Raw genomic sequence first — 72089 nt, 5'->3', positions numbered from 1 at the left:
ACCTTTCAACAGACATAACTATTCAAATAGTTGCAACCTTTTAACAGGCATAACTTTTGATTAAGTCATAACTCTATGAAGAGATGTAACTCTTCAGAATAGCTTTTTACATATTTTGAAAATATATCTCACAACATGTAATTTATTTAATGATTAGTATACAATACAATACAATAGAATCTAACTCTAAATATTTTATCAAATATTTACAGAGTATAAAATCTCAAAGGGTAATGCTAGGGAGCTAATGGTCTAATCATACAATGTGTACAATGGGCTAAATCTTTGGTCTAAGAATAAAATAAACATTACCTATACTATCCAGAATAACCATCCGAATACCAGGGATAATAAACATCTCATGTCATAAAACCACTCATCTCAAAAGCTTAAGCTGATCTTGGGGTTCACCAAGGATCGAACTCTTGACCTTTCAGATCTAGAACTCTAATACCATGTCATAAAACCACTCATCCCAAAAGCATAACCTGATAGGACAATGTAACACTAATGATCATATCTCTAATACTTCCTAAACCTCCATTGTACACATTGTATGCTTAGGCCATTGGCTCCCTATACTTTCTCAATCTCAAACTATAGTATCCAACATTTATAGACTAATATAATACTTGCCTTGACTGAATTGGCAACAAAAATAAAAAACATGGTGAAAGATGGACTTATAGCCCCTGTATCTGTAGTTCTAAACCAAAAATCAACACAAACTAATTCATCCAAATGAAAAATACTCAAAAGAACATTCAAGAACAAAAATCTATTCTATTATATAAAAGTCAGATTATTGCACTTAATGATAAAACTGTCGTGGCATGCTTCGGAGAGTGTTTCCTGATTTATTTCTTTTAATCATTAAATACAATTCATTACAATAGATTAATTATATCAACTAATTGATTTGATTAGATATTTAAGTATCACACAATTTAGTATTATGTATATTAATTAATTGAATATAATTATCATAGTATAATTATGATCAATTAGATCAATTAGTATTATTCAGCATATCTGAATATTTATTATAGGATATTACGTCTTTATTATTTCGATTCTCTTATCACTTCTAAATACCCTTCTATATTGTATCATTTTACACAACTTGAATACTCACAAATCTTTTTCCTATTGTTCCCTCTCTCCTTTCTAACATGGCATCAGAGCCATGGTATCCTTCTTGAGTAGGATAAGTTGATTTTCTTCTAGTGAAATCACCGTAATTTTTATACTTTTCTTCTGTGCCATTTTTTTTCTTTCTCTTTTCTCAATGCTTTGATGCTTTTCTTACCTTACCGATTAGCTCATCTACTACTTACTTATTCTCATGGAGAAACTATAAGTTTTTCGTCACCTTCCGATAGTTTGTCATCTCTTCGCACTTTGTCGCTTTTCAGAAGTTTTTTGGCAGTTCGCCATCTTTTCAGCAGTTGGCCACTCTTACGGCAGTTTCGTCTGCATTCTTTTCCGACAGTTCTGTCTGCGTTCCCTTCCAACAGTTTCGTCTGTACTTCCTTCCGGTAGTTTTGCCTACGTTTCCTTGTGGCAGTTCCATCTGCGTTTTCCTATGGCAGTTCTGTCTACACTTCCTTTCGACAGTTTCGTCTGCGTTTCATTCTAACAATTCTGTCTGCGCTTTCTTCAAGCAGTTTCGTCTGCACACGTTCTATCAGTTTATGCATTCGTTTTTATTTAGTTGTTTCAAATAAGTTTCAAACTCAAGTGACGGAGGATGTTAGATTATAATTAAGATCAATTAGATCCATTAGAATTATTTAACATATCTAAATATTTATTATAGGATATTACGTCTTTATTATTTCGATTCTCTTAGCACCTATAAATACCCTTCTATATTGTATCATTCTACACAACTTGAAAACACACAAACCTTTTCTCTACTACTCTCTCTTACCCTTTCTAATAATAATAAATACAATTTGATTTAGTTAAAAGTTCATTGCTTTATAGTCTTCTATATATATATATATATATATATATATATATATATATATATATATATATTACCACATTGAATATTTTATTTTTTTTTCTCTTTACGTGTATTTTGTTTTGCATTAACTTTGTTTATTTAATGATAAAATATACTCATGTTAATTCTATCATATAATAATTTTATTTTTCGCTTATGTTGATACGTGGTCAAGAGGGCATTTTCGTCATCTTAGAGTTAAGGGACAAAATGGTAATCTCGTCACATTCAAAGATCTGAATACTAGAAGAATCATACCATGCCGGTCTTGGAGATCTAGAAGACCGAGAGTTCGTCTCAAAAATAGTGGTGCTGAAAGGGCGACAACTCATAAGGCCCAATAGGCTAAGTCAGGACAGCAAGAAGCCCAATAATGCTTTTCAAATTCAGTGGGAGGCATAATTTATTATTTATTTTGAATTTATTAAGCTTTTATTTTAATTTATTTTTCTGTTAGAGTTTGTTAGAAGATTTGATTTAGTTATAATTTGCTTAGTAGTATTTTTAGGATTTTAAAATTTAAATCAAATCTGATTTAATCCAATAACATCAAATCTGATTTAAATTAGTTATCATATCTTTAGGATTTTAAAATATAAATCAAATCTGATCTAATCCAATAAGATCAAATCTGATTTAAATTAAGTTATCTTATCTTATCTTTTAGTTAGTTTGTTAGGTGCCTATTTAAACACCTTCTGGTGAGACAATTTACATAACTTTGATGAATAAATTTTCAGTTGCTTTTAAGTACGTTTATTATGTGAGAAGTAAGGTGAGTGATTTGCTTCACTTGTTGCATGAGGAAGATTGAAGGATCCAACACTAAAGTGATCTGTGTGGTGGTTTCTTTCAGTTTTCGTCCCTCTGATCTAGGTTGTCAAGGACAGGTTCTTTGAAGGTCTAGTAGGGAATCCTTTCCGGTGACCTAGGTTGCTAAGAACAGGTTTCTTAGAGGTCTAGTAGGAAAAACCACCTTTATCTATCTTTTATATTTCCGCTGTGTCTCTTTATGCTAATAAATTCCTCTTTTAATCCCATCCTTTTCTGGTCCCCCATCCATTAGGATTTTACTACTTTGAATGTATTAAACCCTTAATGCCCAACATAAATCTTTATCATCTGGTATCAGTTACAGGTCGTAGGTAAATTCTTATTTATCTACACGTTCCATGGGTCTTGTTTAGTCTCTTTTTTTTTCTCTTTAATTTCTGTAAATTCACGTTAGAGTCAAACAAAAAAAATGAAAAAAAACAAAAAAAAATTTCTTTTTTAATTTTGTTTTTGCAATTATTCCATCTTTAAGTCAATGTCTGAAAAAAAAATAATAAAAAAATGATTGAGTATTACGATAGTGATGATGAAGGAATCTCATATGCGAAAAAGAGTTCTCAGTTTCAAATCCCTGCATTCAAAGGGAGGGATGATCCTGAAGCGTATTTCAAATGGGAAAGGAAGGTAGAATCGATTTTTGCAAATTGCATCCTTTCGGAAGAAAAGAAGGTTCAACTGGTACAAGCCAATTTTTCCAATGCTGCCCGTATATGGTGGACGGAATTAGGAAGATCTAGAAGACGGTATGAAAAGCGCCCAATTAGCAGCTGGGAGAAGATGAAGAAAATCATGAGGAGACAGTTTGTGCCAATCATCATACCACATGAGGAATCGAGTTGTACCATCATCTTACCACAATGAATTTTTTGGAAGATTTTGTAAGTTGCAACAAGGTTCACAATCAATAATGGAGTACCACAAGGAGTTTTTATATTTGATGGACAAGGCTAATATCAAAAGGAGTCCTGAGGTTCTTATGGACCGATTTTTGTTTCGATTACGCGAAGAACTTGCAGATACAGTCCAACGTTACCGTTACATGACCATGGACGATTTGGTCAAATTGGCCATTAACTGGGAGCAAGTGCAACAAATGATAGATCGCCATAACAAGAGGAATTCTTCTACGCCTATCTTTCATTCTTCTTCAAAGCCAGAGATGGAAGAATTTGTTGAGTATGCTGTAGAGGGTGATGTGTCCTTGGAAGATTCAACAATGCAGAATTTCTCAACTGGGTCCTTGGGATGTGAGCAATTTGAAAAATATGAGAGAAAAGAAATTGAGAAAGAGATTGAATGTTTGAGTGAAAAGAATCCATGTTTGATTGAAAGCGAGAGTTTTGAGAGAAAAGATGCGAATAGTGAGCGAGAGGAGTCAATGAGCGAAAAAGAAACTGAGTTCAATAAACACACTTGTGAGAGAGATCTAGAAAGTTCTAGCTTAGACAAGAGTGCATTAGTCTCATTGAAATCCACAGAGTCCTTAGTTTCTCATACAACTAACTATGAAATTCCTGGTGTTTTTATATCAAGTTTTCCAGGCTTTGTAGATTCGCTGGTCAATTATGGAGGCATTAATAGGGATGAAAAGGAAGGAAGACAAATTACACACTTTGGACAAGATGGTGAACGTATGGTTGGAAAAATTGAACTGGAACACATGAAGGACATAGCCACAATTCAATGGGTAGAGAAGAGTCATCAAACTATGGTATATAAACTCGGAGATTGGGTTTGGATTCCTTGGAGGGACGAAGAGCATCTCATGCAAGATTCGAGGACGAATCTTTTTGAAGAGGGAGAGAATGATACGTGGTCAAGAGGGCATTTTTGTCATCTTAGAGTTAAGGGACAGAATGGTAATCTCGTCACATTCAAAGATCTGAATACTAGAAGAATCATACCATGCTGGTCTTGGAGATCTAGAAGACCGAGAGTTCGTCTCAAAAACAGTGGTGCTGAAAGGGCGACAACTCATAAGGCCCAATAGGCTAAGTTAGGACAGCAAGAAGCCCAATAATGCTTTTCAAATTCAGTGGGAGGCATAATTTATTATTTATTTTGAATTTATTAGGCTTTTATTTTAATTTATTTTTCTGTTAGAGTTTGTTAGAAGATTTGATTTAGTTATAATTTGCTTAGTAGTATTTTTAGAATTTTAAAATTTAAATCAAATCTGATCTAATCCAATAAGATCAAATCTGATTTAAATTAGTTATCATATCTTTAGGATTTTAAAATATAAATCAAATCTGATCTAATCCAATAAGATCAAATCTGATTTAAATTAAGTTATCTTATCTTATCTTTTAGTTAGTTTGTTAGGTGCCTATTTAAACACCTTCTGGTGAGACAATTTACATAACTTTGATGAATAAATTTTTAGTTGCTTTTAAGCACGTGTATTATGTGAGAAATGAGGTGAGTGATTTGCTTCGCTTGTTGCATGAGGAAGATTGAAGGATCCAACACTAAAGTGATCTGCGTGGTGGTTTCTTTCAATTTTTGTCCCTCTTATCTAGGTTCTCAAGGACAGGTTCTTTGAAGGTCTAGTAGGGAATCCTTTCCGGTGACCTAGGTTGCTAAGAACAGGTTTCTTAGAGGTCTAGTAGGAAAAACCACCTTTATCTATCTTTTATATTTCCGCTGTGTCTCTTTATGCTAATAAATTCCTCTTTTAATCCCATCATTTTCTGGTCCTCCTTCCATTAGGATTTTACTACTTTAAATGTATTAAACCCTTAATGCCCAACATAAATCTTTATCATCTGGTATCAGTTACAGGTCGTAGGTAAATTCTTATTTATCTACACGTTCCATGGGTCTTGTTTAGTCTCTTTTTTTTCTCTTTAATTTCTGTAAATTCACGTTAGAGTCAAACAAAAAAATGAAAAAAAAAATTTCTTTTTTAATTTTGTTTTTGCAATTATTCCATCTTTAAGTCAATGTCTGAAAAAAAATAATAAAAAAAGGATTGAGTATTACGATAGTGATGATGATGGAAGCTCATATGCGAAAAAGAGTTCTCAGTTTCAAATCCCTGCATTCAAAAGGAGGGATGATCCTGAAGCATATTTCAAATGGGAAAGGAAGGTAGAATCGATTTTTGCAAATTGCATCCTTTCGGAAGAAAAGAAGGTTCAACTAGTACAAGCCAATTTTTCCAATGATGCCCGTATATGGTAGACTGAATTAGGAAGATCTAGAAGACGGTACGAAAAGCGCCCAATTAGTAGCTGGGAGAAGATGAAGAAAATCATGAGGAGACAGTTTGTGCCATCATCATACCACATGAGGAATCGAGTTGTACCATCATCTTACCACAATGAATTTTTTGGAAGATTTTGTAAGTTGCAACAAGGTTCACAATCAATGATGGAGTACCACAAGGAATTTTTATATTTGATGGACAAGGCTAATATCAAAAGGAGTCCTGAGGTTCTTATGGACCGATTTTTGTTTGGATTACGCGAAGAACTTGCAGATACAGTCCAACGTTACCGTTACACGACCATGGACGATTTGGTCAAATTGGCCATTAACCGGGAGCAAGTGCAACAAATGATAGATCGCCATAACAAGAAGAATTCTTCTACGCCTATCTTTCATTCTTCTTCAAAGCCAGAGTTGGAAGAATTTGTTGAGTATGCTATAGAGGGTGATGTGTCCTTGGAAGATTCAACAGTGCAAAATTTCTCAACTGGGTCCTTGGGATGTGAGCAATTTAAAAAATATGAGAGAAAAGAAATTGAGAAAGAGATTGAATGTTTGAGTGAAAAGAATCCATGTTTGATTGAAAGCGAGAGTTTTGAGAGAAAAGATGCGAATAGTGAGCGAGAGGAGTCAATGAGCGAAAAAGAAACTGAGTTCAATAAACACACTTGTGAGAGAGATCTAGAAAGTTCTAGCTTAGACAAGAGTGCATTAGTCTCATTGAAATCCACAGAGTCCTTAGTTTCTCATACAACTAACTATGAAGTTCCTGGTGTTTTTATATCAAGTTTTCCAGGCTTTGTAGATTCGCTGGTCAATTATGGAGGCATTAATAGGGATGAAAAGGAAGGAAGATAAATTACACACTTTGGACAAGATGGTGAACGTATGGTTGGAAAAATTAAACTGGAACACATGAAGGACATAGCCACAATTCAATGGGTAGAGAAGAGTCATCAAACTATGGTATATAAACTCGGAGATTGGGTTTGGATTCCTTGGAGGGACGAAGAGCATCTCATGCAAGATTCGAGGACGAATCTTTTTGAAGAGGGAGAGAATGATACGTGGTCAAGAGGGCATTTTTGTCATCTTAGAGTTAAGGGACAGAATGGTAATCTCATCACATTCAAAGATCTGAATACTAGAAGAATCATACCATGCTGGTCTTGGAGATCTAGAAGACCGAGAGTTCGTCTCAAAAACAGTGGTGCTGAAAGGGCGACAACTCATAAGGCCCAATAGGCTAAGTTAGGACAGCAAGAAGCCCAATAATGCTTTTCAAATTCAATGGGAGGCATAATTTATTATTTATTTTGAATTTATTAGGCTTTTATTTTAATTTATTTTTCTGTTAGAGTTTGTTAGAAGATTTGATTTAGTTATAATTTGCTTAGTAGTATTTTTAGGATTTTAAAATTTAAATCAAATCTGATCTAATCCAATAAGATCAAATCTGATTTAAATTAGTTATTATATCTTTAGGATTTTAAAATATAAATCAAATCTGATCTAATCCAATAAGATCAAATCTGATTTAAATTAAGTTATCTTATCTTATCTTTTAGTTAGTTTGTTAGGTGCCTATTTAAACACCTTCTGGTGAGACAATTTACATAACTTTGATGAATAAATTTTCAGTTGCTTTTAAGCACGTTTATTATGTGAGAAGTGAGGTGAGTGATTTGCTTCGCTTGTTGCATAAGGAAGATTGAAGGATCCAACACTAAAGTGATTTGCGTGGTGGTTTCTTTCATTTTTCGTCCCTCTGATCTAGGTTGTTAAGGACAGGTTCTTTGAAGGTCTAGTAGGGAATCCTTTCCGGTGACCTAGGTTGCTAAGAACAGGTTTCTTAGAGGTCTAGTAGGAAAAACCACCTTTATCTATCTTTTATATTTCCGCTGTGTCTCTTTATGCTAATAAATTCTTCTTTTAATCCCATCCTTTTCTGGTCCCCCTTCCATTAGGATTTTACTACTTTGAATATATTAAACCCTTAATGCCCAACATAAATCTTTATCATATGTATTTTAATTTGTATAGTTACTATTGATCTTGCTGTTTTCATTTTCTTGAATTATTCTTTATTTTTTTATGACTTGATAATTTAAATAAAAAATAAAGAAAAGAAAAAACGATGGGCAAAGGCGGAGGTTAGAAGGCTAAAGCAGTAATATTATTACTCAGCATTATTATTATTAATATGAACTTTATTATTTCTTTTCTAACATTCTTTAATATGAGCTTCATTTCTTTTTATTTATTATTATTAATGCTTTTATTATTTTTTTCTAATTATAAATTTTATTATAATAATTCTTTGATAGAATATTTTTTTGGTCTAATTGATTTTTTTTCCTATTTTTTGTCAAAAATAATTTATATTAGGAGAAAAAAAGATGCAAATTAAATTTTAAAATTCAAATTTAAATAAGATGTGTAAAGGGTAACTATTGAATTGAGATCTGGAATAAAATTAGTAGATTTAAACTCTTTGTATTATTGTCATTGAAAATTTTAAATACTATTATAAAATTCTAGATTTTTTTTATCTTATTATTCTTAAATTATACATTATACCGTATATTTAAAGAATTTCATCTTTTTTGAAATAAGTGTGACATTATATACTTTTTTGGATACAAATAGATAATGAAGTTGAAGTGAGTAACAAAATTAATTATATAATAAGATACAAATTTTTTGAATTTCTAGCACAATTGACAAATTTTTAGTTTCAAAATAAATTTTTACTCTATTTTTTATTGTTTATTTGATATTTTTTATAATTTTTCTTGATTTTCTTAATTAATTATGATTGTAATAATTCATCACAAATTTGTGTTTTATAGAGAAAATTTATCAATCATAAAATAAAGAAGACTTAACTAAAAAAATTTTAAAAATGTTGATTAATCACAAAATAAAAAATTATGAATTGTGCTTTAATTATGTTGTAAAATATAAATTGGGGCTATTTAAAATTAGTTTTTTACCATTAATGTTAACTTAAATTATAATAAGATAAAAAATAAAAATTGTATATAATAATTTAATCTAATTATTTATACTACCAAAATTATTTTTTATTATATTCTATTTATTTTTATTCATTAGTGATATTTGATTGTCTATTTTAAATAAAAATTTGAATTGATTGAATTGATTTTTTTAATTAGTAATATAACTATTGTGACATTTGCTTTGCTCAGTAATATTTTTTAGTTTATTTATTTTGATTAATCATCTCTTTTTTATTTTATACTAATTTAACTAATTAAAGTTAATAAATTTTAGTTATTTTAATTCTTTCAAATTTTTATTCTAATAATGTATTTTAATTAATGCATTAATATAATTTTAATATTTATATGTTATTAATAATAATAATCTCATTTTAAAGTGGCGTTTTAAAGTAATTATTTTCAATTTATTTGATTATTTAATTAGAATTAATTATATTAAAAGATTAGATTAAAATTATGGTAGATTAATTATATTATTATTAATTAATTATATTAAAATATTAAGATTATGAAAGATTATCCTTATTTTATTGCTTTTTATTTTTTATATTAATTCAGATATTTAGTTTTTTTATTATTATTTTTATTTTCTTTTTCTATGTGTTTATTTTCATAAATTTTGCTAAATTACACAAAGTATGGTATGTTTTATTTTTATTCCTCTTTTATATACACATAAAATTTATTAATTATTTCTCTTTCGTCTAACAATTTTTTTTCTTCTATTTATATTTCTTTCTTTTAATATTTTATTAGTTTTTATTTTTCTAAATTTTATTTTAATTTGTGTATTTATTCTTATTATACCTAACATTTTTTATTTATGTGTAATATACATTCTTATATATGTTATAGAAATATGATTTGATTTCATTAACTTGCCAATTTTTTTTGAAAAATCGAAAGCTAAAGTACAAAAATATATTTATAGATATTTTACTTTTTGAACTAAAAATATAATTTTTTTTGTTATATTTGTTGAAATCCTAAGTTAAATATGAATATTGATTTTTGAAATAGAATAAATATATTTTAAATTTTTTGCATTTAAAAAATAATATTCTATCAATGTTAGAATTATTTAGATGGATAAGTAATAGTGGATAATTATTTAGGATGGATAGAACTAAGTACACATTTCAATTGAAAATAAAAATTTAAAAATATTATATTCAATTCTCCATAGTTAACCTCTAATTAAACCATTATATGTTTAGAAGATTTTTAAAGAATTGAAATAATTTTAGGTATATAATTTTTTGCAAACATTTAATTAATTTAAGATATTTATTGCGGTTGATTAAAAAAGTAAATTGACATGACAATTTAATATTTTTATACTCTTAAAATATTATTTATTTATTTTTCTAGCATTCTTTATCATCCGGTGATCATATTAATATAATTTAATTCAATAAAATTATTTATCATCACTTGATTAAAGAAAAATTCTATTTTATTAGAAAATTTTAGAATTACTCAACCTCAAGATCATCCATGTTAAATCATTAAGAAATATAACTGAGAGCGTGGAAGCGTTCCTTCATTCGAGAGCATGATTGAGATCAAAGAGCTTGGCTCTTGTAGTTCTTTGATCTTCGTCAATCAAAACCTTCTGTATCCTTGATAGGGCTAAATCACAACTTTACTGTGGGAAAAGAGCTACGGAAGCAAGTTTGATGTGTCGGAGACTAAAATCCTGAAGTCATTTGAATAGTATCTATGGTTTTAATCTCATTTATCCAAATCAAAAGTAATAATGACTTATTTAATTCAACATTTATGACAATAAATGATATCACTGTTATATAAGTCATTTAATGTGAAATTACTTAATTTGCGATTATAAATATATGTATTGCCCATAAATATATTAAGAAATAATAATTTCCTAACAATCTTTCACTTGAGTTACACATATATATTTTCTGAGATAATCACATCTTATAAATTTTATGCGTACGTCTGAATGTTATTTCCCTTATTACTTTAATAATCTGGTCTGTCTCATATATTAGTTATGAAATTACCACAACTTTTATCACATTAGTGTCAAAAAGAAATCACAATGATCGCCATATTAAAATACTCAACCACATAGATCAAATTTGGATGAGAAATTCAGAAATTACATGCAAAAATGATCTCATGCATGCCTATTTCTAACTGCTCCAACTTGAATAAAAAATTTATTTTATTCAGTAACAGACTCAGATGAAACTGCAACGGCAACGCCCGTGCTCATAGCGACAATGACTAAGTGATGAGTCTGTGGAAGAAGAAGAGAAGAACTTAACATATGAGAGAGAGAGAGAGAGAGAGAGAGAGAGAGAGAGAGAGAGAGAGAGAGAGAGAGAGAGAGAGAGAGAAATGTAGCGATGGTAATGGGATAAGCAAGAATGGCGACATGAGCTGTGAAGGAAGATGGGAGCTGTGAAAGGGTAGGCGGCGATGGGCTCAGCAACAACGATGACGGGAGCTATAAGATTTTTTGTGAAGAAGCCGAGAAGAAGAAGACTCTGGGTGAGAATGACTGGGTTTCTCTTGTATGGCTATAGAGTATGGACTGAAGCTGTGAATCACTGAATCTATGATGTGAGGCAAATCTTAATTCCTAAAAAGTGTTTATATGTATATATTCGGAGCGGGTACATACTAAACCCAACCCTGTCATGAGCAAAATCTGCCCCGACTCGGGTCAAGTTATTACCCTTCCCAACCAGGTATGGACGGGTCGGGTACCCACATATTCGGGTACTCCTACCAAGTCTAACACTCTTACTAGGGGTGGCAAGTGGGGAAGCTTGCCTTGCCCCGCCCCGCCAGAAGCCCGTCCCGCCCCGCCTAGTGAGGTGGTCCTAAAATTCTACTCCACCCCGCCTAACTGCGGGCTGGCGGGCTAAGCCTGCCAAAGCTCCTCTTTTTTTTTTTACTATTAACTTCTAAATAGTATATATAATTTCACAACCATATTAATAAATTTATAATTTCTAATGGCATTAAAAATTATATTTTTTATATTCACAAACATTAAAGTCTTTGTAATTATAAATATCTAATAAATATAATTATAAACCAAGTTTTCATCCAAAATATAAGTATAAATATTCTCTCCAAAGCAAAATAAACATAATCTAAAACATAATTATAAATATTGTCTCCAAAGTAACATAAACATAATTTAAAACACTCAATTTTTATTTTCATACTCTTCTAAGTTAGGTTCGGGGAAGTTAGGTTTTGGCCAAACAATTGCGAAAATACCCCCTCATTAAAAAAAACCTTAGCCCGGTGGAGAATCCCGCCCCGCCCTGCCAAAGCCCGCGGTTTAAGCGTTGCGGGTTAGGTAGGCTTTTGCTATTTGGCGGTCCCGATTTTTTAGCCCGACCCACTTTTTTTGGCGGGTTACGCGGGCTGGCCCAGCGGGTTTAGGCCCGTTTGCCACCCCTAACTCTTACCACATAATGATGCTCTATTTATTAAGGGTTTACTGTTAGCCAATGAATTGCTACAGATACAAAGCGAGATTCTAACTCCTAATAGTTGTTTAAGCAAACGAGTAAGATGATTACTCAACAAACTCAAATTAATTAAGACAAATACTAATTATTTTTAATATTTTAATATTAAAAATTCTAAAAATTTAATTTTAATTATAACTTTGTAAAATATTTATAATAATAATTATAATATATATTTTATTTAATTTTTAATAAAAAATTTTATATAATTTTATGTATTATTCGTATACACTAGTTACTGAATAAAAAAAAAGGTACGACATCACATTACAAAATAAAATCCATGCCGCAATACACAAGATTAAAAAACTAAAAATAAAATAAAAAAACAAAACAAAACACAATACAGACGGTTTCCATATGCGGCAACCTTGCATATAAATGCATCTTTATTAAAAGAGGCCGGTTATACATACAAGTCTTTTTAGCTTACAAGTTTTATAAGTTAGCACAAGCCCAACAAAACACACGCATTACACTCCTACATTCAAGAGTAAATAAACGCACGTTATTCAACCACTTCCTGTTTCCAAAGCGCGCTACTCACCATACATTATGAACGACTCTTCTTCTTCTTCCTCCATGAAAACGAGTTTTTTGTCAAATTTGAAGATAATGGAACTTCAGAAATACACTCAAACCATTACAGAAATACATCCAAACGATTATAGAAATACATCCAAAGAATTACAAAACTACACCCAAAGGATTTATAGAAATACACCCAAAGGATTACAAAACTACACCCAAAGGATTTAAGAAATACACCCAAAAATCGTTGAAGTACACCTTATGCATAATTCAGAACTCTTTCTCTTTCTCCTCCTCATCTGCTGCTTTTTCTTTTTCAAAAACGATTTCAGAGCTTGATGTCAAAAAACAATAGAAATCGAGAATAACGAAGAAAGAAAACAGAGAGAAAAGCACGTAAATGAAAAAGGAGAAAGAAAAGGCAAAAAACGAAAGAAAGGAAGAAGAAGAAGAGGAAGGGAAAGAAGAACGTGCAGCAAGAAGAAGAAGAAGGTGCAGTGAAAATGTGCAGTAACGGTTCGAAGCGCGTTAATATAAATAATTTGTAAAGACTTGTATAAAAAAACGCTTGTATGTGGAGAATTATTCTTATTAAAAACATGAAATTTCTGGTTTACCAACTAAACGAGATCCACGCCTAGTTCATGTAGGCCTCAATTCCAATCATATCAAGCTGCATTGAAACATAGTTCTCTACTTCTCAGTGCCATCAATCAGAACAGAACTATTCCTAATTTTATTAGAACTGAACTTCACTGGTATATTGCCACCATAATAAGGCAACAGTGCCTCCAATTGCAGCACCAATCTTGACCTTGCTTTCATTGTTTGTCTCTTCGATGGTTTATTTTCACACATAGCACAAAATTTAGTTGCGATAATAATAATAATAATAATAATAATAATAATAATAATAATAATAATAATAATAATAAATTCATAGGAGAAATTATGCCATGTAGTATATTTGCGGTAATATTATCTTGATCCCTTCTGAATACACATATTATGAAAAAATTTTATAAGTAGCACAATCTTATGAAAAATTAGTTTGATACATATAAGTATTTGATGTGCATATGGTATATGCATGTAAAAGTACATTTGAAGTATTTGTGTAGCATAGATATTAAAGTGCTATGTGGTGCCCTGTCAATAATCATATTTGTGTTTAACCCATAAACAAAACAGTTTAAAAGTTGAACTGAATAGTAAGGGTATGAGATACCTAACACCGAAGCAGGAACTCTGACATATAGATCGTGTTCTGCATCAGCTAGGTGAACCCTCAAGTCATTAAGATCACCAAACCACATAGCACAACCACCCCCCGATCCCCTGGTGTCTGAGTTTGAATAAGCTAGCCATACAAGAACAGTTTCTGAAGCATTTCTCTCTGCACTCAACAAGATTCATATAATCAACAGTTTCAGCATCTAAGGACTTAATATAATCAACTGTATCAGCAGAGTAAGGTTGGCGCGCTTGGGGCCAGTATAGCCAATCAAATGTGCAATCTTCAAACTGCATATAGAACAAATAAAACAGGTAAGCCCTGATATTCAACTAAGGTTAATAAGAATCATATAAATTTCAACAGGCTAATACTTTTTTCTACCAATGCAACACCCAATTTCAAGCCTGCATAGATAACACATTTATCCACATTCACCAATTTTACATATACTAATCAGATATGCGGACAAAAGATATCAATGCACAGAAAGTGAAATTGCTTACTTTTTCTGGTAGACAGTAGCCGTGATCAATAGGAATGAGAGAAATGTGGCCACCTGCCTCCTTCTTGAAAAAAATGTTCCCCGCATGCCTATTTTCATTGGCCACTCTCAGAAACAAAAATATGAAATTAAAAACTGCATAATACAAATAATTTGAAAAGAGCACCAAAAGCGAAGAACAACGAAGATAGTATAAAATAAAAAATTATATACTTGTCAGCTTCACCAGAGGATTTGGACAACGAGCAACAGCAGATCTGAACGGCGATGCAACGATCTGCAACAAAGCTAATAATTTGAAATTAAAACACATAATAGACAAAAAGATAGAGAAATAGATAAGCAACAGCAAATTAGAGAGGCTTAATTAATATCCTAATAGATAAAACTAAATCAAAATCAAAATAGTGAAAAATTCTCTTAAATTATAGTGAGAAATCAAAATTAGAGATACGAAGATGAAGTACCTTGACTGAAGGAGAAAATCTACTTAACCGGAAGACTGCTGTTGTTACCGGAGAAGAAGTTACCACAGGAGGCGGCGTTGAGAAAAGAACTACGCGATGCGAGCAACGGCAGATCTGGACAGGGATGCGACGATCTGCGACAATGGATGAATGAGCACAAGAAGAACGCGGCGAAGGGGTAGACGATGATGAAGACTCGAGGAGGCAAGATGGCACTGACGAGAATGGCGCCGACAAGAAAGGTGCTGATCAGGACTTGCCGGAGAGTGAGGGAGGCAGTGAGAGGGACATTGTGTGAGGAGAGAGCTCATTGTAAATTAGGGTTCAAAAATTACGTTTTCTTTTAATTTATTTTGAAATTTAATTTGTTTAATATATTGATTAGTAAAAAAATAATAGTGACTGATTTAGCAACCAATTAATTTATAACAAATTTTTTAGTGGTCGTAAATTCAGTCGCTAAAAATTACAATAGCATTCGATTTAACGACCAATTGCTCTAACTCCATGATTTTATAGTTGGTCGCTAAAATCGGTTGCTATATTATCCCTTAGCAACCGATTTAGCGATCGCTACATTAGCGACCAACTGTTTCTTCAGCCTATTTTTCTATCGGTTGCTAATTCAGTCACTAAATTATAAAATAGCAACCAATTTAGCGACCAACTAATTTAAAATCTGCATTTTAAAGTTGGTCACTAAATCAGTTGCTATTTTAACACTTAGCAACTGATTTTGCGACCAACTTCTTAGCAACCGATTTAGCGACCAACAATTATTAAGCTTGTTTTTATATTGGTCACAAAATCGGTTGCTAAATTAAAAATAGCGACCGATTTAGTAAACAACGGACTCCAAAAGCCTTTTTTTGTTTTGATTGCTAATTCGGTCACTAAATTTAAAAATAGCGACTAATTTTAGCGACCAAGAGTGGGTAGTCACTAAATCACTCGCTAATTGAAATTTAGCGACCGATTTAGCAACCAACTTTTTCTTTTCCTAAAAAATTTTGATTGGTCGCAAAATCGGTCGCTAATAGCGACCGATTTTGTTGGTTACTAAAATCCGTCGCTATTCTGAAACTTTCTTGTAGTGCTCGTTCGACACATGTGTCTTCTATGTCCAATCGTGTGCTTTAATAAAAAACAAAAAAATTCTTCTTCAAACACGGTTGAATACACTTAAATATCATCATATGTCTGCGTGTCTAATTTGATTCTAAACATGTATTCTCGAAATAAAGTTAGAAATAGTATATATTATTAATTATTAATTAAAACAAAAAATATTTTAAATACTTTATATAATAAAAAATACTAAATTAATTAAAAAAATTATTTATATTTTAATATCACTAAAATACTAAATATTATTATAATTTGTCTAAAAATATTTTATATATATCTTGTATCTCCATGTCTTATAAAAATTTTAAAATAGTGTGTCTGCATTCCTGTATTATATCGTATTTCATGTCTGTATTAATATCCGTACATCATAGTTAATATGTAATTCTTCTTAAGATACTAGAATTTGTTAATCCCAATTGCTATTTGGGGAGAAATGCACCAATACAAACTAAGAATTTTGCAATTCATAAAAAGCATATAAAATCAGATACACGTACCTTATCAATTGAGGGTGAGGTAGCAAGGGAAAGGAGGAAGAGAAAACCAATAACAATGAACATGCCTGCAATCCTGAGAAACAACGATAACACTATTTGTATGAGATTAGAAATTGAATTTTGGAAAAAGAACAAGTTGAATGAAAAAATCTTGAAAAAAAGGAGGTAAACTACCAAATTCATTGATACAAGATGAAATATAATTTAGCAGTAAATCATGCATTTGACCCAATTTGATGGAGAGCGTTCGATTTTGCCGTAATGAATATTGCGTCTGTGCCAATTAAGAGAGCTCAGATTAATTTATTATCATGGAAAAATGAGTCCATGGCAAACTTCTAAGTAATTTGGTCACAGAGATAAAGTTGTTGCAATTCATTGCTATAGTAAGGAATTTTCGCCACTGATTTGAAGTTAAATTTGCTAGGTAACTAATAGGGGATTTAGGCAACTCCTACCAATTCTTATTGAACTGGACCTAAAGTCCACTAAAACAAAAAAAAAATTTACTCCGTTTATACTCTTATTAACCCTAGTTTAAAAAAAAAAAAACATGCAGCCGCTTCACTCTCCTACTCTACAGACCGTCATCTGTGCCGTTATCCTCCATCAAAGACCACATTTGTGCCGCCGTCGCCTCCTCCAATGCTGCTGTGAACGAGCCCATCACGCCGTGTTGCTTTTGCTGCGAGGATGCCGTCCACCACAGTTGAGAAGTCACGCCAAGTCGTACGCTTCTTCTGCCGCGCTGCACAGCCTTCCATTCCGTCGCCACTGCGTCGTTGCGCCATGTTGTCTGCCTCTTCCATCATGTCGCGCCGCAACCGGCTTGACGCCGTGTCTCTTCCTCCTCCTCCATCGTGTCTTGCCTCCTCCTCTCCTCTTCCATCACGCCATCAAGTCACGTCCCATCCTCCAAAGGTTTGTGGATGTTGTTTCTTCAATTTGCTGGATGTTCCTTTTATTCGAGATTGGATATTTCTTTTATTTGAGATTGGATGTTTCTTGTGTCCTTGCACCAGCGACGTGAATGGTGTTCTGCACGATGAGACGGTGGTCTATGCGATGAGAATGGTGGCGCACTGCTTGATGGACCACACGTGCAACTCGCTCAAGAAATCTGGCGAGAACGATGGTGCACCACGGAGGCAGCGATGCAGTTGTTTATGCAGCGGGAACAATGGCGCACTGTAGTAGCAGCGAAGCGGTGGTCTACACGAGAGAGAAGATTGACGCTATGAAAAAAAAATTGACGTCAATGTGTTTAGGGAGTGGTTAATTTACTAAATCTTTATTATTTAAAAGGTGATTGCTACGGTACGATGATAAATTCATACGTATCGATACGTTTAAAATATGGACAAATAACAATAAGACTTGTGGAATTTATTTTCCACGTCAGCATTTAATTTTTTCCTTTTTAAATATATAGTATATCACAACTTTTACTAAAATACCATTTTAATTAAATAAAAATAAAAAACATTTATTTATTTAATTTTATAAAAAGATTTAAACATCTTTTCTTTATTTGATTAGACAAAAATACCCTTTTAAATTAATCAAATTTTAGAATTCAATTAATTCTAATTTTATAGTTTCAAATAATTGAAACAACAAAACAAAAACATATTAAAAAAACAAAAAATCAAAATTGTTCTTCATCTGTGTTAAACATATTAAAAAAATAAAAAACTAAAATTGTTCTTCGTCTGAATTCAAAAACCCTCTCGTTCACCACATCCTATGAGGGTAAGGAACCACCACATCCTTCACCAGAGAACCCTGATCCCCTGTCAACCTCCCAAACCCAACCACAAGAAGCACACTATTCTTCACCTTATCCACACATGCAACAGCGACTTGGGGTCCGCCGCCGTGAACACGTGGTCCCTCCCTCCACTCCTCTGCCAGTACTTCTGCCCCTCCAGCCACTCCACCAGCGCTTCCTGCGTCTCCTTGTCACTGTAAGCCGCCTCCGACCCATCGCCTTGTTGGCTCGTCGACACCAACTGGCTCAGCGACGAGAAGAACGGCACGTAGAACAGCTCCGCTTCTTCCGGGTCCATCACCTGGGTCACCAGTGACCCTATCCGATCTGACTCTGGACGGTTCATGTCCAGGAACAGAAACCACTCTCCCATGTGCTGGTGTCCCGGGTAGCTCAGTGAGGTTAGATTCTCTGGCGTGCCGCCGCCTTCGGAGGCGGATCGGGTAGCGATGACACCGTAGGTGAACCGAATGGGAAGGTCATACATGTAGACCTTAATGGCGGACGAGGAATCTGCAGTGGCTATGGCGGCGGTGTCGGAGCAGGGTTGACTGGCGGAGGCAAAATTTACCGATTCAGATTCTGGTATGGTGGTGTGGCGGTTCGGGAAGGTGTTGAAGAGTGCGCAAGTGACGAAGATTACGAAGAAGATTTTGCGTTTGGGAATAAAGGAGGGATGTTTAAGTCTTTTTATAAAATTAAATAAATATTTTTTTTATTTTTATTTAATTAAAAGGGTATTTTAGTAAAAATGGTGACATACTATATATTTAAAAAAGAAAAAATTAAATGCTGATGTGAAAAATAAATTCCACATGTCTTATTGTTATTTGTCTATATTTAAACGTATCGGTACGTATGAATTTATCATCGTACCGTAGCAAACACCTATTTAAAAATGTAATTAATATCATAATCAGATTCTGATTTTAAAAAATAATATAAAATTAATTAATATAAAATAGAATTGTTTAAAATTGACTAGTTTTGGAGTTGGTTTTTTAGTTTTTTTTTTTTTGAAATTGTGAAAAATTTTCCGTGGCTGACTTCTGTTTTTTTTATAATGTTATTTTTTTATTATAATTTAATCATGCACTCCAAAAGATTTTAATTTTTCGTTTGTTTGGCTATAATAAATATTATCTTATTTTCTTTTAATAAATCTCTTTTACAAGTATATATTTTTAATTTCATTTTACTTGAACTTTATCATAGATTTATGATTTAATATTAGCTCATTATCGTAATATTTTTATTCGGGCAAATCACAATAATAAGCCAAGGGGAGTAAAATTTTACAGGAATCAACCAAAACGAAAACTGCGAACTCCATTTCTACATAATTCGAACCAGCTAAGTTCAAATTATACACAAACACACGCACATACTAATTCGAATCAGCTGGGTTCGAATTATACACAAACACACGCACACCAGCTGGGTTCGAATTATAGATAAACACACGTACACACTAATTCGAACACGCTAGGTTCGAATTACACACAGTAATTCATGGTATAATTCGAATTATGCTGTTAAAAATTAATAATTTATTAAAAAAAATTTATTAAAAAATTTATTAAAAAAATTAATAATTTAAAAATTAAAAAATATATATTTAATTTCATACGTTAAAAAAAAGCTAGCAAAATATTTAATTACGAGACTTCTTTAAAATATTAATGAGCTATCAATTCGAATTTCATACAATATTTTTCTGTCCATTTTTAATAGCTCATGAATATTTTTTAATAAATTTTTTTAATAAATTTATTTAAATTATACTACAAAAAATATTTTATCCTATGCAAAATAATTTAAAAAAAAAAGGCTTAAAAAATATTAGGAGTACTATAAAAATTTGTAATGTTCTAATAACTTAGGTAAATACATGCATGTACTCAAATTTTAAATAAAATACTCTACATAGTCAATAATAATTTAGAAATGAAAGAAAATATTTTATTTCATACAAAATAATTAAAAAATATATTTTATTCTATACAAAATAATTTTAAAAAATGGCTTAAAAGATGTTATGAGTACTATAAAAGTTTGTAATATTATAGTGATTTAGGTAAATACATAATAAAAATATTTTTTCTTTGATTTCTAAATTATTAGTGACTATATAGAGTATTTCTTTAATGTCCTAAGTCATTAGGACATTACAAATTTTTATAGTACTTCTAACATCTTTTAAGCTATTTTTTAAATTATTTTGCATAGAATAAAATATTTTTTTTGTGGTATAATTTAAATAAATTTATTAAAAAATATTCATAAACTATCAAGAATGGGTAGAAGAGTATTGTATAGAATTCGAATTGCTCACCATATAATTTGAATCAGAGTGATTCGAACTTCTCCATACGTAATTCGAATCATGTAATATCTCATCAAATAATTTAAATAATTTTATTAAAAAATTATCATGAATATTTTTTAATAAATTTATTTAAATTATACCATAAAAAAATATTTTATTCTATGCAAAATAATTTAAAAAAATGCTTAAAAGATGTTAGGAGTATTATAAAAATTTGTAATATCCTAATGACTTATGACATTAAAGAAATACTCTACATAGTCAATAATAATTTAGAAATTAAAGAAAAAATATTTTTATCATGTATTTACCTAAATCACTAGAATATTACAAATTTTTATAGTACTCCTAATATTTTTTAAGCCATTTTTTAAATTATTTTGCATAGGATAAAATATTTTTTGTAGTATAATTTAAATAAATTTATTAAAAAAATTCATGAGCTATTAAAAATGGACAGAAAAGTATTGTATGAAATTCGAATTGATAGCTCATTAATATTTTAAAGAAGTCTCGTAATTAAATATTTTGTTAGTTTTTTTTTAACGTATGAAATAAAATATATATTTTTTTAATAAATTTTTTTTAATAAATTATTAATTTTTTAACAGCATAATTCAAATTATACCATAAATTACTGTGTGTAATTCGAATCTAGCTGGTTCGAATTAGTGTGTGCGTGTGTTTATGTATAATTCGAACTTAGCTGGTTCGAATTATATAGAAATAAAGTTCGATTTTAGCCGATTCAAACTATATATAAATGTGTATTGGTTGATTTATAAAACAATTTTTGTTTTGGCTAATTCCTGTAAAATTTTGCTTCCCTGACTTATTATTGTGATATGCCATTTTTATTCTTCTTCATCATCTATGCATACATAGCACAACATAGATCCTTATAATAGTATTTACATAAATAAAAAAGGATTTATTAATTGGATAATGAAGACAAACTTATGGTTGCCACATCTTCTTGAAGGAGATTAAATACAAAACGCAATCCACATAAATTTAGCAATATCTGAAGTCGTCAGATATTTTTCCTTTTATATACAGAGAGAGAATATATTTATTTATTAGAAATCCTATATGGACAAAAAAAAAAGACAAAAAAAATTAGGCATCCTATATCCCTAATTTAATATTGTTTGTATTTTTATTATTTTTTAATATTTTAATTTTTAAAGTATTTTTGACATGACAATAATTAATCTATAATGAATTTAAAGATTATTTATCAATTTTTGTTGACTAATTAATAATTACATGAACAAAACGAAATTTAAATTTTTGACATTTATTTTAATAAACGAGTGAATTAAGTATTCAATTAACCTAAGTTAATTTTTATATTATTATTATTATTATTATTATTATTATTATTATTATTATTATTTATAAAAATTTCAAATTGGATAAAAATAAATGTTAAAAACTTTCACGCGAAACTTGCGTGTTTATATGGCAATATTCTCAAATTATTGGTGGTGCCTAACTCCATCCATAACCATAAATAGGGGTACAAGTAGCTAGCGAGTAGCCACTTCTCAAACTTGCATTGAGTCTTGAGTGTTTCGTGACTTGCAACAGCAACAATGGCAGACGAGGTTGTTCTGTTGGATACATGGGCCAGCATGTTTGGTATGAGGGTTAGACTTGCTTTGGCTGAAAAGGGTGTCAATTATGACTATAAGGAACAAGATATCGAAAACAAGAGCCCTTTGCTTCTTCAGATGAACCCAATTCACAAGAAGATCCCAGTTCTGATCCACAATGGTAGAATAATTTGTGAATCTGCAATTATAGTGCAGTACATTGATGAGGTTTGGAATGACAAATCTCCTTTCATGCCTTCTGATCCTTATGAGAGAGCTGAAGCTAGATTCTGGGTTGATTTCATTGACAAAAAGGTACCTCCTTTATTCTTAGTATTTCTTACAATCCTGTTATATTCTTCTCCTCTCTTTAATTTTGGTGGGTATAATGAATGATTTGAAGGTCTATGATTTTATCTCTCTTGTATAATTTTATCTTGTTCATACCAACGACAAATTGGTGTATTAATGGTGCAGGACTATAGTTATATAAAGAGAACGTCTAGAGGCCAGTATTTTTATTAAAATTTGGTCTACACTTAATCATAAAATAAATGAGTAATCTCACACCATTGACCAGCGACAAACCCTTAAATGGAGTTCGGTATCGCGATAAATTAGTCTTTAACCTGCCGGATTGGGGAATACCATAGAAAACCAAAAAATATTGATGATAACTAATTGATAACTAGACATCACAAATTCTGCTGTCCCTATAACTCCTCTTTAATTTGTTCATTAATTAAATGACGTACAGCGTGTTAGTTCCTAATCAATCTGTGTACTAAAATGTCATAAATACACTTTTTCGCATCAAATATTTAATATGTGACGTTCCACATACCACGTATCCGTCGTTCTCTTATCGAAACGTAGTAGGACTCCATGATTTTGTCTTTGTGGTATCGATTTCGTGGAACCCTCTATGTTGAAGCTAAGCCATATTATTTTGGAATTTTGTGGTAATTAATCTTTCTACCCTTTTACCTGTCATTATCATTTAATTTTTATGGTAAATTCTTGGATGAGTCTTTTTATCTAAGAATGCATATTGGTCCAAAAAAAGACTTAAAAATTATATAGATAAAATAGAAAGAAGGAAATATATAATTTATTCAATATCAATGTTGATTATATTGCAGACATATGTAACATGGAGGAAAATGTGGCTTTCCGAAGGAGAAGAGCATGAGGCAAGCAAGAAAGAGTTGATTTCTATTTTCAAGCAACTTGAAGATGTATTGGGAGACAAAACATTTTATGGAGGTGACACATTTGGGTTTCTTGACATTGCTCTAATCACATTTTCTCGTTGGTTTTATACCTACGAGACTTATGGAAACTTTAAAATGGAAGTAGAGTGCCCCAAACTAATGGCATGGGTCAAAAGGTGCTTTCAGAGAGAGACTGTGTCCAAGACACTCCCTGATGACAAGAAGGTCTATGATTACGTGTTTGCTTGGGAGAAAAGACTTAAAAATAATAAATAAATTAATTTTCCTCAACATATGTATTTTCAAGTTAAATGTTATCCTTTGTGTAATTTGTTTTATGGTATTATGCTGTGTTGTGTTTATTAGGAATGATCTTGTGTTGTGTTTGGTAGGTTTTGGGGATATGGTAATTCGTGGCTTTGATAGACACTCTGGTGTGTCAAATATTTGAAGCTGAGGAGGGTTGAATAATTTTATGTCTGTCTAAATTGTGCAATTATGATCAATAAAAAAGCTTGTGTTATATTTGGCTTATAAATGTTTCGTTACCATAGTTTTTCTGTCAAGAGTACCAAAATCTGCTTAAAAGATAATTAAAAAAGAATTGTATATTTAAAATCTGCTTTTAATGTAACTTTTTAATTTAAGATGTATAAAATGGTGAAACTTTAGAATTTAAAATATATTTATAACCTTTTAAAAAAATTTCTTGAAAAGTTTTTATTGTACAACAAGACTTTTAATTTTCTTAACCAATATAATAATCTGGAAGGCATTCAAATTTTTCTGGTCGGTGGGAAAAAATATTAAGAACACTACAAGAATATGGCCGATTAGCTACCACAATAAGAGTCGTAAAATCATCGCTAATCTGACGCAAAATATAATTTGTGACGGATTAGTTACCGCCTAGCAACTAATGCTTTCCTCGCTAATTACAAGTCGCAGATCAGTGAGGCAAACACAATAGTCGCTAATTCATCGGAAAAATTTTTAGTTACCAATAGATAGTCGCAAATCCATCACTAAAGTTAAAGCTAATTCCATAGAAGAAATAGACTAAACGGTAGTCGCTAATTAGCGACAAAATCTACTGCAGCAGTGTCATCGCTAAATACAAGCTAACTTAGTAGACGAAATAGAATGCTTAGTTGACGCTGATTAGCGAGGAATTTTTCCGAACCTAACTCGTCGCAAGTTGTCCGCTAATATGATCGCAAATCTGTCACATTTTGTAAATCTATAGCTAATCTTTGAAAATCCTTAATCAAATTTGTAGGAATGTTGTCGCTAAACCAAAGCTATTCGAAATGAGAAAGTAGAGTTATGAAATAGTCGCTAATTTGCTAGGAAATAATATGTAGTCAATTAGTTGCAATACTATCGCAAAATATCATCGCAAATTCCTTTTAAACTAGTAACAAATCTATAGGTATCTCACAAATATTTCAGTCACAATAGAGTCTTTAATTTGTCACCATCATCAACAGCGAGTATGTCGCTAATTTTTTTAGAATATCAGTTAAGATTCCAATTTTATCGCTATACTAACATAAACATCATATTATTTTTTTATTTTAGTGATTGAACTAAGATTATAATGCATACAAATAAAATTAGTTCATCAAAATTATACATGTCTAAAAAAAATCAAACCCAACATATTTATTAAAATAAAAGTCTAATGTAACATCTCCAACATAGGCACTTCACAAATAAAATACCAAAACAAGCTAAATCTAACAATATCAGTAACTATAAAAATCAATCCAAGTAATTATTTATCAACTAAGTAAACTACCAATAAAAATAAGCTAACTTCTATAAAACCTGAAAATGCATCAAATTGCCCAATCAATTATCTATCAAATAAATAAACTACCTAAATAAGCTAAGCCTAAATTAACATAAGCCACCTAATCAATATTATTGCCAGCAAAATCTCTCTAATGGTCCTTCTTCTTGGGGGAATCCTGAAATCTTAGAAAGGAGAGATAGTAAATTACTTTGTATAGCTTCATTTACAACACTAGGCAACACTGCATTTATAGCATTAGGTAATGCTTCTTTAATAGCTTCAGTGATGTCCACTTGTGAAACTAGTTTGACTGTAGAAACACCTGTATCTTCTGGTAATGGCACATTTCTATAATCATGAATACCAATATCTAGACTGCGGCCTAACCCACGAACTTGTCCTTTCTTATTGGTTCCTGCAACTTCTGTCCACACGTCAGAATCAACTTCAGGTTGATCCAATAAATCTTCTCTATATTTTTGTGATATTGCCTCTCCATATAAGTCCTACAACAGAAAAATAAAGACATATTATTAAGAAAACTGAAAATAAATTATACTACAAAATTAAAGACACTTACAATAATTTTCTTGGATACTTCAGAAACATATTCTCCACTTTTTTTCTTATTAACATCATCATATACTTCAAGGAAAGATACACGATGCTTCAACTTAGCTTCCTGTAACAACATTTATTAGAATATAGTATCATAAATCATTTGAGATAGGCAATATTTTTTTTATACCTTTCTTCTCTTGTGTTCGCCAAATCTGATAGACCCTGCAGTGTGTAGTTTATGAGCAGGCATAGCAACCCTATTTTTTTGATCAGCCACAGACTTATTTTTCCACTTTGAATCTAACTAGTGATCAACTAAGCCATTCCAAATATCAACTTTCATTGCTTTAGGTCCATGACCCTTAATGTCAGCAATACTAGTTGAGTTTGCCTTCTTAAAAGCTCTTTCCCTTGCTCTTTTCAAAATATTAGGATAGCGGTCAAGCATTGTCCTATTCCAAACAATTCTTGCTATAGCCTTATCATAATTTGATGCAAATTCATGTTTTTCCTAAATTTAAGCATTCGAAAGACTTAGTAACTACTCAATCCAATTATATATTAAAATCGCATTGAAGCAACATCATAATCACTTACCAGGAAACCTTTACACAACTCGCCCTTCATGTTTGGACAATAATCCTGCCATCTTGGTGCTGGAGAAGGCATCCTACTTAGCAAATCTTTCGTAACGTCACGAATTACCATATGATCTGTAAATCTCTTCCTACTTTAAAAAATACAGGATTATCAAAAATAGTTTAACACACAACAACATAGATCATCAAAGCAACAACAAATTCTAGGCTTAGCTATACTACTCACAACTTTAAAATAATTCATGAAAATAACATAGATCATAAGAATGTAAAGCTCCCAAGAGTACATCAACTAAATTAAGAAAAAATAACCGCATCAATTAAATTAAGAATATATTAGAAAAAAAACAAGTAATAATCAGACCAAATATTTAGTTTACTCACGAAGCATGTATTAACGGCTGGTCACATACCATTTTCATGGAGTTGCTGTTATCCGTATTTATGTTTGCTGTTTTGACAAATTTCAGATGAAAGGAATGCAAAAAATATGCACATATTTATATTTATTTTTCTTAATTGAGCAGAAGTGATAATACTGGATCAGAAGATATAAAAGAAAAGAGATGATTTATTTATTTGAAACTATTTACTGATCATATAGTGATTTAAAATAGCCATATGTTTTGTATTTTAGTGAAATGCATTCCCTGTGTCGCAAACTTAATCTTAGATTAATATCAATGTTTTGCAAAGAAGAAGAATATCCACATATTTATATTTATTTTTCTGTTTATTTTATAAAGATAAATATAATAAATTAATAAACATTATAATATAAATGACACATATATAAGACTCTAACAGCAAACATACTTTTATGATAATTTGTGATTGCATGAAAAAAACAAGTAGGTACAAATTGGGTCAATTTTAATAAATCTAGCAATAAACTAATAAATTAAAGATACTGCACCTAATGATACCCTTCTTTTTCATTTTAAGTAGAAAGTATGCTGCTATAGAAAGGTCAAATTAATAGTATAACTACTTACGGTTTATCGCCTTTCTCTACAGCTATTAACAGCTTTCTGTTACTCCTAGTTTCAGTATGCACACTTGATTGTCCAACATTAGGTAGCTCATTATCTTCTGCGTCTAAAGCAGATGTGTCAGACAAATTCACACCTACAATGAACAAGAGAATTTTCAATTAGATGTGTAGTTATTTGTGAATATGTAAATATTTAGCAGCCGAAGTAAATCATACCATCTAATTGTGGTGACGATTGTGACAAAACTTGTGGGGATGGTTGTGATGTTGATCCCACATTCAAATGTGAAAGATGAAATTCATCATTATTATCACTCTGTTGACCTAAACAAAAAAAACACAAAAAAAAAAAGATATGATAAAACCACTTCCTTGCCTAGGATTAATTAAATCACAATAAAGACATGCAGCTCAAACCTATAGTACAACTACATACCTAACATGCGTATCGGTGGTTGAGAAGAATCAATGTCAGCAGTTTGCTCACCTAAACTCAATAAGATAAGACTACATCATATTTCCTAAATCAAGAGTTGTTAACGGTAAAATAAATTCAACGGCGAATGTATACTTGGACTACGTAAGGAAAGCCGAAATTGATCCAGACGAGTGTTTCGTATTATTCGTCTACCTCTACCTTTTGGTGTCATAATTATCTGTCAAATAAGAAATAAATTAAAAAGAAAGTGTTATTAAAATATTTAAAATACAACCAATTAAAATATTTAGAAGCGATAGTTACCAATAAAAGAGAATATTAAAACATTATTCAACAGTTTAGATCACAAAATTTGAATTAGCATATTCCAGTAAAATTAATTTAAAAGATATTCAGTACAAGATAATGACAAGATTGCACCGAGAAAAGGATTTACCGTAAACAGCTAATCTATAATGATATTACCACTAATTAAAAGAAGAAATAGTCATTAAATTTATTCCATTAACATGATATAGCACTGCAAACAGCTAGTTCAAGGAGCAAAAAAAAAAATAAAATAAAATAAAGCACTCAATATGAATATAGGAAGAGTAGTGGGTTTTCACGTGGTGCATCCATTTATCTTAGATTAACAAGGTACATTTGATTGTTTTCACGTGGTGCATCCATTTATCTTAGATTAACAAGGTACATTTGATTATTAGAACCTAAAATATGTCTATGCAATAGTGTATAATGTAGTTATTAATAACCGGCATAATTAAGATTTGAATATACAGTGAACTTAATTGATATGTAAAGTATTAAAATATAAAGAATTACTGTTATTCTTTTTTGCCTACCCCAAACTGTGTTAAGACTTTCTCTTATCCAAGTATCATAATGTTATTAGAGAGTTCATTATTCTATTTTAAAATATGAATGCAGGCATCATCAAACATGGTAGATGGCAAGCTCAGATTGAAAGAATTGCAGGCAACAAAGATCTCTATCTAGGAACTTTTAGTAAGTGAATCTAGGCATCTAGCTATTCTATTTCACTTCTATTTTCTATTCTCTGTGGTAATTCAGTAGCACATGCCAACCAAAATTTTTAATTATGGGCAAAGAAACCTCCAAGTAATTACTAAAACAAGAAAAAGAACCATGATTACTAATTTTTGGTGCCTCACTTTCAATTGCGTTGAATTAAATAAAACACCTCCTAAAATGTCATGACTCATTAGGTACACGTACATATAGAATCAATGAAAGCAATAATCGATAGATACATTAAAATTGGATGAACCTATAATAAACTGTGTAAAAAAAGTTATTACCAAAATAACAGCGCAAAAATAAAATAATATCTTTATTTATTTTATTTAATCAAAAGAGCATTTTACTATGGAAAATAACCGTATCTTTTAAGGGTTTGAGAAAAAATAATTTGGGTTTGGGAAGAGATGATTTTAAAGGTTTAAAAACATTTTTCAATCTCAAGATGCATGGTTTCCATGAACAATAAAATTCACAACAGCAGCAGAATATATATATGTAAAACCATATGCATTAATACTTTACATATACCTTATTGCAAAAGAAAAAAAAAGAAAGAAAGAAAAAAGAGAAATATATATATATATATATATATATATATATATACTAAATAGAAGAAGAAAGAAGAAAAAAAAAAGAAAAAAAAAGAGAAGCAATAAAAAAGGGGACAAAATGCCCCTAAGTGAAGCTCAATAATAATCAATGCATATGTGTTGTGATAAAACGAAAGAATGCATGAGTATGTGAAAGAGTGAAGAATGAGTAGTTAGGCTTGTCTTAGGTTTTTATAGGTTGTTGCATAGGCTAGGTGGGAAGCTTATGTTAATCAAAGATTCAAATTTCGAGCTCACTTATCCATATACAACCTTACCTTGACCCTAGCCCCATTACAACCTAAGAAAAGAACTCATGATATGTGTATGCATGCATTGAATAAGTTTCGATTGTTAGATGAAAAACAAATTTTAGAAATCATGATTAGAGGAGAATTGAGTGAATCAACCCTAAACACTTGAGCGACTAGAGTGCAAACACTTACAGTGAGGGTTTGATGCTCAATTCCTTGTTCCCGGCTGGTGCACGAAATTGTGATCTCAGGCAACGGTGCCAAAAACTCTGTACGCACGTCTTAATAAATCGTTTTTCATTCACAACTTCGATATAACTAGCCAGCAAGTGCACTGGGTCGTCCAAGTAATAAACTTTACGTGAGTAAGGGTCGATCCCACGGAGATTGTCGGCTTGAAGCAAGCTATGGTTACCTTGTAAATCTCAGTCAGACGGATAATAATTGATTATGGAGTTTTCGAAATTTAATAATAAATAGACAGAAAATAAAGATAGAAATACTTATGTATATCACTGGTGAGAATTTCAGATAAGCGTATAGAGATGCTTTCGTTCCTCTGAATCTCTGCTTTCCTGCTGTCTTCATCCAATCAGTCTTACTCCTTTCTATGGCAAGCTTTATGTAGGGCATCACCGTTGTCAATGGCTACATCCCATCCTCTTTGTGAAAAAGGTCCAAATGCTCTGTCATGGCACAGCTAATCATCTGTCGGTTCTCGATCATACTGGAATAGGATCCATTGATCCTTTTGCGTCTGTCACTACGCCCAGCACTCGCGAGTTTTAAGCTCGTCACAGCCATCCCTTCCCAAATCCTACTTGGAATACCACAGACAAGGTTTAGACTTTTCGGATCTCAAGAATGGCCATCCATGGGTTCTAACTTATACCACGAAGACACTAATAACTCGGACTCGGTCCCCTGTATTAGATATCCAAGAGATATCCATTCAATCTAAGGTAGAACGGAAGTGGTTGTCAGGCACGCGTTCGTGGGGGAATGATGATGATTGTCACGTTCATTACATTCATGTTGAAGTGCGAATGAATATCTTAGAAGCGGAATAAATTGAGTTGAATAGAAAAACAGTAGTACTTTGCATTAATCTTTGAGGAACAGCAGAGCTCCACACCTTGATCTATGGAGTGTAGAAACTCTACCGTTGAAAATACATAAGTGAAAGGTCCAGGCATGGCCGAGAGGCCATCCCCCTAAACGTGATCAATAGTCTCCTAAGATGAACAATAGATTAAAACTGAGAACAAAGATGTCTAATACAATAGTAAAAAGTCCTATTTATACTAAACTAGTTACTAGGGTTTACAGAAGTAAGTAATTGATGCATAAATCCACTTCCGGGGCCCACTTGGTGTGTGCTTGGGCTGAGCTTAAATGTTACACGTGCAGAGGCTCTTTCTGGAGTTGAACGCCAGGTTGTAACGTATTTCTGGTGTTCAACTCTGGTTTGTGACGTGTTTTTGGCGTTTAACTCCAGACAGCAGCGTAGAACTGGTGTTCAACGCCCTTTTACGTCATCTAAACGCGACCAAAGTATGGAGTATTATATTTTGCTGGAAAGCCCTGAATTTCTACTTTCCAACGCAATTGGAAGCGCGCCATTTTGAGTTCTGTAGCTCCAGAAAATCCACTTTGAGTGCAGGGAGGTCAGAATCCAACAGCATCAGCAGTCCTTCTTCAACCTCTGAATCTGATTTTTGCTCAAGTCCCTCAATTTCAGCCAGAAAATACCTGAAATCACAGAAAAACACACAAACTCATAGTAAAGTCCAGAAATGTGAATTTAACATAAAAACTAATGAAAACATCCCTAAAAGTAACTAGATCCTACTAAAAACATACTAAAAACAATGCCAAAAAGCGTATAAATTATCCGCTCATCACAACACCAAACTTAAATTGTTGCTTGTCCCCAAGCAACTAAAAATCAAATAGGATAAAAAGAAGAGAATATACTATAAATTCTAAACTATCAATGAAACATAGCTCCAATCAGATGAGCGGGACTTGTAGCTTTTTGCCTCTTGAATAGTTTTGGCATCTCACTTTATCCATTGAGGTACAGAATGATTGGCATCTATAGGAACTCAGAGTTCAGATAGTGTTATTGATTCTCCTAGTTCAGTATGTTGATTTTTGAACACAGCTACTTTATGAGTCTTGGCCGTGGCCCTAAGCACTTTGTTTTCCAGTATTACCACCGGATACATAAATGCCACAGACACATAACTGGGTGAACTTTTTCAGATTGTGACTCAGCTTTGCTAAAGTCTCCAATTAGAGGTGTCCAGGGTTCTTAAGCACACTCTTCTTTTGCTTTGGACCTTGACTTTAACCGCTCAGTCTCAAGTTTTTACTTGACACCTTCACGCCACAAGCACATGGTTAGGGACAGCTTGATTTAGCCGCTTAGGCCAGGATTTTTTTCCTTTAGGCCCTCCTATCCACTGATGCTCAAAGCCTTGGGATCCTTTTTATTTACCCTTGCCTTTTGGTTTTAAGGGCTATTGGCTTTTTGCTCTTGCCTTTTGGTTTTAAGAGCTTTTGGCTTTTTCTGCTTGCTTTTTCTCTTTTTTTTTTTTCTATATTTTTTTTTCGCCATTTTTTTTTCTGCAAGCTTTGTTCTTTGCTGCTTTTTCTTGCTTCAAGAATCATTTTTATGATTTTTCAGATTATCAAATAACATGTCTCCTTATCATCATTCTTTCAAGAGCCAACATATTTAACATTCTAAAACACCAACTTCAAAAGACATATGCACTGTTCAAGCATATATTCCGAAAACAAAAAGTATTGTCACCACATCAATATGATTAAACTAAGTTCAAGGATAAATTCGAAACTCATGTACTTCTTGTTCTTTTGAATTAAAACATTTTTTCATTTAAGAGAGGTGATGGATTCATAGGACATTCATAACTTTAAGACATAGTTACTAAATACTAATGATCATGTAATAAGACACAAACATGGATGAGCACTTAACATAAAGAAAACGAAAAACAGAGAATTTAAGAACAAGGAATGAATCCACCTTAGTGATGGTGGCATTTCCTTCTTGAGGAACCAATGATGTCCTTGAGCTCTTCTATGTCTCTTCCTTGTCTTTGTTGCTCCTCCCTCATTGCTTTTTGATCTTCTCTAATTTCATGAAGGATGATGGAGTGCTCTTGATGTTCCACCCTTAATTGTCCCATGTTGGAACTTAATTCTCCTAGAGAGGTGTTGATTTGCTCCCAATAGTTTTGTGGAGGAAAATGCATTTGAGGCATCTCCGGGATTTCTTGATGATGAGCTTCTTCATGTGCCTGTTGAGATCCATGAATGTGCTCTCTTGTTTGCTCCATCCTTTTCTTAGTGATGGGTTTGTGAGATGAATCTTTCCATCTCCCATGGCTCAGAGGTGGAAGCAATTGTTTTCCCTTTCCTCTTTCTTGAGGTTTCTCTGGCCTTAGGTGCCATTAATGGTTATGGAAAAACAAAAAAGCTATGCTTTTATCACACCAAACTTAGAATGTTGCTCGTCCTCGAGCAAAAGAAGAAAGAATAGAAGAAGAAGAAGAAGAAGAAGAAGATATGGAGGAGATGGAGGGATGTGTGTATTCGGCCATATGGGTGGGAGTTGGGTAGGGAGGAGATGTTGAATTTTGAAGGTAGGTGGAGTTTATGATGTAGGTTTATGGGGAAGAGTGGATGTTGGGAAGAGAGGATGAACATTGAGAAGAGGGAAGAGAATGAGTGGTGGTAGTGGGGATCCTGTGGGATCCACAGATCCTGAGATGATCCTGTGAGGTTCACAGATCTTGAGGTGTCAAGGATTTACATCCCTGCACCAATTAGGCATGTAAAATGCCTTTGCATGCAATTCTGGCGTTTAAACGCCGGATTGATGCTTGTTCTGGGCGTTCAGCGCCAGCTCTTCTTCACTGTGCATTTCTGGCGTCTGAACGCCAGGATGCTCCAGAAACATGCTCTGTTCTGGCATTGAACGCTAGACAGATGCTCCTTACTGGCGTTTAAACGCCAGTGAGATCCTCCTCCAGGGTGTGATTTTTCTTCTGCTGTTTTTGATTCTGTTTTCAATTTTTTGATTTATTTTGTGACTCCACATGATCATGAACCTATAAAGACATATAACTAATAAAAATATAATTAAATAAAAATTGGGTTGCCTCCCAACAAGCGCTTCTTTAATGTCCATAGCTTGACAGTGGGCTCTCATGGAGCCTTACAGATGTTCAAAGCATTGTTGAGACTCCCCAACACCAAACTTAGAGTTTGGATATGGGAGTTCAACACCAAACTTAGAATTTGGTTGTGGCCTCCCAACACCAAACTTAGAGTTTGACTGTGGGGGCTTTGGTTGACTCTGTTTTGAGAGAAGCTTACTGTGCCTCTTTTCCATGTTTACAGAAGGATGTCCTTGAGTTTTAAACTCAAGGGAGTCCTCATTCAATTGAAGAACTAGTTCACCTCTGTTAACATCAATCACAGCTCTTGCTGTGGCTAGGAAGGGTCTTCCAAGGATGATGGATTCATCCTCATCCTTCCCAGTATCTAGGATTATGAAATCAGCAGGGATGTAAAGGCCTTCAACCTTTACTAACACGTCCTCTACTTGTCCATAAGCCTGTTTTCTTGAGTTGTCTGCCATCTCTAATGAGATTTTAGCAGCTTGCACCCCAAAGATTCCCAGTTTCTCTATTACAGAGAGGGGCATGAGGTTTATCCCTGAACCAAGGTCACATAGAGCATTCTCAAAGGTCATGGTGCCTATGGTACAAGGTATTAGGAACTTTCCAGGATCATGTTTCTTCTGAGGCAATGTCAGTTGATCCAGATCACTCAGTTCATTGGTGAACAAGGGAGGTTCATCTTTCCAAGTCTCAATACCAAAAAATTTGGCATTCAGCTTCATGATTGCACCAAGGTACTTGGTAACTTGCTCCTTAGTAACATCCTCATTCTCTTCAGAAGAGGAATACTCATCAGAGCTCATGAATGGCATAAGGAGGTTTAATGGAATCTCTATGGTCTCTAGATGAGCCTCAGATTCCTTTGGTTCCTCAGAGGGAAACTCCTTATTGATCACTGGACGTCCCAGGAGGTCTTCCTCCTTGGGATTCACGTCCTCCTCCTCTTTTGTGGTTTCGGCCATGATGGTCATTTCAATGGCCTTGCACTCTCCTTTTGGATTTTCTTCTGTATTGCTTGGGAGAGTACTAGGAGGGATTTTAGTGACCCTTTTACTCAGTTGGCCCACTTGTGCCTCCAAATTTCTAATGGAGGACCTTGTTTCATTCATGAAACTTACAGTGGCCTTAGATAGATCAGAGACTAAGTTTGCTAAATTAGAGGTATTTTGTTCAGAGTTCTCTGTTTGTTGCTGAGTGGATGATGGAAAAGGTTTACTATTGTTAAACCTGTTTCTTCCACCATTATTAAAGCCTTGTTGAGGCTTTTGATCCTTTCATGAGAGATTTAGGTGATTTCTCCATGAGGGATTATAGGTGTTTCCATATGGTTCACCCATGTAATTCACCTCTGCTATTGCAAGTTCTCAGGATCATAAGCTTCTTCTTCAAAAGATGCCTCTTGAGTACTGTTGGATGCAGCTTGTATTCCATTCAGACTCTGAGAAATCATATTGACTTGCTGAGTCAATATTTTATTCTGAGCCAATATGGCATTCAGAGTATCAATTTCAAGAACTCCCTTCTTCTGAGGTGTCCCATTACTCACAGGATTCCTCTCAGAAGTGTACATAAACTGGTTGTTAGCAACCATGTCAATGAGTTCTTGAGCTTCTGCAGGTGTTTTCTTTAGGTGAATGGATCTACCTGCAGAAGTATCCAATGACATCTTAGCTAATTCAGACAGACCATCATAGAATATATCCAGGATGGTCCATTCTAAAAGCATGTCAGAAGGACACTTTTTGGTCAGTTCCTTGTATCTCTCCCAAGCTTCATAGAGGGATTCACCTTCTTTCTGTCTGAAGGTTTGAACATCCACTCTAAGCTTACTAAGCTTTTGAGGAGGAAAGAACTTGGCTAAGAAAGCCGTGACCAGCTTATCCCAAAAGTTCAGGCTATCTTTGGGTTGAGAGTCCAACCACACTCTAGCTTTGTCTCTTAGAGCAAAGGGGAAAAGCATGGGCCTATAGACTTCAGGATCTACTCCATTAGTCTTAATAGTATCATAGATCTGCAAGAATTCAGTTAAGAACTGAAAAGGATCTTCAGATGGAAGTCCATGGAACTTGCAGTTTTGCTGCATCAGAGAAACTAATTGAGGTTTCAGCTCAAAATTGTTTGCTCCAATGGTAGGGATGGAGATGCTTCTTCCATGTAAATTGGAATTAGGTGCAGTGAAGTCACCAAGCATCCTCCTTGCATTATTATTATTTTCGGCTGCCATCTCCTCTTCCTGTTCGAAAATTCCTGTAAGGTTGTCTCTGGATTGTTGTATTTTAGCTTCTCTTAGTTTCCTCTTCAGAGTCCTTTCAGGTTCTGGATCTGATTCAACAAGAATGTTCTTGTCCTTGCTCCTGCTCATATGAAAAAGGAGGGAACAGAAAAATAATAATAATAATAGGGATCCTTTTTGTCCAGGTATAGAGGTTCCCTTATGTATAAGAAAAGAAGAAGAAAATCTGAACTCAGAGAGAGAGGGAGTTCGGATTTTTGGTGAGTGATGTGCGGAAGAGATGTTAGTAAATAAATAAATAAATAGAAGGAGATGAGAGAGAAAGAGGAATTTCGAAAATTATTTTTGAAAAATGATTAGTGATTTTCGAAATTAATTTTTGAAAAAGGTTAGTAATTTCGAAAATTAGGAATAAAATTAAAACCAAAAATTAAAATAATTAGTTAATTAAAAAGAATTTTTTGAAAAAGAGGGAGATATTTTCGAAAATTAGAGAGAGAGAGTTAGTTAGGTAGTTTTGAAAAAGATAAGAAACAAAGAAAAAGTTAGTTAGTTAGTTGAAACAAATTTGAAAATCAATTTTGAAAAAGATAAGAAGATAAGAAGTTAGAAAAGATATTTTAAAATCAAATTTTTGAAAAAGATAAGATAAGAAGATATTTTTGAAAAGATATGATTGAAATTATTTTTTGAAAAAGATTCGATTTTTAAAATCACAATTAATGACTTGATTCACAAGAAATCACAAGATATGATTCTAGAACTTAAAGTTTGAATCTTTCTTAACACGCAAGTAACAAACTTGAAATTTTTGAATCAAAACATTAATTGATGGTGTTATTTTCGAAAATTATGATATAAGATTAAGAAAAAAGATTTTTGAAAAATATTTTTATAATTTTCGAAATTAATTAAGAAAAATGAAAAAGATTTGATTTTTGAAAAATATTTTGAAAAAGATAAGATTTTTAAATTGAAAATTTGATTTGACTCATAAAAACAACTAGATTTTAAAATTTTTTGAATAAGTCAAATCTAATTTTCAAAATTTTGAGAGAGAAAAAGGGGAAGATAATTTTTTGATTTTTTGAAATTTTTAATGATGAAAGAGAAAAACATGAAAATGATGCAATGCATGGAAATTTTTAGATCAAAATAATGAATGCATGCAAGAATGCTATGAATGTCAAGATGAACACCAAGAACACTTTAAAGATCATGATGAACATCAAGAACATATTTTTGAAAAATTTTCAATGCAAAGAAAACATGCAAGACACCAAACTTAGAAATCTTTTATGTTTAGACACTATGAATGCAAAAATGCACATGAAAAATAAGAAAAGACACAAAATAAGAAAACATCAAGATCAAACAAGAAGACTTACCAAGAACAACTTGAAGATCATGAAGAACACTATGAATGCATGAATTTTTCGAAAAAATGCATAAAAATTTTAGAAAAAATGCAATTGACACCACACTTGAAATTGACTCAAGACTCAAATAAGAAACACAAAATATTTTTGATTTTTATGATTTTATAATTTTTTTTTGGATTTTTTGAAAATTAATGTGAAAAAGAAAAATAAGGATTCCAAAATTTTTAATATGAATTCCAAGAATCTTGCACTCTTAGTCTAAAGTTCCAATCAAAGGGTTAGACATGGCTTAATAGCCAGCCAAGCTTTAGAAGATACAAATCAGTCATACAACAGCAGGTGGATTAGGAACAGCTAGCTTGCTCTTATGATGATAGTTTGGGAGCCTCAGTCTAAAAAAATTTAGACATGGCTTTGCAGCCAGCCAGGCTCCAACATTTTTCATAAAACGCTAGAATTCATTCTTAAAAATTCTGAAGAAAAAATATAATTTTTTTTGAAAAGATTTAATTTTTTTATAATTTTTTTTTCGAAAATTTATTTGAAGAAAAACGAAAACAAAGAAAAAATTTTTGAAAAAGTTTTTTTTTTGAAAACCAAATAAAAGTTGAAACAAGAAGAAAATTACCTAATCTGAGCAACAAGATGAACCGTCAGTTGTCCAAACTCGAACAATCCCCGGCAACGGCGCCAAAAACTTGGTGCACGAAATTGTGATCCCCGGCAACGGCGCCAAAAACTTTGTGCACAAAATTGTGATCTCAGGCAACGGCACCAAAAACTCTGTACGCACATCTTAATAAATCGTTTTTCATTCACAACTTCGATATAACTAACCAGCAAGTGCACTGGGTCGTCCAAGTAATAAACTTTACGTGAGTAAGGGTCGATCCCACGGAGATTGTCGGCTTGAAGCAAGCTATGGTTACCTTGTAAATCTCAGTCAGACGGATAATAATTGATTATGGAGTTTTTGAAATTTAATAATAAATAGACAGAAAATAAAGATAGAAATACTTATGTATATCACTGGTGAGAATTTCAGATAAGCGTATAGAGATGCTTTCGTTCCTCTGAATCTCTGCTTTCCTGCTGTCTTCATCCAATCATTCTTACTCCTTTCTATGGCAAGCTTTATGTAGGGCATCACCGTTGTCAATGGCTACATCCCATCCTCTCTGTGAAAAAGGTCCAAATGCTCTGTCATGGCACAGCTAATCATCTGTCGGTTCTCGATCATACTGGAATAGGATCCATTGATCCTTTTGCGTCTGTCACTACGCCCAGCACTCGCGAGTTTTAAGCTCGTCACAGCCATCCCTTCCCAAATACTACTTGGAATACCACAGACAAGGTTTAGACTTTCCGGATCTCAAGAATGGCCATCCATGGGTTCTAACTTATACCACGAAGACACTAATAACTCGGACTCGGTCCCCTGTATTAGATATCCAAGAGATATCCATTCAATCTAAGGTAGAACGGAAGTGGTTGTCAGGCACGCGTTCGTGGGGGAATGATGATGATTGTCACGTTCATCACATTCATGTTGAAGTGCGAATGAATATCTTAGAAGCGGAATAAATTGAGTTGAATAGAAAAACAGTAGTATTTTGCATTAATCTTTGAGGAACAGCAGAGCTCCACACCTTGATCTATGGAGTGTAGAAACTCTACCGTTGAAAATACATAAGTGAAAGGTCCAGGCATGGCCGAGAGGCCAGCCCCCTAAACGTGATCAATAGTCTCCTAAGATGAACAATGGATTAAAACTGAGACCAAAGATGTCTAATACAATAGTAAAAAGTCCTATTTATACTAAACTAATTACTAGGGTTTACAGAAGTAAGTAATTGATGCATAAATCTACTTCCGGGGCCCACTTGGTGTGTGCTTGGGCTGAGCTTGAATGTTACACGTGCAGAGGCTCTTTCTGGAGTTGAACGCCAGGTTGTAATGTATTTTTGGCGTTCAACTCTGGTTCGTGACGTGTTTTTGGCGTTTAACTCCAGACAGCAGCGTAGAACTGGCGTTCAACGCCCTTTTACGTCATCTAAACGCGGCCAAAGTATGGACTATTATATATTGCTGGAAAGCCCTGGATGTCTACTTTCCAACGCAATTGGGAGCGCACCATTTTGATTTCGGTAGCTCCAAAAAATCCACTTTGAGTGCAGGAAAGTCAGAATCCAACAGCATCAGCAGTCCTTCTTCAACCTCTGAATCTGATTTTTGCTCAAGTCCCTCAATTTCAGCCAGAAAATACCTGAAATCACAGAAAAACACACAAACTCATAGTAAAGTCCAGAAATGTGAATTTAACATAAAAACTAATGAAAATATCCCTAAAAGTAACTAGATCCTACTAAAAACATACTAAAAACATTGCCAAAAAGCGTATAAATTATCCGCTCATCACAGGCTTTCACGAGCTTTCTTCATGCAAGTTATATACACTCCACTTTGATGTTTGAATTGGTAGAGTCATGAATTATTTTTGTCATTTTGGCCCTATGTGCTCAAATACATATTCTTGGAAGTTTGATTCACCTTTGACCAAGTAGATAGATACATTTGCATTAGTTGCATGCATATAGGTAAATTGCATATCAATGAACTCCTTCTCGTATGTTCTTTGGTCTTTCAATCTTTAACATGAGGACATGCTTGGTTTAAGTGTGGGGAGATTTGATGCACCATTATTTCTGGTACATTTTGTGCGTAATTAAGAGGATTTTATCAACATTCTATCACACTTATCCATATAAAATGCATGGTTTTGTGTTTCCTTCCTAATTTCGCTTGATGGTTGAAAACATGCCTTTTAGGCCCTAAATAGGCTATATTTTGATCTCTCTCTATTACCATTCGATGCCGTGATCTATTTGTTGAGTGATTTCAGAGTTTATAGGAGCAAGAATGGCCTAGAAGAGGAAAAGGAAGCTTGCATAAGTGGAAGGAGCATGAAAAATGGGGTTTTGGAGCATTGGCATCAACGCGCACCCGTAGTCGACGCGCACGCGTGGGAGCTTGGATTTGGATTGGTGCGCAAAAAGGGACGCATTCGCGTGGCTGGGAAAAATCTCATCGACGCGTACACGTAACTGACGCATACACGTGGATCATAAATCCTATCGACGCGTACGCGTGACGCACGGCACGTGACTTCTTTAGTGAAAACGTGACTGGCGATTTCAGGGGAGCTCCAGGCTCAGTTTTGAGCAGAATTCTGGCGGGAAAAGACATAAAGGACCAAGGATTGAGGGGGATTCACACTTTTTACACACTTTTAGTTAGTTAATTTTGGAGGTTATATTTCTAGAGAGAGAAACTCGAACTTCTCTCTAGGTTTTGGCTTTCTCAACTCCAATTGCACTTGGATCCTTTGGTTAGATCTGAATTTGATTCAATTTTACATTGCTCAAGATTGTAGATCTTCTTCTTCTACTTTCAATTTAGTGTTCTTGTTACTCTAGCATTGTAGATCTTGGATCTAGACCTTGTTACTTTGATTTCTATTAATGCATTGAGGAATTTCATGTTCATTGTTTTTAATTGCTTGATTGTTGTTAATTGTTTGTAATAGAAAGCTTTAATTCAAATTCTCTTCTCAATTTCATGATGTCTTCCATTATTGCTCACCAAATGCTTGAGAAAATGTCAATTATAGCTATGGAGTAGATTTTCACTCTTGGCTTAGGGGTTGGGTAATTGGAGACACTTGAATTGTCAAGGTCTTTTGTTGATTGACAATTGGAAATTGCTAATTGATTTGAATGACACTAACTCTAGTCTCTCTCTAGGATTTGACTAGGACTTGTGGACTCAAATTGATTATCTCCACTTGACTTTTCTTCATAATTAGAGGTTAACTAAGTGGAGCAATAGCCAATTGATGTCACAATTGATGGAGATAATGATGATAGGAATTCCAATTCCCATCCCTAGCCAAGGCTTTTATATTGATTGATTGTCATTCACTCTTGCTTGATTTCAAGTTCTTGTGTCCCTTAGTCTCATTGTTATTTGTTCATTGTTTTAATTCAAGTCTATTCATATTTCTCATATTCAATCTCTAAACACCAAGAGAATCCCTAATCAATGATGTGCACCTTAAGGCAACTCCTAGGGAGAACGACTCAGGACTAATACTCTCAGTTATTGATTTGAATTGTGGACACACATTTTCTATGTTTGATGCGTTATAGCTTGTTGGTTTAGACTATACTCATGACGAATTTATTTGGTAAAATTCTATACCAACAAAATATCGCGTATTAAAATGGCGCCGATGCCGGGGAATTGCAAATATGTGCCTAGTTATTGGTTATTGTGTATATGTGAATATTGTGAATATGTTTGTCTTTTGCTTGTTTGATTAGTTTTTGTTAGTCTTAGAACTTTGTCTCATTAATTCTTGTTAGCTTTTGTCTTTATTTTGTCTTTTCACCAAGAATTCTCACCCCTTTGGCTATGAGTTTGGTAACAACTATGTTGTAGGAAGTGGAGATTATAATGAGAACATGCATCAAGGATGGAACAATCAAAGGTGAGAGGAGCCTCAAGCATATTGATACAAGAGAATTCTTGTATGCTTCGGAATCAATCAAAGACAAGATTTAATTCGTTAGTAGCATAGTCCAAACCAACAATGAATTCTCAAGATCAAATAATGAATTCAATACAAAACATATAAACCGAGAGTACTTAAACCTCGGGTTGTTCTCCCTAGGAATACAAACGGAATGCCATAAACTTTTGGTTGTTACGGGGGCAAAAAGGGGGTTTTGAAATCAAGAAATGGAAGTTTAAAAGAACTTGAGAAATCAAAGAACTAAGTAATGAGCAAAATTGTAGTTAATGCAAGTAACAAGAAAATGAGATCAAAACTAGTGAAAATGCTATAAATGCATGAAAAGCCTTGACTTGGGAGTGAAAGTCTAAGAATCCTATCATTGCTATAACCACAACTATGATAATTATGATGAGTCAATCTCGCCTAGTTAACCCCACCCATCGAGGAGTAAGTCAAGCAAGTATAATTGACCATAATCCATAACTCCTAGCTAACTTACCAAACTAATTGATAAAAAGCTAGCGTTAATGGAAACAAGAGTCAACTAACTACCCAAGAATTACCACTAAATATTAGACATTATGACTCTAGTATCCTAGGAACTCAAACCACAAGTCAAGGTGTGAAAATCTACTCAAAATCTAAGGTTGGCATTTTCACAAACACATTGTGTGCATAAAAGTAAAACATGGAGAATTGCAAAGTAAAATGGAAAACTATAACCAACTATCAACAAAACCAAATATAAACAAGCAATCGAGCATAAAGGAAGCATGAAACATAAAATTCATTGATCAAAACTTCAAGAAACACAAAATTACAAATATGAACAAGTAACTTGAACCAAAAGGAAATGAAAGTAAAGACAATGTAATTAAAGAGGAAATTTAGAGTACTTACAATCAAAGAGGCAAAATCCAAAATTAAGCTTGCTATAAAATGCTACAAGAAAACTACATAAACCCTAGGAGAGCTTTCTACTCTACACTACTCCTACTCCTAATACTATGAAAAACTATCTAAAATTGTGCTCCAATGTGTCCCCCTTTGATAAGTGATGAATTCTCCTTCATATAGCACTCCAAAACAGCATTCCAGCCTTCCAAAATGGGCCAAGAGGCCTTCAAATTCGTGCAGCACATGATTCATTAATGCAATCACGTGCAGGGACCTGTGCAGATGCACAGACGTGTGCATCCGCACACGGGGCTGAAAATTGACCCGTGCGTACGCACAGGTGCTTGTGCACACGCACACTTCGCTGTGTGTACTTTTCCTTGTTTTCTTCATGTTTTCTCCCTTGTACATGCTTTCTTCCACTTTTGGCCATCCATTCTTGCCTCTAAGGCCTGAAATCACTCACAAACCATATCACGGCATCGAATGACACAAAAGTGGAATAAAAAATCACTAATCCAAGCATTAAAATGCATGTTTTCACATTTATAATCAAATTAGGGATCAAACACAAAAGTATGCTATTTTGGTGCTTAAATGTGAGTTCATATGCTAGAATCCATTCAATTCAAGCTAAAATATATCGAAAAATATGGACTCATCACATATGCTCAACCTTCTTGGCAACAACCTCCTCCGGTCTCATATAGGTATAACTCCAATCCTAATGCATATCAATCTAGTGGATGTGCTAGTCTTCATTGTACTTGTTAACAACCATCACCACATGTCTATGAGTCTCATCCTCAATATAGCCCTCAACCATACTCACAAGCCCCTTTACACCAAATATCTTTCTATGACCCTTATCCATCATATAACCAATCACCTTTACCTCATCCTTGTGATCATTATGAGAGAAAACCCTTAGAACCACCCACATTCCAATACAATTACTCCCAAGGACCACAATTTCCATACACACCACCTCCATACCCTTACCAAGAAAAACCACCTCCCTATTATGAACCCTTTCTCCAAATTAATGAACCCTCCTATCCACCCCAAGCCCCAATGGATGATTTTCTCATGTTGTTACTTCAAGAACAAAGAGGAATGGAAAGGGAGGCACTATAATTCATGACCGCCTTAATAGAGGTGGTAAACCAATTAGCCTCCCAATGTTTGAGCACTCAAGAAACTCCCATGGCCATATGTGGAGAATCAATTAAAGAGCATAGCATGAAGGAGAGATTAGAAACTCCGGTGGAAAATGAGGAATGTTGCTTTGTTTTAGAATAATTGGAGGAAGCTATGATTGTTAAAGAAGAGGAAGAAGTGGTTGAAGACTTAGGAGATGCGAAACCTCCATGGGAATCTAGAATCATAGAAAATCCCTCCAAGAAGATTGAAGTTGATGTTAAGGAGGAAAGTGCACATCCTCCAAAGCATATTCCATATGAAGAATTGGACGGGATAGAGCAAGAATTGAGTTTCCTTGGTGATAAAGATCATGCATCAAACCTTCTTGGTGGTGAATCCTTTGAACTTGAAGAACCTTCTCCCAGTGAATTTGAAAGTATTGTGGAGGTAGATTTGTCTCATCCTCCCATTTATAATTTGAGTGATGGAGAAGCGTTGGATGAAATTTATGAACAAAGGATTGAAATTGATAATTCTCGTGAAGAGGTGAAGGTCCTTAGAAAAAGAAGGAAGGGAGTTAAATATGTTTTGTCAAGATCCTTAGAAGCTTCTTCACCTAGGTTGTCATCTTCTCCTACACTTGAGTGGGTAAAAGTCATCTCTATTAGCTTTATGGTCCCACTTGAGTATGGTTTACTCGAAACGGATGGTCAACTTAGGGAACTTTGTTGGATGAAGCGTAAGAGAAGAATGTCTCATGGTTGGCGTTGTAAATCAAGGCTCATTTTGGTTGATACTTCAAGGATTAGATGCAAAAGTTTGGTTAGTGCTCAATTAGATGGGTCTAGAAGAAGAATTTGGCACTTCATTGAGAATTCATCCTGCTTGGCACCCAAATGGAACAATGATGATCAACTTGAAGATGGGTGTAGAAATAAGATATGGGATCCGGGAATACATAAGGATCAACTTTGGGAGCCCTTAGCTTACGACGAACTCCATCAAGGCTTGGAGTTATTAATTTTGAAGAATGGAGCTTATTGGAGATTCAAGCATTGGTGGATGTTCCAAGATGAATACAAGCACAAGCCACCTTGATGAGGAGCTCCCCATAAGTCCAACTTAAGGACAATAAATAAAAGTGCTAGGTGGGAGACACCCCACCATGGTAAACTCTTTTCATTTTTCTCTTTTGTACATATTGGTAATTAGTTTAATTTCATGTTTTGATTAGTTTGTTGAGTTTAGTTAGTAGTCTAATAGGTTAAATAAGGTTTTCTGATGTTTTGGTAGCTGTTTGGAGGTTTGAAATGCTTGGTTTGGTGCAAGAACTTGGAAAAATTTTGAAAAACAGAGCACCAACCCACGCGTACGTGTGCCCCATGCATACGCGTGACCCCAAGCTTTTCGACCATCCACGCGCACGCATCACCTACATGTACGCGTGGATTCAAAATTTTCACCTTCCAGCCAAAAACCAGAGAGTTGTGCCTACTTCATGCCAAATTTATGCCTGAGGCACAAGCCAACCAACACGTACGCGTCACCTCACGCGTACTTGTCGCCTCTCTAATTTGCCATGCATGTGTACGCATGACCCACGCGTACGCGTCGCTCCCATTTCACCATCACCACGTGCACGCGTCACCTTACGCGCACGCGTGGAATGCCTTGTTTCACACACTTCTTTTCTTCTCTTCTTTCCATTTCTTTACTTCTTCTTTCTTATTCTCTTTTCTTTCCACCCTTCAATCATCATCCAACACTACAAAACACCCTCTATAATCATTTCTTTTAGTTAGTTAGTTGTTTGGTTAGTTTAATTTTTGTTTAATTTTCTATTTTTCATGATAAGTGTTGGATTATTGATTTTGTTTACTATATATTGCTGCTTATTATTAACCGAATGCTATTTTAGCATAATTATTTTTAATATTCATTGTTGGTTCATTATTGAGGTTATAATTTGTTACTTGGTTTTGAGTTCTTCATGCTTCATTTTGTGAATACCAAGTACATGAGAATTGCCTTTAATGAGTCTTCAACCTTTCGAATTGCATGATTTGGCCACCATGTGATTTGAACTCTTTTCTATGATTAGGCAATTCCTTGATGATGGATGATGTGCATTTATCTCAATGCATTGTATTTCTTGATCATATGCATCCATCTATTTTTGGCTTGAATGCTTTCATGCTTCTTTATTGCTTGTTTGGTCGTTTTAACCTACAAGTTTAGAGTATTTCAAGCACACTAGAATGAGTGAAGTGCATGTTTCTTTTGTGACATAGCTTCTTATACTAGTGTGTGTTCTAAATGGCACGCAATTTAGAACCCATCTACCTATTTTCATAAATGTCACACTAATTCACTCACTCCACTCTAGTGGTTTTCCCTCATTCCAACAATGTATGCTTCCTTGCTTTTGAATTTATTTTTCTTACTATCCTGTCTGCTATTTTCAGGATGAATCATTATAAGCAAAAATAGAAGCGGAAGAAAGAATACGCATCACCGATTGATCCACCAGCTGAAGGTGGCAATCCGGAGAGTCGCCGTACCCCCTTGCTCATCTTTAGATGTACCGAAGACGGTGCAAACTTTTAAGTGTGGGGAGGTCGTCCGACCAGTCGGCGTTTTTGGATGACAAATTTTTAATCCCAACACTTTTGCATTTCATTTTTTTAGGTCTTTTAGGATTTTTTTTTCTTGCATTTTCTTATTTTTTTCATATATATGTATAATAAGCTTAGTCAATATAATGAAATTGTCCAAGAAATTTATCTATGTGGCACCTCAATTGATTTGAGTAATTTTTCATTGAACTTGCTGGAATTATATCTTGTGGAACATGTTTTGAGCTAAGAACACAAGCTTGTGAGTTTTGAGCCTAATTGTGTGGTTACATCTTATAACCACTTATTTTCCTTCTTGTGTGTACTATTCTCTTTCTATGATTGTGATCTTTGATTTGTTTGATTCTTTATGTCCATTATTTTGTGTATACATGCATTTATATGATTGAGGCTATTGTTTCAATTAGCTCACTTACCCAAATAGCCTTACTTTTTATCTTCCATTATTAGCCAACTTTGAGCCTACGATTAACCCACTTTGTTCTTAATATCAGCACATTACAAGCCTTAAAGCAAAAAACGAAAAATGTCCTTAATTTGGATTTTTGATTAGCTTAGGCTAGTGAGTGTGTATCATTCAAGTGTGGGAAAACTTGGGACATTGGTTGGGAAAAGATGTGTGTTGTATTTTTATTAAAAATATTGGGAATTGGGTACATACTCATGTGTTAATTAAATGTAAAACCATATGCATTGATACTTTTCTATATACTATATTGCAAAAAGAAAAAAAAAGATATATACAAAATAAATAAAAAAGAGATATGTATATATATCAAAAGAAAAAAAATAGAAAAGGAAAGAAAAAGAAAAGTAATAAAAAGAGGACAAAATGTCCCAAAGTGAAGTCCAATAATAATCAATGCATATGAGTTGTAATCAAAAAGAGAATGCATGAGTATGTGAAAAAGTGAGGATAATGGATAGTTAGGTTTGTTTAGAATTGTATAGGTTGTTACATAGGTTAGGTGGGAAGTTTCGGTTAATCAAAGATTCAAATTCTAGTCCACTTGACCATATGCATCTTTACCTTGACCCTAGCCCCATTACAACCTTATGAAAAGTCCTCATGATATTTGTATGCATACATGAAATAATTGTTGATTGTTAGATAAAAAACAAAACTTGGAAAGCATGATTAGGGGAGAATTGAGTGAATCAACCCTATACACTTGAACGACTAGAGCGGATACACATCCGGTGTTCGATTGCTCAATTACATGTTTTCATCTAGAATCATCACTTTTCTTGCAAGTTTGTATAATCTTTAATAACTCAATTCAATTGTGGTTTGGCTTGGTTGTTAATACCTTTAGCCCTCATGTGCATATATGTATTCTTGGAAATTGATTTATTTTGACCAAGTAGTTGCATTCATTTAGATAGTTGCATATAGATAGGTTGCATCTAGTTAGTTTACATTGAATAAATGATAGTACCCCTTGTCTCTTTCTTGATTAAGCATGAGGACATGAAATAGCATGGTTTTATAATTTTCTCTTAATTTAGGTGAATTTTATCCATTTTTCCCACATTTATTCAATGAAATAGCATGGTTTTATGATTTTCTCTTAATTTGTGCTTAAGTGTGAAAACATGCTTTTTAGTCCTTTAATTTGCTAATTTTAATTCACCTTTGATTCCACTAGATGCCTTGATGTGTTTGTTAAGTAATTTCAGGTTGAAAAGGCTAGGAATGGATCAAAAGAATGAAGAGAAAAGCATGCAAGTGGAGAAATCATGGGGAATCAAGGATTTGGGATGCATTCACCGACGCGCGCGCGTAGCATCGCGCACGCGTGGAATTGAAGTCGCATGGCAACGTGTACACGTGACATGACACGTCCGCGTGGATAGCAAAAAGCCAAGCGATGCGTACGCGTGACCCACACGTACGCGTCGATGTTCGCACGTGACACACTACAAAAAAAAGGGTTTAAAATGGCATTAATATTACGGAAGTTTTAAAGAACCGCCGTAATATCCGGACATTATGGCATTTTTGGTTGCTGCTATAAATACCTGTGTTTGGTGGCGGTTCTGGTGATTATGGTGGTTTTGAACCGCCATTTTCACACGTATATAAAACAAAAAAACTGCAACCCTAGCTCATTAAACAAAACACATCTCATACGGCGCTCTCGATCTCCCTTCTTTCTCTCCTTCGTCTCCTCCGTGTAATTTACTGTTCAACCAGACGATCTCAGATCTTGGATCTTGGATCTTCCTTCCTCACATCTGCCGTCGACACTGCTTGCAAAGCTGGCGAGGTTATTTTTGTAACCTGACCTCCTCTTCTCTCTCTCTCTCTCTCTCTCTCTCTCTCTCTTTCCCCGATCTCAGATCTAGTGCCAATGTCTTTAGTAGCTTTTGCTTTATGTGATTTGCAGTTGAGGTAGTGCCAATGTCTTCTCAGATCTAGTGCCAATGTCTTCTTAGATCTAGTGCCTATTTTGATTCGGAAGAAACTTTTAGGGTTCGGAAGAAACTTTTGAAAGTAACGAAGAGCAATTTGATTGAGAAAGCTGTTGTTCAGGTGAGTGGTTACTGCCTAACTCCATTATGCATGTGCTATTGAGAAAACTGGGATGAAGTTTATTCACTATTTTGCTACATTGATTAGGTCTTCGAAGGTACCTCTGGGATTGGCAATAAGTTACAACTGTGCAATTTACTGGAGAGGTATAACTTGTTTTTATTATTGTTTACTTTAGCTTGATGTTTATGTGAAATTGAGTTTGCAAATTCATTGAGCTTACTATCTTTGACTTTTGCTCTCTGCTATTTACTTCTTAGATGACCCTTTCTTCTGATTGCTCATTTTTGTGAAGAGAATCTGTTGTCCTTTGTATTCCTCCTCTACTGTCTAATTTTCTCTTTAATCCCAAAACAAAAAAAATCATTGAGAAGCCTTGTTGGTTTTTTTGTGTCCAAGTAACTACTTTTACTTTCACACTTGAATCCAATGAGCAAAGTAAGAAAAGGTATGCAGCAACAATCTAACACACAGAAAGACTTCATTTCTGAAATGCAGTCTAATTTTCTTCTTTCATAAGGATAGGTGAATTGAATAGCTATACTTTTGATAAAACTAAATGAATTCAGCTTTCTATTGCAAAATGGCTCACGAACTTTTCTTTGATAAATTGGTAACTATCACTTACTGTGTATGAAATCCATTTTTGCATGTTTCAGGAAGTTTAACTGCATTGGACTTCTTTCTTAGTTTAATATTGTAATATTTGTGTTTGGATTAGCTTTAGTTCTTTCTAAACTATTTATTAAAAATGCATAATAAAGTGTAATTAAGATATGAAAAAGGAGTTTTAATTAGTGATTTTAATTTTCTCCTGCTCAATTTAACAAGTGATTGAGTTCACTAAGAAATTAGTTGCAGTATTTAAGTCTTTGGCAAACTTTCTGTTTATTATATGTATTGCATGCATTGACCAAATGGAAAGAAAAATTAAGAATAAGAGTTTAAGCTTAACTTGGAGTTGTTTTTCATAAAAATCAACAATAAATGACATAAAAACTTGCTTATGCTAGGCCTCAGTTTCTTCCACTCCACTGTTTATTTAATAGTAAAAGAAAATGTTACAATAGTGTAGTACCCAGAGACACAAAAAATATAAGTTGCTGCATTGACAACTTTCTTTCATTTTGAAGCCTTTGGCAAACTTGCTATTTTTTATATCTATTGCACGCACACATCAACCAAATCAAAATAAAAATTAAGAGCACAGGCTTAGCTAAGGTTGTTCTTACTTCATAAAGTACAACAACAGATGAGGTAAAAAAAGTATAGTGTTGTGAGGAGCATAAATCTTACAAAAGTAAAATCACCTATGGATTCTTGACTTCAGACAGGTGGTGAGGTTAGATTCTAAATACCAATTACCTTTATTTTTTCCCCTTCTCTGGAAAATGTGGTTTTGTTGTGGTGCATGATATTTTAATAAGATATTCTGCATGGAATCTACTTTGTTTTTCATTTTTCTTGTTTAGATAACATAGCTGGACTTAAAAACCAAAATCTTTCCTCTTTCACACTTTCCTTTTTATTTTCATTTCATATATTATGGCATAGATATTCATGGTGAGAAAATCTGTTTGCATCTGTATTCTCTGATTTTGAGATTTTAGATAAAAAGAAAATAAAACAAGTTTGGCTCTAAAATAGAGATATTTTGCATTATTAAATTATTTGATTCTTTATATAACTTTATTTCTCCTAATGTATATGTACTGTGTAAATTATATATATGTTTTTTGTCATGAGACAATTAACAAGGAGGACCTTTTATTTGTTGTGGTGGCTTAATAACCTTCACAGATTAAAATAAATAGTTAAGCATGTTCTGAAAATACACTAAATTATGCTGTAAATGAATATAAGAAATTTGTGTTTAGTACTGTGCTATACTACGTTGTTAACTGATCTTATTTTAACTGTTAATGCACTCCAGCTCAAGATGAAAAATGGAGATGAGATCTTAGCTGTTAAACATGTGGATGGAGGTGGTGTTGCAGCACTTAGCTTTTAGCACTTAGCTTTGCAAGTCAATTGTTGAATGCTTAAGTTAATTACTCAATGTGCTTATATTGTTCTGGCATTCATGAGTTAGGATTCTGAAATTGTGTATGCTTATTATTATTTGCTATTTTATTCTTCATACCTCAAAATCTCTCTTCGTTTTCCATTCCTTTCTTCTCCATTCAGCTGACAGTATTTTATTTTATTTTTTACAAAAGTACCAATATTTTCACTTATTGGATAATTTAAAATCTTTGTATGTTTAATTAATTACTGTAATAATTCTCACCCACACTACTAATCTATTTTCACGTGAAACAGGTTTTAGATTTTCTTCAATTCTTGCTGCTAGCTACTTTACTTTGAAAGCTTCAAGTTTTAATATTTGCTGGAAAAGAAAAAAGAAGAAAAATTATCATTTGAAAGAGGTAATTATAATTTTCTTATATTTTCTTTTAGAATAATATTTAAGTAAGTTTTTAATATCGTTTTTAACCATGCTATATATGGATCTAATATATGATAACCAATACCATCTTCATATACTTTCATTCCATTCTCTCATCTCTTCATCCTTCACTTTCTCCATCTCTCTCTCTCTCTCTCAATTCCTCGTGTTCAGGTCTGTGTTCTTCATTCTCAATCTCCTTTTGTCTTTGCTTTCATGTTTGCTACTATTTCTTGAGTCATTCAAGGGGTGATTTGGTGCAAAGATTTTATTTTTCTTACTTTTGGTATGTGCTTATCAGTTTTGTTTTGCATTTGCTTTTGCTAACTTTGGCAATCCTCTCTTGATTTATATAACTGAGTCCAAAACGTAAATTAAAAATAGGATAATTATTGTTATTACTATAATAATAATAATAACAATAATAATAATAATAATAATAATAATAATAATAATAATAATAATAATAATAATAATAGCCCAAAACGTAAATTAAAAATAGGATAATTATTGTTATTACTAAAATAATAATAATAATAATAATAATAATAATAATAGTTGTTGTTGTTGTTGTTGTTGTTGTTGTTTTGCTCTCTTTTTAGTTAGTTAGTTAATATAATATGAGTTTTATACGAATTTGAGAATAATATATTTGTTCTATTTATTTTTTTGTTTCTTTTTATCTTGTAGAAAAAAATTAATTTGCATATATACAACTACTTGAGAAGGAAAAATTCACAAAGCCACTGTTACAGTCACAAAATTATCATTTGAAAGAGGTAATTATAATTTTTTTATAATTTCTTTTAGAATACTATTTAAGTATTTGTTTGATATCTAATTTGCAAATACAAGAATTTCTTTTTATAGTAGTGCCTGGTGATATATACTAGTTAGTTGCCTAGTTAATATGAGAGAGAGAGAGAGATTTTTAATGAATAGATTTTTTAATATTCCTATTTGTAGTCCCTCTTAGTCATGTCAATCGATAAGTCATGGATTGAAAATCACGAAACACGCACGAGTATAAAAATGGTCTAAACAAGTTTTTGGATTTCGCTTGAGCATCGATATCTCGGGGGTTGTCAGATTAAATGCCCTTGTCCGGTGTGTGGTTTTGGCAAGTGGCAAACAAGAGAAAAAGTTTTTGAACATTTAATAGTCAAGCCATTTCCAGAAAACTACGAAGTTTGGTATTGGCATGGTGAAGAAGTAGTTGGAGTTGGGTCACAAGCTCATCAAACTAGTCAAATTGTACAAGATGATTCAACATCTCAACATCCAATGGTAATAATGCTTAATGACGCGTTTGGAGTTGCTGGACCTGACTTGAATGAAGATGGAGATGGAGATGAAGACAACATAGAAGATGCAGAAAACGAAGAGCACAATGGAGAAAATGTAAAATTTTACAAGTTGTTGGAAGATGGTAATGAGCAATTGTATGAAGGGTGCACAAAGTTTTCAAAATTGTCTTTCTTAATTAGTCTGTATCACATAAAGTGCTTGTACAGAATAAGCGACAAAGCCATGACCGAAATCCTCAAGTTAATAAAAGATGCTTTTGGAAATGCGAAGATTTCAAATACATTCTATGAGACCAAGAAAACCATAAACAAACTAGGGCTTAATTATACCAAGATACCTGCTTGCCCTAATGACTACATGTTATATTGGGGGGAGGATGAAGATTTGCAAGAATGCAAAAGATGCAAGACATCTAAATGGAGCGATTCTAAAAAGCAAAAACCGGCAAAGATCTTACGATACTTTCCACTAAAACCGAGACTTCAATGATTATTCATGTGTTCTAAGACTGCACAATCAATGCGATGGCATGCTTCGGCAGAAAAGAAAGATTCTAAGATGAGGCATTCGTAGGATTCTGAAGCTTGGAAGACATTCGATTTACTTCATGATAAGTTTGCCGAAGATCCTCGAAATGTACGTCTTGGTCTTGCAGCTGATGGATTCAACCCTTTTGGAGCTTTGCATACAAACTATAGCATTTGGCCAGTGGTGCTTATTCCATACAACCGACCTCTGTGGGAGTGCATGAAGCCAACATCACTTATCTTGTCAATGATTATTCCTGGAGAGAAAATGCCGGAGAACAACATAGACATATACTTACAACCTCTTATCAAAGAGTTAAAAGAGTTGTGGCATGATGTGTTCAAACATTAGATAGGTTCAAGAATGAAATGTTTACATTGCGAGCAACATTAATGTGGACAATTAGTGATTTTCCAGGCGTTGGTAACTTATCTGGGTGGAACGTACACAGTAAATATGCTTGTCCCACATGTAACTTCAACACTGATTCATATAGATTAAAGCATGGTGAAAAATAGTATTTTTTGGGACATCGCCGTTTCTTAGAAAGGGGTCATAAGCTTAGGCTAAGTTGTGCAAAATTTAATGGAAAAGTTGAGTTGAGGGATTCTCCAGCAGCACTAACAGGGTTAGAAATATTGGAACAACTTGAAGGGATCAATGTTTCATTCGGAAAGGAACTACAGGCAAGTAAAGGTAAAAGGACTCGACAAAAAGTTGTTGAAGAAGAAGATGAATCGGGGATGTGGAGGAAGAAAAGCATATTTTTTTATCTTCCTTATTGGGAGTCTAACTTATTGCGCCACAATCTAGATGTTATGCATATTGAAAAGAATTTTTGCGACAATGTGTTATACACTTTGCTCAATGAGACTGGAAGGTCAAAGAATAATCTCAAAGCTCGTAAGGATCTTAAAGAAATGGGTATAAGAAAATATTTATGGCCAGATGAAAATGGGAGATATCATCCATCTTTGTTCACAATGTCAAATTCTATGAAAGATATATTCTTGCGTACTATAAAGAATATTAGAGTACTAGATGGTCTCTCGAGTAATATATCACGGTATGTTGACCTGAAACAAAGAAAGCTCTCTCGATTGAAGAGCCATGATTGCCACGTCTTTATGTAGCAACTATTACCCATTACCATACGTAATGTGCTACCAGATAAAGTTACTGTAGTGCTAATAGAATTGTCTTCATTCTTTCAACAGCTGTGCTCTAAAAGCTTCAGTCTTACTGAACTTGAGAAGCTCCAACCTCAAATAATTCTTACCCTTTGTTATTTAGAAATGTTGTTCCCTCCTTCTTTCTTTACAATCATGGTTCATTTAACCTGTCATCTAGTTGATGAAGCAAAACTTGGAGGACCAGTACACTATAGGTGGATGTATCCTATTGAGAGGTAAATATCTCTTTTCAATCGTTGTTCATTTAACCTGTCACTTAGTTATATCTTGCTTACTAAAGCCAATTATACAAACTAGGTATTTAGGACATTTAAAGTCCTATGTACGAAACAAAGCTAAATCAGAAGGTTCTATAATTGAGGGATATGTGGCTGAAGAAGCTCTTACATTTTGCTCTCGATACTTAGAAGGGATTGAGACAAGATTTAATAGGCCACCACGTGTTGATGATCGTCCGGATGGTAATTATAATACACATGTTGATTCACTTTTTCCACAAATGAGTAACTCTAAGGGAGCTTTCACAGTATTTGAGTTGTCACCTATGGAAAAAAAACAAGCACATCACTATGTGGTTCTAAATTGTCTATATGTGAAACCGTTCATTGAGTAAGTACATAAGGATTTGCGTACATGTTTTTTATTTACTTGAAAATAGTTGTTTGGTTAGAGTTAAACTTTCATATCTGACAGTGACTTCGAAGATTTTGTATGAAGATGATCTAAGGGTAGAAGGCCTTCAAATGTAGAGATAGAAAAAAGAGTCAATAAAGATTTTGTTACTTGGTTTCCTACGCAGGTAAATAGAAAAGTGATAATTTTTTGCTAATATTGAGCAGTATTTGTGGATATAATAGCTAATATGTTGTTCTATCATAATAGCTTATGAACCCAGACATTATGAATACTGTGCATGAGGATTTGAGATACTTAGCAAGGGGTCCATCACGATATGCCAAGAGGTTTTCTACATTTAGTATCAATGGGTTCTCCTTTCGAACTACCAATCGAGATAATGGGTTAAAGACCCAGAATAGTGGAGTTTTCTTAATGTCTTCAACTCCTTGTGTTGCTAGCGCTAGTGACGCTAATGTTAAGAATGCTGATTTGTCATATTATGGCAAATTAGAAGATATTATAGAACTAAAATACAATGGCCGATTTTGGGTTACTTTATTCAAATGTAAATGGGCTGACACCACTAGAGAATGGGGCTGTAGAAAGGATAGTTGAGGTTTTACTTCTGTTAATTTTTTACGAGTAATACACAGTGGTGACCGAGAGGAGGATGATCCATATATTGAAGCCTCAGAAGCTCGAATGGTGTATTTTGTCAATGATGAAGTGAATAAAGATTGGAGTGTTGTCGTGCATTTGAAGCCAAGAGACTCATATGATATGGGGGAAATGAAGATGATGAAGCATGCGAGAATAAGCCATGGTTAGAGCAAAACTTGGATTCTTTATTTGAAAATGGTGATAATTTATCATTGTTAAGAGATGAGGTAGATGATGAACTACTAGATGATGACATTGGAGAAGACGAACACATGTCAGAATAGTTAGTAGGTTAAATTAATTTATGGTATGAAATTTATATTTAAGTTTTCATTTAGTTATAATTCACATTTTATATATACTTATTAATTGTTTTATTTCCAACTATTATTTTGGTGTTCCTGTGAGATCAACTAATGTTAGTAGGACTAATATAGTAGCGCATATTAACAAAATTAAATTATTTGCTTGAAACGGCTTTTAATCTATATGCACGACTTAATAAAATTAAATTATTTGCTTGAAAATTAAATTATTTCACCAACTTAGCTACAGGGTCTATTCTTTTAATCTTGATGCACATTTTATTCTATATTTATTAATTATTGATTTGATCTATTATGTAGATATGCCAAAGCAAAAGAGGTATAAGAATCTACTTAAAGCAGCAGCAGCTGCAAATTCTTCACAAGACAAGTTGGCAGCTTCAAATGCATCATAAGTCAAGTCCGCAGCTGCTACAAATTCCTCCTAAGACACATTGGCAGCTACAAATTTCTCCCGAGACAAGTTGACAGCAGCTGCAAACTCCTCCCGAAACAAGTCGGCAGCAGCTGCAAATTCCTCCCGAGACAAGTTGGCAGCTTCAAATTCCTCCCGGGACAAGTCGGCAGCTGTAAGTTCCTCCCGAGACAAGTTGGCAGCAGCTGCAAGTTCATCCCGAGACAAGTCGGCAGCTTCAAATTCTTTTGAGCCATCATCAGTTGCTCCAACTATATCTGAGCATCCATCCGAACCTAAACGTAAACATTATTGGACTATTGATGCCATACGTATGTATAGATGTTCTATTAGTATCTATAGATGTTCTATTGGACGTGAATCTAAACATTATTGGACTGTTTGTGTGCGAAATCGTGATCTTTACTTCCTTGGTAACGGCGCTAAAAACTTCATACGCACGTTCATATTCTTAATTTTGTTTCACAACTTCGTACAAATAACCAGCAAGTGCACTGGGTTGTCCAAGTAATAAACCTTACGTGAGTAAGGGTCGATCCCACGGAGATTGTCGGTATGAAGCAAGCTATGGTCACCTTGTAAATCTCAGTCAGGCGGATTCAACTGATTTTATGAATTGATAAGTAAAAGATAAATAAAATATAAAATAGGATAGTGGTACTTATGTAATTCATTGGTGAGAATTTCAGATAAGCGTATAGAGATGCTTTCGTTCCTATGAACCTCTGCTTTCCTGCTGTCTTCATCCAATCAATCCTACTCCTTTCCATGGCAAGCTTTGTGTAGGGCATCACCGTTGTCAATGGCTACTTCCCATCCTCTTTGTGAAAATGGTCCGATGCACTGTCACTGCATGGCTAATCATCTGGAGGTTCTCGATCATACTGGAATAGGATTCACCCTCCTTTTGCGTCTGTCACTACGCCCAGTACTCGCGAGTTTGAAATTCGTCACAGCCATCCCTTCCCGGATCCTACTCGGAATACCACAGACAAGGTTTAGACTTTCTGGATCTCAGGAATGGCCATCCATGGGTTCTAACTTATACCACGAAGATTCTAATATCTCAGACTTGGTCCTCTGTATTAGATATCCAAGAGATACTCATTCTAGCTTGTTTGCATGTAGAACGGAAGTGTTTGTCAGGCACGCGTCCATAGGTGAGAATGATGATGAGCGTCACATAATCATCACATTCATCATGTTCTTGGGTGCGAATGGATATCTTAGAATAGGAATAAGCTTGAATTGAATAGAAAAACAGTAGTACTTTATATTAATTCATGAGGAACAGCAGAGCTCCACACCTTAATCTATGGAGTGTAGAAACTCTACCGTTTGAAAATACATAAGTGATAATGGTCCAGGCATGGCCGAATGGCCAGCCCCCATGAAAGTCTAAGATAGCATAAAACTAATCAAAGATGAAAATACAATAGTAAAAAGTCCTATTTATACTAGACTAGCTACTAGGGTTTACAGAAGTAAGTAATTGATGCAGAAATCTACTTCCGGGGCCCACTTGGTGTGTGCTTGGGCTGAGCTTGAAGTTTACATGTGCAGAGGCTTCTTTTGGAGTTGAACGCCAAGTTGTAACATGTTTTTGGCGTTCAACTCTAGTTCGTGACGTGTTTCTGGCATTTCACTACAAAAAAAGAGGCATAAAATGGCAGCAACATAATGGGGGTTCTATAAAACCGCCATTATATTCATATATTTGAGGCGGTTTGTGCGGCTGCCATAATTTGCTTGTAGAAAGCAGCATTTTTTTTGTGCTTTTGGCAGTTTTAAACGCCATTACCTGCTCCTGCTCCTGCTTCACTGGTAAAAAAGTTTTTCTATTTCATTAATAAACGTTGTGCTATTTAATCAAACCTCCATCGCAATGTGAGAAACCAAGAAGAAACTCCATGGCAACATGAGATCTGCAATCTCATCCACGAGGCTCTCCTCTGGCGGCAAGCTCCTCCATCAACGCTTTTCTTCCAGCTGCGATCTCCTCCATCAACGTTTCACTTCAATTGATGGATCTGCTGTGTGATTTTTCCTGCTCCACCGTGTTGACCTCTGTGAAGCTTCTCCTTCTCCATCTTCGTTGAAATAGGTTTATATACAAATTCACATTCTCTTCTTTTAATTACTCATATTTTGTTTTGCAAATTGTTACTACTTCTATTTCTGTAATTTTAGGTTTTGATTTTCTTCCTTGTTAGCAGAGATTGGGGCTAAGATCTTCATGTAATTTCTTCGATTTTTTCTTACATGCATGTATACAAATTTGCATTCTCTTTGCGGTTTTGATTTGTAAATATGCTCTCGGTTGGTGCTTTACTGATTTGCATAGCACGTGTTTGATGAATTGCTTGAATACTTATTTTTTTGTCTATGCATTTATTCAATCATTGTTGTATGTCGCATATCTCTTTTGCAGATATATCAACAAATTCTTTTATTAGCTTGAAACATGTTTTTGTGCTTTGTTAAGTTATTTGCTTTAGAGAACAATGAAATTGTTAACAATGAGGTTGTTTTATGTGCAGGTGATGAAGATAAATTGATTTGGAACTATTTAGAAGATGGAAGCTACTTAAATAAGAACCAGTTGAAGATAGACATCATCTTTTCATTCATCTGGTGAGTATTAACATGCTGAACTTAAATAGTACTTGTGACCTTGAAATAATTAGTTTAAATTTAGTATTAGCATGCAGTTTTCTTATCATCAGAGGTTGCTGCAGTAGCTGCAAGAGCTTTAACGCCAAAGCAACATGGTCCTGGTGGTTTACCACTTTCACTCACGAAGTAACTCACACAAGACTTTAGGTTCTTAATCACATCACTGCATGATGAAATTGTAGCCTCAGAACTAGTTACTGAGGTCACTAAAATCATAAGAACACATGCATAGCAGCAACTGAACCGTGGGGATAATGAGATAGTTTTTTATTTCTGCTATTATTTTCTTAGTTGTTATTTCTTCAAGAATTGTATATGATTTTACGGTTCATATAAGTTTAATTAGTTTGCGATGATGACTTAATGATTAGATTAAAAGTTATATAGATTCATAATAAAATAGAATTGTTTAATTACAACATAAGTTTGGGCTTTGATTTACATTTATGTTTGATTGTAGTTGGATACATACTTTAGTTCTTTCAAATCCTTGATCTCTTGCTCAACTTTGTTCTTCTTTCATTTTATTTATTTATTTTTTTGGTTTCCATTATGCAGAGCATAATATAATCGAAGCCAACGAAGCATTGAATTCTAAGGTTAGCAACTTCATTGTAAATCTGAGTTCCCTTTGATTTATTTGACAGATTTTGGTAATTTTTCTTTTGGTGCTGTGATGGGTGATTTAGAAGATTTGAAGTTTGATTATCACTATAAAAAAGTGTTTGATGATAGCATTACCGAGTGGTAAAATGAAGAGATATTTTAGTGTATGGTTTGTTTAGAAGACATTGAACTTGTCACGGCATTAAGAAGGAATTGGCTTTTAATGTTGTTATTGTTTAATAATTTTCTTCTACTCCTTTGTTCCCTGATTATTGAGTGTTAGTTAATGCTAGTAATATATACCCTTTGATAAAACTGTTGAGTGATTATATTGATTTTAATGAATCTGTTGGTGATCATTTTTCATGTAAAACAGGATTTAGATCTTCTTCAACTCTTGTTGCTAGCTACTTTACTTTAAAAGTTTCAATTTTTAATATTTGCTGGGAAAGAAAAAAGAAAGAAAATTATCAGGTAAGCTTAGTATTATATTTATTGGGCCTCTATTTGAAATATAATTTATATATTTTTCCTTGTTGCAATATTTCCTCTTATTCTTTTGTACCTTACGGCTCAATTCTACTACTACTGCTTTCTGCACTGTCAAAAACCCAAAAAGATGATTTCTATGTATTGTGACACCAAGTCAAAGCTGTGCTGTTCGTATATATAATCCTATATACATATTCATGCTTCTATGCTATGTATTAATGTTCCTATATATAATTCTATATATATGTGTGTGTGTGTGTGTGTGTGTGTGTGTGATGCACATAAATAAATTACAATTAGCTATGTATTAATTTTCTTTGCTTCTATGCTATATTTTTTGGCATCTGACTAAGATTGTTAGTATGTCTATGTCATCATGCATTCATGCTCATTATATCCAAATAATAATCATCCATCAATATACATAGTATTGTTTATATATGTTATTGGCCAGCATCCATTTGGAATAGAGTCATTTATTTTATGCGAAATGCCATTATTAGTATCTAAAATAACCTTATGTTGTTCAGTGTTCAGTAATGAAAAAATTTTGGCTCCCATTCTTTTTCTTGTACACAGATTTTTTAACCCAATTTCTCAAAGCAATTTTTTTAACTAGTATCTTAAATCACAGGCTACTTTTATATTTATATGTATCTATATCTTGATCTATACATTTTGCTACTTTTCAGTATAAAGAGATCAACAATGAATGAAGTGATAGCTCAACTTCAACATGCCCTGGCACTGCAAGAGGAGGCAGATTCCAACACAAGTGGTGATTATAACTTGTTATCTGTGACCTTTGATCCTTCGGTTGGAGGAAGCATATATTATTAAGAACATTGCAAGTGTGAAAAGGGATTGAGAATTGAAAAAGGTAAATATTATATGAATAGCCTGTAATAATGTGAACTGTTTATATTGTTATATACTTTTTGGTAATTTTTTAATTAGATCTTTATGTATAACTAGATGGTAAAAGATAATAATAATGTTCTAGGTACCATTGTAATGATCAATGATTTGATAATACTTTATGTAAAAGATGAATAATAGAACACAGAGCAAGGTGGTTTTTGGAATCAACAAATTTTCCATCTGTAGCATATGTTTTGTTGCTTGTGATCTGTATGATTATCATTGTGATCTTCTACTTATACAGAAGCGAAGAGACAGGATCAATGAGAAGATGCGTGCATTGCAAGATCTCATACCAAACTGCAATAAGGTTTACTCTTTCATTTTCACTTTTGTTATGCGGACCAGAGAATTTTCATAAGCATAATAGAATATTTATTATCACTAAATTTTAACTTGAAGCAAAAATATTATAGAATGACAGCAATAGATGTCAATATTTATGCTTCACGTTTGTTTGGAAGGTTCAGTTCTCAAATTGAATATCAAGCATGCCCTCTCACTAAAATTCATAAAAAAAAAAAAAGCTAAAGTTCAATACCTTAAACATAAACTAATTGCAGTGATCAATGGCTTTTCTACTGCTAATTTTTTCTACTGATAAATAACACGCTGATTGAAAATTATTGAATAGGGTTTGATGTGGGAGAACTCTCAGAAGAGAGTCTGGATGATTGGGAAGGTTTAGATGCATCAGCAGCACACATAGCTAACTTGCTGTCAACAGAACCAGCTGATGGTAACAAATTTTTCAGGCCTAAATATGTTATATTTCATACCTGAATCAATCATAAGCTAGATTATCAGGATCTATTAGTAATATGGTTATTGTGCAGTTATAAGAAATTTTCATATTAGAATTGCTAATTTAAGATAGTAGATTTCAGACTAAAGTGTAATAAATTTCTTGATTAAATTTATTTGTGTTGTCCAAGTTAATGGTTTAACTAGTTTACTATTAATTGTTAACTCTTTGATTCTTTTTTTTTCTTTTCTTGATTTTGGTTTGGGTTCCATCGAATTTTGTATAGTTTTTTTTTCCTTCTTCACTCGTTGCCATTTAATAAAAATCATCATATAAACTATTAACTTTAATGATAATCTAATATTTCTTCAACCTTTAGCCACCACTAATATATTTTGTGCATATAACTGACAACAAGATCTCTTTGATAAATTTGTATATTGTTCACATTACATTTTTTTTGTGCAAACATGGCTTTTGGTTTCAGCGCAAGCATCCCCTGTAGTTTAACTTCCATCATTTTCATTTCTTCCCTTTTTCTGGACAGTTGAAATAGGATTAAGACATTATGCCTTTAACATGTGCAGGAAAAATTGTTCGCTCTCCTCATGGTGTCATGCATGGGAAAAGCTCTTTGGTGTATTATGATGAGAAAGGAGAAGATGGATTATTTGCCGGATTATCAAAGTAGGGATTCATTGATATTATTTATAAAATTCGATTTTTGTATTCTGATTTGTTTGATTTTTTCTATTTTCTATTTTTGAGTTGTGTCATTAGTTGGCCTTACCGCGCCGTTATTTTCAGTCCTTTCTTAGCTGGTAGATATCACAGCCTTTTAATCGAAAAGGAGAGTTTTCCTCATAAAGAACTTGAGGTGACAGCCTGGACTGAGGATGGTCTTATAATGGCAGCTCGTCATAAGAAGTATAAGCATCTACAGGTAACACCCTATTCCTTATATGGGGATTTCTTTTGATCAGATCAAGAAAAGATTCATCGCCATTCTCTTAAATTCAGGAAAATAGTGTAATCTGGTTTTTAATTTTGATATGGAGTTTAGCTGACAGCTTTTGAAATATTTTGAAATTTCGTGGACCTGAATTTAGAGTTTGTAGAGATCTTTGTAATCATCACTTTTGTTTAATATGTGCTTTGTTACTATTTTAATGTCCGAGAAGTCAATTTGGGTATAATACACTACAAAGGTACATAGCACGAGTTAATAAATCAGTACGTCTGTGTAGACGTTAAACTGTGCTGCATATTAAAATATAAACTCAATTGAGAATTTGATGTTTGAAAAGGTGAATGTACAAATCAAGAATTTACTCTCTGGCATTGAAGGGGTTATTTTGGTTGTTCATGCTTTTATTAACCGGCAATTCTATGCTAAAGTTTAAGTTCTTCAAAATTTCAGGGTGTGCAATTTCATCCAGAGAGCATTATAACAACCGAAGGAAAGGAAATTGTTCAAAACTTTATCAAACTCATTGAGAGAAAGGAGGCTGGTGGTTCATGAAAATGTTTAGTGCTGAATCTTAATGCATTGCAACATTTGTGGTGTGATGACCACATACATGAAAGGGAAAACAGTTTAAGAAATTTATTGGCAAAACTATAAGATAGGATTTTATTAATTAAATAGCAATTAGCAAATATCAGGTTGGAATGAAATTGATTCACTATACTATAAGCGATAAATGTGATTGTTGTAGACCTACAAATTGATTCAATAATAAAAAATTATATATTATATTAAATATTTTATTTATGAGTTATATAATATTTCATTTATGGATTATGATTTTTTGCTATTGTGAAATTTTAATCACAAAATTATTCATTTAACGCGATAAAAATAGCAGTAAAAATTATTTTTTTAAACGATAAAAAATGTTACTGTCATGGTAAAATGGCAGTTCAAAAATACCATTTTAACCAACCAAAACACTACTGTCATGATAAAAATGGCGGTTCAAAAATGCCGTTTTAACCAACCAAAACGCCACTCTGTCAGGGTAATAATGGCGGTTCAAACCGCCGTTTTAACCTATCCAAAAACCGCTATTTTAACCCTGGAAATAGCGGCGGTTAGAACTGCCGTTTTAACCAACCAAAATGCCACTCTGTCAGGGTAATAATGACGGTACAAACCACCATTTTAACCTATCCAAGAATCACCATTTTAACCTTGGAAATAACGGCGGTTTTGAACCGCCGTTTTAACCTATTCAAAAACCGCCGTTTTAACTCAGGGAATTGTGACGGTTTTCATAAAACCATCGTAATAACCAGAATGGCGCCCAGAATTACGTCGCTTTATGAAACCGCCATTATTGGTAATAATGGCGGTTCAAACTGCCGTAAATACCCAAAAAAACCGCCGTTTTTACCAGAATTTTTTGTAGTGTTTGACTCCAGAATGTAGCATAGAACTGGCGTTCAACACCAGTTTGCGTCGTATAAACTCGAGCAAAGTATGAACTATTATATATTGCTGGAAAGCCCTAGATGTCTACTTTCCAACGCCATTGAGAGCGTGCCATTTGGAGTTCTGTAGCTCCAGAAAATCCACTTTGAGTGCAGGGAGGTCAGAATCCAACAGCATCTGCAGTCCTTCTTCAACCTCTGAATATGATTTTTGCGCAAGTCCCTCGATTTCAGCCAGAAAATACCTGAAATAACAGAAAAACACACAAACTCATAGTAAAGTCTAGAAATGTAAATTTAGCATAAAAACTAATAAAAACATCCCTAAAAGTAACTAGATCCTACTAAAAATATACTAAAAACAATGCCAAAAAGCGTATAAATTATCCGCTCATCACAACACCAAACTTAAATTGTTGCTTGTCCCCAAGCAACTGAAAATCAAATAGGATAAAAAGAAGAGAATATACTATAAATTTCAAACTATCAATGAAACTTAGCTCCAATCAGATGAGCGGGACTTGTAGCTTTTTTCCTCTTGAATAGTTTTGGCATCTCACTTTATCCATTAAAGTTCAGAATGATTGGCATCTATAGGAACTCAGAGTTCAGATAGTGTTATTGATTCTCCTAGTTCAGTATGTTAATTCTTAAACACAGCTACTTTATGAGTCTTGGCCGTGGCCCTAAGCACTTTGTTTTCCAGTATTACCACCGGATACATAAATGCCACAGACACATAACTGGGTGAACCTTTTCAGATTGTGACTCAGCTTTGCTAAAGTCCCTAATTAGAGGTGTCCAGGGTTCTTAAGCACACTCTGTTTTTGCTTTGGACCTTGACTTTAACCGCTCAGTCTCAAGTTTTCACTTGCCACCTTCACGCCACAAGCACATGGTTAGGGACAGCTTGGTTTAGCTGCTTAGGCCAGGATTTTATTCCTTTAGGCCCTCCTATCCACTTATGCTCAAAGCCTTGGATCCTTTTTGTTACCCTTGCCTTTTGGTTTTAAGGGCTACTGGCTTTTTGCTCTTGCCTTTTGGTTTTAAGAGCTTTTGGCTTTTTCTGCTTGCTTTTTCTTTTTCTCTCTCTTTTTTTTTTTGCTATCTTTTTTTCGCAAGCTTTTGTATATTTACTACTTTTTCTTGCTTCAAGAATCAATTTTATAATTTTTTAGATTATCAGATAACATTTCTCCTTTTTCCTTATTCTTCAAGAGCCAACATATTTAACATTCATAAACAACAATTTCAAAAGACATATGCACTGTTCAAGCATTCATTTAGAAAACAAAAAGTATTGTCACCACATCAAAATAATTAAACTAGTTTCAAGGATGAATTTGAAACCATGTACTTCTTGTTCTTTTGTAATTAAAACATTTTTCATTCAAGAGAGGTGATAGATTCATATTCACTACTTTAAGGCATAGACACTTGAATACTAATGATCATGTAATAAGACACAAATATAGATAAACATTTAACATAAAAACGAAAAAAAGAAAATATAAGAACAAGGAATGAGTCCACCTTAGTGATGGTGGCGTTTTCTTCTTGAGGAACCAATGATGTCCTTGAGCTCTTCTATGTCTCTTCCTTGTCTTTGTTGCTCCTCCCTCATTGCTCTTTGATCTTCTCTAATTTCATGGAGGATGATGGAGTGCTCTTGATGTTCCACCCTTAGTTGTCCCATGTTGGAACTTAATTCTCCTAGGGAGGTGTTGATTTGCTCCCAAAAATTCTGTGGAGGAAAGTGCATCCCTTGAGGCATTAGTGGTTATGAAAAAAAAGCAATGCTTTTTCCACACCAAACTTAAAATGTTTGCTCGTCCTTGAGCAAAAGAAGAAAGAAAGGATGAGAAGAAGAAGAAATGGATGTGAGTGGTGAAGAGGTGATGGGGAAGAGAGATTGAGGTGATTGGTGAAGGGTTCTTTGGGAAAGGGTGAGATAGGATTATGAGGAGGGAAGGTGAGTGGAGGTATGTGGGGATCCTATGGGGTCCACAGATCCTGAGGTGTCAAGGATTTACATCCCTGCACCAATTAGGCATGTAAAATGCCTTTGCATGCATTTATGGCGTTTAAACGCCGAGGTGATGCTTGTTCTGGGCGTTCAACGCCCATATGCAGCATATTTCTGGCGTTGAACGCCAGCTCCATGCTTGTTTCTGGCGTTCAGCGCCAGCTCCATGCTCTGTTCTAGCGTTGAACGCCAGCCAGATGCTCCTTACTGGCGTTTAAACGCCAGTAAGTCCTTCCTCTAGGGTGTGATTTTTCTTCTGCTGTTTTTGATTCTGTTTTTAATTTTTGTATTTATTTTGTGACTCTACACGATCATGAACCTAATAAAACATGAAAGAACAATAAAAATAAAAATAAAATTAGATAAATAATAATTGGGTTGCATCCCAACAAGCGCTTCTTTAATGTCAATAGCTTGACAGTGGGTTCTCACGGAGCCACACAGGTGATCAGGTCAATTTTATAGACTTCCAACACCAAACTTAGAGTTTGGATGTGGGGATTCAACACCAAACTTAGAGTTTGGCTGGGGCCTCCCAACACCAAACTTAGAGTTTGATTGTGGGGGCTTTATTTAACTCTGTACTGAGAGAAGCTTGTCATGCTTCCTCTCCATGGTTACAGAAGGAGATCCTTGAGTTTTAAATACAAGGTTGTCCTCATTCAGTTGAAGGACCAACTCTCCTCTGTCCACATCAATCACAGCTTTTGTTGTGGCCAGGAAGGGTCTTCCAAGGATGATGGATTCATCCTCATCCTTCCCAGTATCTAGGATTATGAAATCAGCAGGGATGTAAAGGCCTTTAACCTTTACTACCACGTCCTCTACTAGTCCATAAGCCATTTTCATGGATTTGTCTACCATCTCTAATGAGAAATTGGCAGCCTGTACCTCAAGGATTCCCAGATTCTCCATTACAGAGAGTGGCATGAGGTTTATCCCTGACCCAAGGTCACACAGAGCCTTCTCAAAGGTCATGGTGCTTATGGTACAAGGTATTAGGAACTTTCCATGATCCTGTTTCTTCTGAGGCAATGTCAGTTGATCCAGATCACTCAGTTCATTGATGAGCAAGGGAGGTTCATCTTCCGAAGTCTCATTACCAAATAATTTGGTATTCAGCTTCATGATTGCACCAAGGTCCTTGGCAACTTGCTCTTTAGTAACATCCTCATTCTCTTCAGAAGAAGAATACTCATCAGAGCTCATGAAGGGCATAAGAAGGTTCAATGGAATCTCTATGGTCTCTGGATGAGCCTCAGATTCCTTTGGTTCCTCAGAAGGGAACTCCTTCTTGCTTGAGAGACGTCCCATGAGGTTATCCTCAGTGGGGTTTACGTCCTCTCTGTCCTCCATGCATTCAGCCATATTGATTATATCAATGGCCTTGCACTCTCTCTTTGGATTCTCTTCTGTATTGCTTGGGAGAGTACTAGAAGGTGTTTCAGTGATTTTCTTACTCAGCTGGCCCACTTGTGCCTCCAAATTTCTTATGAAGGACCTTGTTTCACTCATGAAACTTAGAGTGGCCTTGGACAGATCAGAGACTAAGTTTGCTAAATTAGAGGTATTTTGTTCAGAGTTCTCTGTCTGTTGCTGAGAAGATGATGGAAAAGGCTTGCTATTGCTGAGCCTGTTTCTTCCACCATTATTAAAGCCTTGTTGAGGCTTTTGTTGATCCTTCCATGAGAAATTTGGATGATTTCTCCATGATGAATTATAGGTGTTTCCATAAGGTTCACCCATGTAATTTACCTCTGCTATTGCAGGGTTTTCAGGATCATAAGCTTCTTCTTCAGAAGATGCCTCTTTAGTACTGTTGGATGCATTTTGCCATCCATTCAGACTTTGGGAAATCATGTTGACTTGCTTAGTCAACACTTTGTTCTGGGCCAATATGGCATTCAGAGCATCAATTTCAAGAACTCCCTTCTTCTGAGGCGTCCCATTATTCACGGAATTTCTCTCAGAAGTATACATGAATTGATTATTTGCAACCATGTCAATAAGTTCTTGAGCTTCTGCAGGCGTTTTCTTTAGGTGAATGGATCCACCTGCAGAATGGTCTAGTGACATCTTGGAGAACTCAGACAGACCATAATAGAATATATCCAGAATGGTCCATTCTGAAAGCATGTCAGGAGGACACCTTTTGGTCATCTGCTTGTATCTTTCCCAAGCTTCATAGAGGGATTCACCATCTTTTTGCTTGAAGGTCTGAACATCCACTCTAAGCTTGCTCAGCTTTTGAGGAGGAAAGAACTTAGCCAAGAAGGCCATGACCAGCTTATCCCAAGAGTTCAGGCTATCTTTAGGTTGTGAGTCCAACCATGTTCTAGCTCTGCCTCTTACAGCAAAAGGGAAAAGCATGAGCCTGTAGACTTCAGGATCTACTCCATTAGTCTTAATAGTCTCACAGATTTGCAGGAACTCAGTTAAAAACTGGTAGGGATCTTCTGATGGAAGTCCATGGAATTTGCAGTTCTATTGCATTAGAGCAACTAATTGAGGTTTCAGCTCAAAATTGTTTGCTACAATGGTGGGGATTGAGATGCTTCTTCCATCAAACTTGGAAGTAGGTGTAGTATAATCACCAAGCATCCTCCTTGCATTATTATTATTTTCGGCTGCCATCTCCTCTTCCTTTTCGAAAATTTCTGTAAGGTTATCTCTGGATTGTTGTATTTTAGCTTCTCTCAGTTTCCTCTTCAGAGTCCTTTCAAGTTCAGGGTCTGCTTCAACAAGAATGTTCTTGTCCTTGCTCCTGCTCATATGAAAAAGGAGGGAACAGAAAATAATAATAATAGGGATCCTTTTTACCACAGTATAGAGGTTCCCTTGTGTAAGTAGAAGAAAAGAAGGATAAGAATAAAGAAGAGAAGAATTCAAACTCAGAGGAGAAGAAGGGGTTCAAATTTTGGGTGAGGAGAAATGTTAGTAGATGAATAAATAAATAGAAGGAGATTAGAGATGAGAGAAGAATTCAAAAATTTAACAAAATAAAATAAAAATATTTTAAATTTAAATCTAAAATTCGAAAATTAAAATTGAAATTAAATTAAAATTAAAACAATTTGTTAATTAAAATGAAATTTTGAAAAAAGAGGGAAGGGATTTTCGAAAATTAAAGGTAGAGAGTTAGTTGGGCAGTTTTGAAAAAGATAAGAAACAACAAAAAGTTAATTAGTTAGTTGAAAAAGATTTGAAAATCAATTTTGAAAAGATAATAAGATAAGAAGTTAGAAGAGATATTTTAAAATAAAATTTTTGAAAAAGATAAGATTTAAAAAGATATGATAGAAATTTATTTTAAAAATAGATATGATTAAAAAGATATGATTGAAAAGATATGATTGAAAAGATATTAAGAAGATTTGAAGATTAAATTTGAAAAGATAAGAAGTTAGAAAAAGATTTTGAAATCAAAGTTTGAAAAGATATGATTGAAAGAGATTTGTTTGAAAAAGATTTGAAATTTTAAAATCAAAATTAATGACTTGACTCACAAGTAATCACAAGATATGATTCTAGAACTTAAAGGTTGAATCTTTCTTACTAGGCAAGTAACAAACTTGAAATTTTTGAATCAAAACATTAATTGTTGATAATATTTTCGAAATTTATGAGGTAAAATTAAGAAAAATAAAAAAGTTTTGATTTTTGAAAAAGGTTTTGAAAAAGATAAGATTTTCAAATTGAAAATTTGATTTGACTCATAAGGAACAACTAGATTTTAAAAAATTTTGAAAAAGTCAACTCAAATTTTCGAAAATTTATGAGAGAAAAAGGGGAAGATATTTTTTTATTTTTTTATTTTTTTTAATTATAAGAGAGAAAAACATAAAAAATGACTCACAACATGAAAATTATGAATCAAAACACATGATGCATGCAAGAACACTATGAATGTCAAGATGAACACCAAGAACACTTTGAAGATCATGATGAACATCAAGAACATGTGTTTGAAAAATTTTTGATGCAAAGAAAACATACAAGACACCAAACTTAGAAATCTTTAATGCTTAGACACTATGAATGCAAAGATGCACATGAAAAACAACAAAAGACACAAAATAAGAAAACATCAAGATCAAACAAGAAGACTTACCAAGAACAACTTGAAGATCATGAAGAACACTATGAATGCATGAATTTTCGAAAAATGCATAAATTTTTAGAAAAAAATGCAATTGACACCAAACATAAAAATTGACTCAAGACTCAAACAAGAAACACAAAATATTTTTTATTTTTATGATTTTATAATTTTTTTTGAAAATAAAACGAAAAAGAAAATTACCTAATCTGAGCAACAAATGAACCGTCAGTTGTCCAAACTCGAACAATCCCCGGCAATGGCGCCAAAAACTTGGTGTGCGAAATCGTGATCTTTACTTCCTTGGTAACGGCGCTAAAAATTTCATACGCACGTTCATATTCTTAATTTTGTTTCACAACTTCGTACAACTAACCAGCAAGTGCACTAGGTCGCCAAATAATAAACCTTACGTGAGTAAGGGTCGATCCCACGGAGATTGTCGGTATGAAGCAAGCTATGGTCACCTTGTAAATCTCAGTCAGGCGGAGTCAACTGATTTTATGAATTGATAAGTAAAAGATAAATAAAATATAAAATAGGATAGTGGTACTTATGTAATTCATTGGTGAGAATTTCAGATAAGCATATAGAGATGCTTTCGTTCTTCTGAACCTCTGCTTTCCTGCTGTCTTCATCCAATCAATCCTACTCCTTTCCATGGCAAGCTTTGTGTAGGGCATCACCGTTGTCAATGGCTACTTCCCATCCTCTCTGTGAAAATGGTCCGATGCGCTGTCACTGCATGGCTAATCATCTGGAGGTTCTCGATCATACTGGAATAGGATTCACCCTCCTTTTGCGTCTGTCACT

The 72089-nt window shown here is 33.8% G+C and overlaps 2 protein-coding genes, 2 non-coding genes and 3 pseudogenes across 4 annotated transcripts; 4 read left to right on the top strand and 3 right to left on the bottom strand.

The window, feature by feature from the left end:
- Window positions 1–18805: 18805 nt before the first annotated feature.
- Window positions 18806–19228, bottom strand: LOC107611079 (putative arabinosyltransferase ARAD1 pseudogene; annotated as a pseudogene).
- Window positions 19229–22529: 3301 nt separating this feature from the next.
- Window positions 22530–24420, top strand: LOC148548187 (glutathione S-transferase 3-like). Its single transcript, XM_088496168.1, has 2 exons — window positions 22530–22983; window positions 23811–24420. Exons 1-2 carry the CDS (start codon window positions 22669–22671, stop codon window positions 24156–24158), a joined length of 663 nt encoding a protein of 220 aa, XP_088352294.1. The 5' UTR covers window positions 22530–22668; the 3' UTR covers window positions 24159–24420.
- A 2125-nt stretch (window positions 24421–26545) lies between these two features.
- LOC148548186 (uncharacterized) lies at window positions 26546–28484 on the bottom strand. The gene is made up of 6 exons (XM_088495590.1): window positions 28406–28484; window positions 28271–28321; window positions 28051–28158; window positions 27836–27968; window positions 26839–26968; window positions 26546–26752 (listed from the first exon to the last, which is right to left on the bottom strand). The coding sequence occupies exons 1-6, from the start codon at window positions 28482–28484 to the stop codon at window positions 26546–26548; spliced, it is 708 nt and encodes a 235-aa protein (XP_088351716.1).
- A 7614-nt stretch (window positions 28485–36098) lies between these two features.
- On the top strand, window positions 36099–36206 carry LOC148548185 (small nucleolar RNA R71). Its single transcript, XR_015898715.1, has one exon. It is a non-coding gene; the product is annotated as a small nucleolar RNA R71 (small nucleolar RNA).
- Window positions 36207–53208: 17002 nt separating this feature from the next.
- LOC110265915 (uncharacterized) lies at window positions 53209–56821 on the top strand (annotated as a pseudogene).
- A 10815-nt stretch (window positions 56822–67636) lies between these two features.
- Window positions 67637–69949, bottom strand: LOC148548183 (uncharacterized; annotated as a pseudogene).
- Window positions 69308–69415, top strand: LOC148548184 (small nucleolar RNA R71). Its single transcript, XR_015897273.1, has one exon. It is a non-coding gene; the product is annotated as a small nucleolar RNA R71 (small nucleolar RNA).
- Window positions 69950–72089: the final 2140 nt, after the last annotated feature.

This window comes from Arachis ipaensis, chromosome B8 (genome assembly GCF_059453495.1).
Source record: "Arachis ipaensis isolate K30076 ecotype BB chromosome B8, ASM5945349v1, whole genome shotgun sequence".
In the NCBI taxonomy this organism is placed as follows: Eukaryota; Viridiplantae; Streptophyta; class Magnoliopsida; order Fabales; family Fabaceae; genus Arachis; species Arachis ipaensis.
The sequence above is the reverse complement of the archived record's forward strand: the minus strand, read 5'-3'. Positions and strand labels throughout refer to the sequence as shown.

Coding starts and splice junctions, on each gene's coding strand:
- LOC148548187 (XM_088496168.1), top strand. CDS start 22,669: ATGGCAGACGAGGTTGTTCTGTTGGATACATGGGCCAGCATGTTTGGT. Junction 22,984..23,810: donor TTGATTTCATTGACAAAAAG/GTACCTCCTTTA, acceptor ATTATATTGCAG/ACATATGTAACATGGAGGAA.
- LOC148548186 (XM_088495590.1), bottom strand. CDS start 28,484: ATGACACCAAAAGGTAGAGGTAGACGAATAATACGAAACACTCGTCTG. Junction 28,322..28,405: donor GCTTTCCTTACGTAGTCCAA/GTATACATTCGC, acceptor TATTGAGTTTAG/GTGAGCAAACTGCTGACATT. Junction 27,969..28,050: donor ATCGTCACCACAATTAGATG/GTATGATTTACT, acceptor TGTTCATTGTAG/GTGTGAATTTGTCTGACACA.